Below are 72,089 nucleotides of genomic sequence, written 5' to 3'. Positions count from 1 at the left end.
CATGAGTGCAATGATGCTTACAAGGAAAATCATGCGGCTAGGTTACTACTGGACAACCATGGAAGCCGATTGCCGTAACTACGTCAAATATTGCCACAATTGCGAAATCTTCGCCAACATACAACACATACCACCATCCCTTTTATACACCATGACATCACCCTGGCCATTCTCAACCTGGGGCATCGACATCATCGGGAAAGTCAACCCGATAGGCACCAAGGGGCATTGCTTCGTCCTCGTCGCCATCGACTTCTTCACCAAATGGGTGGAAGCGCAGTCATATGCAGTCTTGACCGCCAAACAAGTGGCCAAGTTCATTCGAAAGAACATCATCTGCCGATATGGGGTACCCCATGAAATCATCAGCGATCAAGGCTCTCACTTCCGGGCGGAAACTCAGGCTTTGCTGGACAAATACAAGATCAAACGACATCGATCATCCCCCTACCGTCCCCAAACTAACGGAGCGGTGGAGGCAGCGAACAAAACTCTTGTCACCATTATCAAGAAAATGCAAGACAACTACCGCGATTGGCCGAGCAAACTCCCATTCGCACTCTGGGGATACCGAACCTCCATTCGAACACCGACAGGCGCCACACCCTTCTACCTAGCATACGGTATGGAGGCGGTTCAACCGGTGGAGTTAGAGGTCCCATCTCTACGCATTCTATTGGAGAGTCAAGTCCCTGAGGCGGAATGGACCCGTCGAAGGTACCAACAACTCACTCTTCTAGACGAACCGGCGACTCAACGCCTTGCACAACGTCCAGCTATACCAACGACGTATACAACGGGCATTCAACAAGAAGGTCAAACCCCGAAACATCCGGGAGGGCGACTTGGTCCTCAAGTCAGTCCGAGAACCATTACCCGTCAATCCGAGGGGAAAATTCAAACCCAAATGGGCTGGACCATACCTGGTCAAGAAAATACTTTCGGGGGGCGCAGTGAGACTGAGTGACCTAGATGGGGAGGACTTTACAAACCCGACCAACCTAGACCAACTCAAGAAATACTACCCTTGAACCCTATCAACCAACAACCTAGCCTAGTTTTGCAACTAGCACCAACCTCAACCCTTTTCAAGTCAAGTTCCTCAATATGTTCTGATTTGAAATTGCATGTTTTATCGAGTCTAAGCTGCGGCACCTTGCCTGTTTCGAATGTCCTTTGATCTGTCAAAGGCAACGTCCATTTGCACTACAAAAACAAACCCTGAACTACGAGCATGGTTTGATTTCACCTCTTCAGGTGGATACGTAGGCAGTCCTTTCTTACACAAGAAGGATACAACCATTCCCACAATAAAAAAAAATCCCCATTAAAAAAGAGAAAAGGGAAAACCATTCCCTTTCCCCACAAAAATACAAAAAATGAGCCTTTCTCCCTTTCCACAAAGTACCACTTTCCAATGTGCAATTGTTTAGGACGATTCAAATCGAATTGCCTTCGCAAAATGGATGGAAGAAACAAGCGTTCACAATTTTCGACACGAGCAATCCTCTTATTTAATTAATAATGGGAGGGATTACAATTTCAACAAATAAAGCCCGACGAGTCTACAACTTGTCAAAGCTAAGGTGTCCACTAACACACCTCACATAGTAAAACTAGCACAAAACACACAACAACTAGCTAGTACAACATAATAAAAACTCACAACAATAATACAACATAATAATAAAGTGGGTAATGGAGGTCTTCACTCTTCCATTCTACCCTTGCCTTTTCCCTCGGGGTACATCTTCCCCTTGTTCTTCTTGTTGGCCCGCCTAGCATGGACTTCCTCCTCGGAACGGATCCTAAACGGATCTAAGAAGGCGACGGCCTCCGGTGTAGCACAAGACCCCATATTTGACCCAAGACGAGCCAATGCACGGCCCACCATACTCTTGGGGCCGGAACTCCTCCTCTTCGGGGGTCTCATCACATCGGGAGTAGCTCCATCAACATACTCTTCAAAGAAGGCACGGTTGGCCTTGCCAACCTCTCGGTACTTCAAGTCGACAACCTCGTCCTTACGAAATTTGGACCTCTCTTCCAAGGACGGAGCACGTGACCACTTGACATAAGCGGGAGTCACCCATGTCGTGGCAACGGGGTTTGGTACCTCCCAAAGCGGTCGAGTGGCCCACCACCTTTCAAAGAACTCCACGAGCTCGGAGTTCCGGAAAACATTCTCATGGACAAGAGTATCTTGAGCGGGCACCTTTTGTTGACGCCCCATTTGCCTCATGAGCCTTTCGGGATAAATGAAGGAAACAACCTTCAAACCCACCACCATCAAAGAACGAGGACTAGCACCCGAAGCGGGCAACCCCGTGAAGGACCTCAAGTGCCACCATGGCACCACCCAACGGATATGAGGACCACCCTCCTCCGCCAATCTCGCGGCCCAATAGGCCTCGGTGGAAGCAAAACTATCCGGGTACAATTTCTTCCTCATATTAAGGTGACGGAAGGAGTAAGAAGAAGGATTAACCGGAGTCTCTACATACCTTAGCCTCTCCAATAGCCACACTTGGAGGATCCTTGGCGATCCAAAAGAGGGAGCTTCTCCACAAGAGCCCTCCTTGTCCAAAGCTTGGATAATCTCTCCAAGCACCAACCATGATGGATCTCTACCATGCTCCATTTGCTCAATCACATGGATAAGGGTCATGCTACCATGGCATCTCGACCCCTCATTCTTCAAGACATCAACAAAGAGGTACACATGGACAAGGCAAAATGCAAGAGCCCTTCTCCTAGCAACCTCCGAGAAATTAGCATCTAACCGATTCGAGAAGATGTTAATAAGAGCCAACATATCCACACCATGTGGAGCAAGAAAAAAGTTGACTTGGCTTGTTGATAAGCCCAACATGGAACGAAATTTCTCTTTGTAGCACAACCGAGTCGGAGGAAGCACCGGAGCACAACCCGGCCACCCACCAATGACTCCAACTTCTTCGGCAAGAGGACAAATTTCGCCTTTCGGGAAAACGAAAACATGATGTTTCGAATCCCAAAACCGAGAGCATACTTCAAGAAACGAAGGTTGCACCTTGACTTGACGAAGCACCAACAATTGACCAACTCCCATGCAATCGAGTTGATATTTCCCGGGAGGCGATAAATCCCGGCACCATTGTCGCAATGCGTTCTCCAAAGCATCCATGAAATATTTTTGTGGAAGAAGAGGAGGTTTTGTAGAGACGTTTTTGTGTTTCGGATGATGAAACAACGAAGCGCAAACGTCCCTATTTATACAAAATGATCAGCGCAATTTCAGAAAAAGGGGAGAGCCGGCTTCCATCGCCAGGCTGCTCGCGCCTCTTTGAGGCTTCCCCAGGATTCCCGCTGTTGAATTGTCTCTTTCAACATGTGTTTTCTCCTGACACCTCAAACCTCCCGCCAGGAACCTCGTGCCTCTTCGGAATGATCCAGGAAATTTTGTGTTTCTTCACACTCACATTTCCTTGTTTTCGCGTTTTACGAAATCCGACACGGTTTCCATGGCGCGGCTTTAAACATACTGGTTTTTCTTTCTTTTTTTAAAGGGGGAAGGGCTAGTCGCCCTGATCCGCGATGGATCGTTTCCATGTCAGTCGAAATTCCGAAATTTTTTTCGCTTTTTCGCAAATCAAAAATCAAAATCGAAAATTGATAACACGACATCAATTTTCCTCCAAAATTCAAGCACTCAAAAATTCGAGTCTTGACCTCAAAAACCAAATGTACTCGCAAAAATCATTTCCGAAATTCTTTCCTGACGGCTTGAGTTTGAATTTTTCGAGTCTATTTTCAAAAATTTCGATGCAATTTAATTCACGACACGAGTTAATTGCTCAAATTTTCAAATCAATTCCTTTTGAATTCCGAACTTGGCGATTTTGTCACAGAATTTTCAAAATTTCAATTTTAACTTCAAGTCATCTTGGTTAATTTTGATTTTTCAAACAAATGCTTTACGTGGTCAAATGCTTCTACGTGTTTACGTTTATGCGTATATGCTATCTGTTGCCTGTTTTCTACACTAACGATGCAGGAACAGGTGCAAAGCAAAAGGAGAGTCGACAGCCAACAACGCTCCTCCGAAACACAACACAAAAAAAAGCCAAAATCACAAAACAAACCACAATCCAAAAACACATATATACAAACCGCCTCATGCAAAATGTAAATATGCACAGACAAGAATCCAAGACACGGACAAACTACAACAACTACTCAACGTCTCCCGCCGGACCGGTCCCGGTCTCACTAGGAGTCGCCGCCAACGCAGACACCACCACCAGCTCAGACTCCCTCTCCGGGGAACTCTCCAGCGTCTCACGCTCCATCTCAACATGAAGCTCCTCCGCTGCAGCCAACTGAGCCTTCAGAGAGGCAATCTCTGCGTCTCGACTCCTCAGCTCGTCCTCGTGACGCCTCAACTCCTGGTCTCGACGGGTAATCCCCAACCCCTGGGCCTTGATCATCGACCTAGCTGCCTCCAACTCAGCACGGACCCGAGCAAGCTCCACCAGATCCGCTATGCCCTGCCAAACACAATAACAGATCCTCAAGATCTAAAAACGTGAAATACAACACCAAATATACAAAAATAACACACAAAACGTACCTGAGCCTCCCTCGTAGCCAGGTCACCAGCAAACGCTCTCCAGCGGTTAGCCATCCGCCACAAGTTCTGGTGACTAACAGTCGTCACCTACAAAACAAAAATGTCCTTCAATACAAGGCAAAGTATAAATTGGAGAAAGTGTTCAAGTCAGGAACTCACCCTCAGAACAGTCAACCTCCACTCCATGCCAGCATCGGCCACCTCGGCCACTGCGGGCTCCGGTAAGCGCAACTGAAACTCCTCACCACTCGGCCCCTGAAAAGTGGTCTCCGTCGGGAAAGCTTGGGGCTGAGTCCTCATCAGGGTCGACTCCCTGCCATTTGGATCCACATCAAAAATGACAAACCCTCCTATCAAGGGAGCCAATTAAAACAAAGAAAAGAGGAAAACATACCTCGATCGGGTACCAAGCAAGCCTCGACAACCGAAAGGTGTCGTAGTCGGCGTCCCGCAGCAACAGCTCCTCACCTCCTCGACCGTGAAGGTGCTCCTCAACCTCATCAGAGTCGACTCCTGGAACAACACCCCAGGCGAGTCAACCGGCACGTCGAAAGTCTCGGTAAAGCACTGGCAAACTAGGCGCTCGCCCAAGTACCAAACCGGCTCAATCGTCGTCTCCAAGTACAGGCGCAGGGAGCTGCGAGGTCGCAAGCGCTCCGTGACAGCAGCCGGCACACCCGTGTAGTGCTCCTAAGGCCGCCCAACAAATTGCACTCGAAACAAAGCTACTCAGCTAACCGGGGGCTTCCTAAGCTACCTAATCATCCTATCTCTAGCTACTGCTATAAAGGAGAAGGGAAAGCAGAAACTTACATCAGCAACCCGAAGCTTGTTCACGCGACGCCTGCAGTCCTCGTAAGTCGACTTAGTCGACTTCTTCCGACCAACCGTCCAACCCCTCACAGCAGGGTAAGCCGAGGGAACACCGTCTGTAGTCCCCGGACGCAGAGGAGTGAAATAAGCATACAACCAAGCCTGTAATCAGACACAGCAAACACAAATTAGCCAATTTCTCAAAAAATTGCCAAAGACAAAATCAAAATCAAAATAAAAAAAAACCACCACAAAAAAAAAACGCTCGTACCTCAAAGATGAGGCCGGGACCAACCAGAGCAGGAGCACTACCCTCTACCACTGTCTCCGGACGCACCGCCGCGTGCAAGTACCGGGTAAAACTCGCCAAAGCCGGCGTAACCCAGTCAAACTGACCCAAAGCGTCAAGGTCGGCAAGAAGAGGAAGCACCTTGGTCGACAAGCGCTCGCCCTTGTCGCCAAAGTACGTGGCACCCAAGAAGTACCACAACCACAGCCGCGCCTCCTTCACGTCGGCCTCAACCTTTGCCTCCGGGCTCGCCAACGGCGCCGGAGCAACACCTGCCACCCTCTCAGTGAAGAGGTCCTTCACGTACGAACTCGCAATCAGGTACGGAGTGACGTCGGAAGGCTCCGGCAAACCAGTACCGATCAAAGCAGTGACCGCAGGAGAGGACACTCTCTCCGGAGTCGCGGTAAACTCAATGGGCAGCTCACCACAGGGAAGGCCGGTAACCATGGCAAAGTCCTCTAGAGTCACGCCGACCTCCCCAAACTCCATGTGGAACGACGACGTCGTATCCCAGTACCGGTCCAACATGGCGCGGATCAAACACAGGTTCGACCTAATCGAGGACCCGTGAATGTCCCGCCAAGCGGCCACCAACGGCCCAAAAGCCGACCTCTCTATCAACACCTTCGACCCAGCTCGGAGAACGTCGTAGAGGCCCAAGCAGGTAGAAAAGCCCGAGAAAGTCCTCATGGTGCCGATCTCCTGAAATCAAAAACAAACAACGTCAGAATGCCTATTTAGGCTCGACACTTCAAAAATGAATGACAAATTTCAACCGGGGAACGTGACTCACCATGCCCTCGTGAGCACGGTAGGAAAGGTGTCGGTCCAGTCGAAGCAACAACTGGCTACCATCAAAACCCTCGGCCCACTTTGGCGCCGCCCGTAAAAGCAACCCCCGCGGGCCCGTAACTCGCCTGGCTCTGAAACTCGCGACGTCAGCGTCATCCTGGGCTGTCTCTGCTCTCCGCCTCTTATGACCGCGAGACTCAACGTGGTGGACAGGGCCCAAGTCAACGACCCTGTTGACGTCGCGCAACGTCCGCCTAGTCCCCCGAGGACGTCGGTCCCTCGAAGAAACCCTCCTCCCAGAGGTACCCGCCTCAGCCCCAGTCTGAGCTCTACCAGACTAACAGCCCCAACAACGGGCTCTGCACGCTCCTCAACGGCCCCTGAGGCCCCAGCAGTCTGCTCAGGAGGTATCTCCTCCTCAGTAACGTCCTCCAGAACCACGGCGGGCGTGCTAAGCGGAGTACTAACCGGGCCCGACCCGAACAACTCCTCAAAGGTCGCAGCAAGGGACCCAGCCTGTCCCGAACACTCTCCTGCAAACAAAAAACGTCAGCCGAAATTTCGGCATTACGACGGCATGAGATGGATAAATCCAAAAACAACAAAAACAACCTGCAATACAAAAAACAAAGGGCAATCCCGCCCCCAAACCATTCACAAAAAAAACACAAAACGACTCGCCCCTCTTTTCAAGCAAAAGACGAGTCAAAACCACAAAAACGGCATTTCAAGACCCATACAAGGTCTGCCAACAACCCAAAATACATTCCCACACAATGGGGATTTTTCTACGGTTTAAAAAGGCAATTCATACGCTAATTTGAGCCCAAACCGGTCAAAAATTCAAAAACGACCGCAAAAAGGCAAACGTGATTTTATCACGCCTCAAGGCGACCTAAAATACCAATAAGGTCCATTTCAAGGCAGACTGACTCAATTCAAGCCCAAACAAGCGCTTATTTTGTCAGACGTAAGACCGTCGCAAAAGGCAAAAATTCAATTTTGCCCACAAGCATCCAATGAAGGTCCTTAAATGGCAAACGCAGGTTTTCCCAACTACAATGCAACCTAGTGGGATCCACTACCCAAGCAAATAAACTTGGCATTGTGAAATGAGACGGTTTCTCGCCTCAATCACGTTTTTCGAGCATAGGGAGCGGGAACGGGGACCAAAATGCAAACTAAAAGCACCCCTATACTCCTGAACAGGTTTCTAACCTAATTCAAACATCAATTTCACTCGAAATTGGCTCAATCAAAAACGCCCAATTCGATTTTTTAGGGCAAAATCCGCCCTAATTCAATCTAGCTAACAATCAACAAATTTGAAAGGATTCAAGAGGAAATGCTTACCTTGAGATGACATTTGTTGACAATGGCACGAATGACAGCAAGCTTGAAGGTCCGTCAATGGCGATTTTGGGCGAGATTTCGAGGTTGAAGATGAATATTCATCCGCAACTCAACCTCGCGTCTTTTTAACAAAAAATAGGGAAGCCGGCTTGCATCGCCAGGTGGCTCGCGCCTAAACCAGGCCTCCCCCTTTCTTTTTCAGCGAAATTTGGGCTTTGGCCCAATTTCCCACAACAGACTTCAAAATTTTCGTTGACGATATTGAATGCCGTCATTTTCTCGAAAACAAACAAAAACAAATAGTGAAAATTTAAAACTCGCTATTTTCAAGCAAACGGCGATCAAAACCGCCAATTTCAATATAATGGCGAAATCAAAATTCACCATTATCCTTCAAATTTTCCAAAATAATGGCGAAAATTCAAAATCGCTATTTCAAGCAACGGCGGCACATAAACCGTCACTTCAATCAATAGTGAAGATTCCAAATTCATTATTTTCTTCCACATGTCAACGGCGTCACATAAACCGTTACTTCAATCAATAGTGAAGATTACAAATTCACTATTTTCTTCCACATGTCAATGGTGGCACATAAACCGTCACTTCAATCAATAGTGAAGATTCCAAATTCACTATTTCCATCAAATGTCAACGGCGGCACATAAACCGTCACTTCAAATGTAATAGCAAATTTAAAATTTGCTATTTCCTTTCAAAATTAAGACAAACGGCGATCAAAACCCCCACTACAAATTAAAACCGAATGGTGAAAATTCCAAATTCACTATTCCTTCAAATGCCAGCAGGGGGCTTCCTCGCGGAACCCGCTCATTCCAGAAAAAACAGTGATGGTGAGGATCCATACTCACTATTTCCACAGCGACATCATGAGTTCGCTACTTTCAAAGCAAGCCCACTCGACGAGGCTATTCTCATGGTCCATTAACCGACCGAACCACAGCTGACGAGCATTTGTCCGCACACCTCTCAAGGACAGATCCCGAAGATGCCTCGGGTACATTTCCTTATCTCGGCTGGGGAGCCTTACAACGCACCGCGGCTGGCGAGCCCTCCTCACATACGCACCGTGGCTGGCGAGCCTTTGTCCGCACCCTCTCAAGGATAGATCCCGAAGATGCCTCGGGTATATTTCCTTGTCTCGGCTGGCGAGCCTTACAACGCACTGCGGCTGGCGAGCCCTCCTCACATACGCACCGTGGCTGGCGAGCCTTTTCCCGCACCCCTTTCAAGGATACATCCCGAAGATGCCTCGGGTACATTTCCTTGTCTCGGCTGGTGAGCCTTACAACGCACCGCGGCTGGCAAGCCCTCCTCACATACGCACCGTGGCTGACGAGCCTTTGTCCGCACCCTCTCAAGGACAGATCCCGAAGATGCCTCGGGTACATTTCCTTGTCTCGGCTGGCGAGCCTTACAACGTACCGCGGCTGGCGAGCCCTCCTCACATACGCACCGTGGCTGGCGAGCCTTTGTCCGCACCCTCTCAAGGACAGATCCCGAAGATGCCTCAGGTATATTTCCTTGTCGCGGCTGGCGAGCCTTACAACACACCGCGGTTGGCGAGCCCTCCTCACGTACGCACCACAGCTGCCGAGCATTTATCCGCAACCTTGCAAGGACATATCCGAAGATGCCTCAGGTATGACTCCTTCTTATGGCTGGCGAGCCTTCGTACGTAGTCTAATGGACTTTAAACGACCCGCACGGACAGTCGACAGACTCTAAAATGTTTCCGACGACAGGTCCTGGACTCGTACCCTCAAGTCGCCTCGACGTCGCCCTTCCCGACGGCAGGTCCTTGGCCCGAATCCTTTCGAGCCGCCTCGACGTCGCTTGGGTCTTCAGGTTGTAATCTTCGATTGACCTGGGGACTCTACTTTGACTTTCGCCCTGTCCAAGGCTCAGTCAAAGTGGGGGCTCTGTAGATACCCAGTATCTGCTGAGACTCCAACAAACACCCGATGATTATCGGACTACAACATGTTTTGGGATCGCGGCGTTTGATCGACAGTTTGTGTACAACTTTACGTCAGAAAACTTAAAACGATTTCGAAAACAAAACATTTCAAAACATTTCAAAAATACCTGGAGTGTTTAATGCACGACGACGGGGTCTCAATGACACTAACTAGAGTCAAAACCGACACCGGACCAAAAACCGACTCGAAAATTCAAATCCCGACTCCAACAACGAGTCAAACCGAGTCAAACACAAAAACCAAAAATATCTCAAGCCTTCTATACTAAGTTTTCCCGGATTCATGTTGGTCAAGTACCAAACATGTGACTACAAAACCTAGGATAGTACAAATCATGATTACGTTTGTTGTGATAGTGACAACACAACTCGAAGTGCCGCGACGTGGCTCGCGCCTCTTTGAGCAACCCAGGTGCCCACGTCGCTCAAAACTCACACAACCACTCATTCTCCTATAAATACCCCTCAAATGCCACCCATTTGAGACTTACGCGAGTGTCCGCCCCCTCTTTTCTCCCTTAAAATTCTCGACTAGACATCTAAAGTCACAATCCGACGCGTGTTTACGACCTACCGATCGTAAACACAAGCCTTACACATTGTTTGGTACCGTCATCGTGCATTAAACCACTTGTCCGACCACTTTGACTACTACACCATCACTAAACTTTTAAAACACTCTTTTACTTACCAAAACGGTTTTAAACCGAGTTTTTTCCGATCAAACAAGTTGTTACACTTTCGTCGGTCACTCGCCATAACCAAACATGTAAGTATGAGGGTGTAAAAATCCTCTTTTATTATGTTTTCATTCGTTTCATGACTTTAACATGCTAAAACATGCATAACATGAACCAAAACATGGAATAAACGAGCCAAAACTGATTTTTGGTCTGAGGCAGAAGCCCCTTAGGTCGCTAACTGGCTCGCGCCTAAATGGGGTGCTCAGACCAGAGATCAACCGTGTTTGTTCTCGTCATTTCCCTTAATCCATTTTCATATTTGTAATCGGTTTTTACCATTTCAAGTATTTTCGAAACCCTTTTGTTTCATTTCACATGTTTTAACCATAAAGCATTCTTCACCCTTGGTTCTACATACCATGATGGTTAAATCCGTGTTTCGGTGATAATATTTGGTTAATGACATTTAAGAGGTATTTTAAAGCCTTTTATTTCATTTCTTTACATTTTCAAACAAACATATTAGTCACCAACACGAAATCATCCTTGGTTCTATATACCATGCCGGATTTTAACCCGGGTACGATGATGAGCACCGACTAATTACATTCAAAATGGACTTAAAACAATTAGTCCATAATCATTTTCAAAACTATTCATGCCAAGCTTGTCAAAACCGAGCCCGACACCGAATATTATCAAATAATGATGATTATTCGAGTCTAGTTCTTCAAATCAACAAATGCGGTCTAAACGACCCTTTCAAAATCAAACCGGGTTCAAATACCCACTTTTAACACGTTTCACAACGTTTTCTAAACAGTCAGAACACGGCATACAGCCGTTGGCTAACCCGCGCCTCAAGCAGGCCTTTTATTTCTCATTTTCAAAACCAGAGGGAAGCTCTTTACACCGCCGGCTGGCTCGCGCCTCTTATAGCCATCTGGTACAGGGCCTGTTCCCTTCCAGCATTAGTCTAGGACGATCCCGACTCCGGTTAACCCGGATATAGGGCGGATCAGATGACTATTCAAATCATATTTGCAAAATGCCTTACTAAGACAAATGGATCATGTTATGCACCCTAAACCTAATACGGTAAATGGATGTTTAATTTCCGTCTTGCATGCAAATCAACCATTAATCCAACTCGACATCTTATACTTGATACTTGGATTAAATCAACCGACTTAGAAAGCTCTCACATGTTAGGTTTAAAACATTGGATGCGCATTCATGCATTTAAACCGTTTTATCAACTTTTGCATTCAACCAACCAAGATCGATCAGTAGAGGCCGCTAAACGCGGGCGGGATTGGGTGTCTGATTAAAGGGCTTCCTAATACGTACCTTCACCTCTTACTCAGAAACTTTGGATAGTGGACGACCTTATCCAGGGCGTACGAGAGTCATTCTAGAGATAGGATGCTAAAGAGGGACGATTTCCTTATCTTTAGTACCTATGTCAAACGCTGCTTTGTGCTTCGATTTGACCGAGGTATAAAGTGGAATTCGAACGGGTTCCAGGCATCCCACAAATGCTTGGTGGCGACTCCGAACATCTCTAATCGTTTTGAAACCCTTACCGAGACGAAACCGACCGATCTAAAAATGATCCGGTCGAAAGCACCTTTACGCCGCCGAGCGTGGCTTTCAAAAAGACCGCTGCGCGTCCGCAGATCGAACCGGACCCGCAGGTGGGCCATGTTCACACATGTCATTGAAGAGGCCGATTTTTTATACATACAAAAAGGTAAATATGTTGATCATACTTTTTGTTATATTATGTTAACTTGGTGCTTAAGTGTATTGTTCTTTAATTTGATATATTTCAACTACTCCAGAAGCCTTGTGCATTGAGAAAAGAAGGTGAATTAGTTTACAATGTGAATGAACATAACAATGTTGAAAATGGGAATGAAGACAACAAGAAAGAGGTGTCAGAATGGGAGTGTGACAACAAAAAAGAGGTGTCAGAATGGGAGTGTGACAACAAAAAAGAGGTGTCAGAATGGGAGTGTGACAACAAAAAAGAGGTGTCAGAAGGGGAGTGTGAAAATGGGAATGAAGACAACAAGAATGAGGAAGAAGCCAATACGGATAATCTTATAAATACCCTTGTATGTAGCATGTTCTCTGAAGATTATAGTGAAGAACCCAAGGCAACCAATCCCAATCCAAGCTTAGATATTAGTACTGAACTTGATTTACTAAGAGGAGACACTGACCCATGTACAGAGCCATCTAAGTTTCAAAGATCGTATTATTCGACTACGTCTACTACACCAAGGGAAAAGGCACTGTTCTTGCTAGGTATATTTTATTCTACTCATTATGTTTCTTTTATTTAATCATTCTGTACATTTCGTTTGGGTATTATGTGCATTATTAATAAAGATAATGTACATATGTGTAATTAACTGACTTGTTTTGTGTAACGTCCGAACAAAGTGAGAAGCTCTTTGAGTTTAAGAATGTCGTGGGTACCCGATATCTTTTTGCATCTCTAAAACCACCTCGGTATATAGCAGATGGTGTGGTTGATTGTTGGTCAGCTTACTTGAATTTCAATGAACTTGAAAGAAAATCTTCAGCACCACGTCGATTCTTTGCTTCAACCCTCGTATTTGTATATAAAATTTTATTTCATTCTATATTACAATAATTTTATGTTATACAAGTGTATATTAATAGAAGAATATTATGTTCTGTGTGTGCAGCAAGCATTTCAAGGGCAAAGGAAAGAATTCAAATTTGAAAGAGAATTGGAAGTATTCAAGAGGCATTTTAGAAATGAGTTAAATCATGCTGGGATTATTGATGTGACAAAAGTTGATATGGTTAGCTCAAACAATATATATAGTCAATACAAAGTGTTTTCTGCTGGTAATTTACTCTCGTAACAAATTTGATGTCTGTTGTATCTTCTAATATTTTCTTATATAAAACAGTTTTTTTTCCCAATAATATCCGACAAGCATTTTTACCTGTTCGTATTCAATATGGAGAAGAACAAGTTTGTCATTCTTGATAATCAACAACATGATGAAACCCCAAAAACTCGTTATGGAAACAAACCTTGGATTATGGTAATTGTTCAGTTGCCTTTCATTGGTTATTTTTTCTTTTACAATGTCATATTTTTTGCACGGTCTCTCTAGACAGTTTGATCTGAATTTTTCCATGCAGCGTAATGCTTTGGCAGAATATTTCAATGACATTGGTGATTTGAAGGAAAGAGTAAGAGCAATGGAGCCTGCTGTATTGAAAATGCCTTGGAAAAACCATCAAAATGTTGTTGATCGTGGTATTTACATAATGAAACACATGGAAACGTACAAGGGGGTGATGATTGGACTTGTGGGTTGACAAAAAACAACGTAAGTTTCTAAACAATTTATATCCAATAATTGTAAATGTACTTTTGGTTTAATTAAATGATCTTTCTTAAAGTATTAAAAGCACATTCATTTTTATAAGTTACCTATCCTCAAGATATTTTAACTTTTGTAGATGGATGGACTTCGAATATTGAGAATCAAATATCTTTGCACTTTGGTTTCATCCAAGTGCAACATTGTTTGTGATGACGTTTTAACAAAGGTGAAGCAAAGATCAAGAGAAGCCCTTCCCAAAGAAACTGGATTCGTCTGATGAAGAATTCTACGAGGGTGATGAGACTGTTGGGGATGAGAAGATAGAAGATGAGGTAGTTGGAAAGAAAGAGAAGAGTACCGATGATATTGGTGTCCCTGACAACAATGAGACTGTTAGGGTTAAGAAGAGAACAATGGAGGTAGGTTGTACAGAAGGGAATATTATACCAGATGGCTATGATGCTTGTGAGAAGAATGAGAACATGACAGATGTGAGTAATACAAACGACAAGAGTATAAATGAGCATAATCTGCTGGTTTGCGGTGGTGACACTACCAAGGGCGAAGTCATCAACAATGAAAATGTTCATGAACATGAAAGAAGTCAACCAGAGTCTCTGAGCATCCTTGCAAATAGTAATTTACTAAGCACAGATACATGCATTATTACTCCTCTTACCGAGTTTTAGAATTGCATTGCTGATTATGTGTCGTATAGTAGAGGAAAACATACCGATTTAGCCAGGTATATATATATATATCTCTACTAATGTACAATATTTCAATTTAAAATGTTCTGTATCCTGTTTTGAGTTAACACTGGTAGTCCTGAACCAGGGAACTTCTTGTGCATGTGGGTGAAATTTCTCTTCGGCGTATTGAAATGGCAACGCTACGACAATCTAAATATTTAACGAGTGATGTGATCGATTGTTGGGCAAAACTTTTGAATGCCAAGGAATCTAGAAGAAACTCTTCCGAGCCTTATCGATTTTTTTCACCACAAATTGTGTCTCGTAAGTCAAATATTTATATAAAATTATTTCAACAAGTAAATTTTGTAATGTTTTTTCCCTTGATTAACATCAAAAACTTTACTTGTCTTGCATCTGAGATGATGCTTCATGGAGAACTGGACACTGTTGAAAATTTTATCGTGATTAAGAATATAATGAAAGAAGAGTTTACCCAATTCTCGGTTAACCCAGATAGAATTGATTTGGTTAGCATTGACAATATACACTCTTTCTGCATGTTATATTTAGTTTGCTTGTTGCCTAATTAAATCTTTTAAAATCTACAGTTCTTCTTCCCAGTTATATATAAAAGGCATTACCATTTACTAGTCATTGACAGCAACAAGTATAAGTTCATCATCATTGATAATGTGCATCGTGACGGAAAACCAGAAGAATTTTTCCACGATAGACCACTGTCTTTTGTAAGATTCTATGCTCTCTTTTGCTTAACAGCACTACATACTATTCTTATTCATTATTGTGAATGTACAATGACTTTACATAGAGTGTACCTTCCCCAAAAATTTTGTGTCTGTCTTAATTTTCTTATTTTTGTGATATTGTACCTCATAATTATTAGTGTCCTAATGTTTTCTTGCCCCCCTTCTCCGCCAGCGTAATGTTCTAGCAGAATATTTGAAAGACATCGGTGTTTCAAAGGTAAAAGTTGATCGCATTAAAAAACTGCAGCCTATTCTTGCAAAGATGAAGTGGAGAAACAACACTAACAAGACTGATTGTGGTGTTTAGGTTATGAGACATATGGAGACATTTAAGGGTAATCTAAATTGGACCTGTGGGCTTAAAAAAGGCGACGTGAGTTTCAGAAGTAATACAATTATTTTTAATACATAATTCAGTACACATTTGTACATGTTCTAACCCCTTGTTTTCTTTATTTTGCTAGGATGCTCCCCTACTGATTCTGCGGAAGAAATACATTTCATATATGATTTCAACAGAAGACAATGTATGTTTTGATGTTGTACTAAAGAAGGCAATGGATTTCCGTTCAAACCCACTGCCATGGGAAGAATATGACGATGAAGATGAGGAAGATCTTTGAATTAAAGTGTAAAAACTTTTTTAGTTTCGTTTGTGACACGTGTGTGAGTAATGTAACATATATTGAGGAAGTCATGAGTCGTACAACTTTGAAGTTTGAAAAAATTTTAATTCAAGAGAGTGTTATATTCTGGAAACAAATTTCAATAAAGTTTATTATGTTCTTCTTTGAACAACAATAATGTTTATTGTGCAAAACGCCTTAAAATTATTGTACTCTGGGAAAACAATTCCAATCAAGTTGATGATGTCCCTGCAGAACAACAATAATGAACCTTTAATACAAATGTAATATACTTTGGCTATAAGAGTAATGTACTTTGGCTATAAGAGTAATGTACATACAAGCCTTTAAGAATGTTCTTTGCAGAACAACAATAATGATCCTTTAATACAAATGTAATATACTTTGGCTATAAGAGTAATGTACTTTGGCTATAAGAGTAATGTACATACAAGCCTTTAAGAATGTTCCTTGCAGAACAACAATAATGAACCTTCAATACAAATGTAATATACTTTGGCTATAAGAGTAATGTGATTTGGCTATAAGAGTAATGTACATACAAGCCTTTAAGAATGTTCCTTGTAGAACAACAATAATGATCCTTTAATACAAATGTAATATACTTTCCCTATAAGAGTAATGTACTTTGGCAGTAAAATCGAATTGTGCATACAAGCCTTTAAGAATGTTCTCGTAGTGTATATTATGGATGTCTGTCCTTGAATCAAAAATTTGCACCTTCCACTTCGTTATAAGATTCTTCTTCTTCATCGTCGTCCTCCACATCATCAGATTCATCTCCTTCATCGTCGTCATCTTCATGGTAGTATTTGGTGAATATGCAACAAAATGTAAATTAAATATCAGATTTTATAAGGAGAAAATGGCCAAAATGAACAACTAAATTGATAATAGATTTAATGTTAACCAAATATACATTGTTGAAATTCTCATCTGTGCCTTCAGAACAACCGTAATGTTCATTGCACAAAGAGCTTATGTGCCTCCATATAAGATTGATGATTTTTGAAGGTAAACACTATGCGCTATGCTTGTATAATTTAATAATTATTTAACATTAATGTAATATGCTTTAACAAGAAACCAAATTATACATACCTGTCAGATGGTTTGTTTCTTTGCAAGTCCTAGAGTTGTGTCCTTGGCGGCCACATGTTTTGCAGTACCTCTTCTCTTTTCCTCTCTTATTTAGGGCTTTTAACATTTGTGATTCAATTCTCTTGCCCTTGGTCCTACCCTTGTTTTTAGATTTTTTAGGAACATGAATCACCAACTTCTGAGGTATTTTGCAGCCCACGTACTTTTCTATTTCTTTCATCTTGTCGTTCTTCTTTGCTGGTACACTTCTGTTACTAATCATATCCAATCTAATATCTCTCAGTTTTTCAATCAAAAGCTGCATGTCGTTATCATCACACTCAGCTACGCTGATTCAAAAATAAACCTCTTGCCACAACTCAGTACTCAAACTTTTCCGGTCAGAAAACTTTTGAGAGACATCTATCAGTTTGCCATCTTTATCAAAGACAGGCTTACTCATTGCAGCTTTTGTCCATCTTTGCATTATGTCTTTGTTCGGTATTTTCCGAAAATCTTGGTTGTGTAGAATCCAAAGCGAGTGCTCGCACAACAAGCCCATTCTCTGAAACATAGAAGAGGAACAAGTAATCTCCATGTTATCTGGTGAATATTCTACGTTCCATGACTTATTTGGCATCTGCAAGTCTGTTAGAATATATATTTTTGTCTCATCAATCTTCTCCACATCTTTAAAACGGCAATCAGACAAAGCTACAACCAATTCTGTTTGGAAGTGTTTGAAAATGTTGTGCGAGTACATTTCAGAAGCATGGACTTCAAGGTTTGACTTTGTTTTCCATGGGATTTCAGAGTGTTTGTTGTCACTGTTCAATTTGGACTGCTTGTGTCTTTGTGCTTCCAAGGCACTCTCATAGCACACCCAAAACTCAACAAGGGTCAAATGAGGTGTGAGGAACTGTCAAAAGAAACTGTTTTCACTCTCAGACCTAGAAGTAACCCTCATCAAGCCAGACATTGAAACATCTTTAAAATAGGCAGGGATCCACTGTTCCCTGAGATCGTACAAATCTGAAAACCACTCGTGTTCTACAAGTTGATAATCAGTCATTATCTTCCTCCATTGTTCTTCGAATTCATCAGGCTCAAGTTGGTTGTTCCAAACACACCTATTGAGCCTGGTCTTAAAATCCTCATCTTGAAACAGTTGATAACTGACTTTCTCTCTTAGTTTCTTCATTATGTGCCACATGCACAGTCTGTGTGTTGACTCCTTAAACACTTCCGGGACTACCGACTTCATTGATTTGTCCTGATCAGTAATTATAATTCTCGGTTGGCACCCGTCCATTGCTTCCAAAAATGTCTTGAACAGCCATGTATAACACTCAATACTTTCATCACCTATCAACCCAGCTCCAAACGTTATGCACCTTTTATGGTGATCAACTCCAGTGAAAGGCACAAACACCATATCGTACTTGTTTGTTCCATATGTAGCATCTGCTGATAAAACCTCACCGAACAGCATGTAGTTCTTTATGCAGATCAGATCTGCCCAAAACACTCCAGCCAGGCACTTGTTTTCATCTACTATAAAATCAAAGTAAAATGAACTGCATGTGTCTTTTCTCCCAATAAGATTTTCAACAAACATTTGTGCATCAAAATTACAAATGTAGGTTTTTATGTCCCTGACAAAGTTTTTGAAATCAACCTTTGTAGCCCCAATGTTGTCGTAACCTCCACACAGCTCCTTCCAACCTCTATAGGCTTTCACACCACCTAGTTTTAGCACCTTTACCTTTGTGACAAATTGCTTATGTACCTCTGTCATTTTTCGGTTTCCTTTCAAGAATATTGCAGATTCAGGCGAAGCAAGTGGATGGTTATGCGCTTTATGGAATCTGGTAACAATATAAGTTCCATTTTCTTGGTATTTAAACAGCACTAATGCACGACAGTCAATTATTGTAATCGGCCTCACATGGCTTATGTCTGTCACATCAGATTCTGCATCATTCTCAGCAGTATCAGTATCAGTATCAGTCCTCTTCCTTTTCCTACTTTCCTTTACACCTTGCCTATTGCAGACAACATTCCTTAATGCAAAACTGTTTGGTAACTCATTGCCTTTAATCCTTTTTGTTGTTGCAAGTCTTGGCGTAAACCCACAGATTGTACAATATTCTTTGTAGAATAACTCTGCTGATTCTAGCGTTTCGAATACTTGTCCTACTTTAGGTTTCTTTTCCTCTGGACAGAATGGAATGTACTGGAGTGCATTTAATGTTTCAATTCTTGTCCTTGGTGTTTTAAAGCTGTTATTTGTAGAAGAAGACGTAGTTGCATCACTTGTACTCATTGTCTGGTTCAACAGTAGTTAAGTAAGTAAGTATATTGAATATTATTGCATCAATAATGCAGTAATCCAATTCTAATATGCTCTACAAAGATTGGCAATTTATTTCGTACAAATAAAGGTTCATATATAATGTATTCCTGCGAATGTCCATTATCATGCCTTTAAAGGAACATTTATTTTACTGCTAATGTTCATAGTAAATATTGTTGTCCATTTTGATAAAGCATATATATAATGTATTGAATGCTAATGACATTAAACAAAAAAATAGTCATAATATTATTTCATTAATATTAGAAAAATATTTACAAAAGCCATTTCAGGCTTTCAAAATGGTAAAGCCTACTAAGGCTTATACTGAAAAAAAAAACACAAGATAATATCTAATAACAATAAACACAAGATAACACAACATATTTCTAAACTAATCTAATAGTCGGAGTCATAATAACCCTCATCCCCAGACTGTTCCTCAATTTCATATTCTTCTTCTCTTTGCTTTAAAAATTGTCGTTCTTGTCTTTTGTGATGTCTAATTATTTCTGCACGACTAGACATAGTCGTGCAGATGCAGAATCTTTCAAGGAGCCGATAATTCTTTGTGATAGTTATTACACCATTTTCATTTCCGTGAACCGCGCCCCGGTAATAATCCCTCTCCTTTACCTCTGGCTCCGTCTCTATAAGGAACCACATTGACCAGCCCTTGCACACCATGGCCATGTTTCTCTTTTCTACCCTCCCAAGTCGATTAAAAAAAATCCGGAGGAATGCCTGATTAGTAAGGAAAGGATGTAAAGGACGACTGTGAGATGGTACATCCATCTCCACAGGAATGTCATCTCCATCAAACCATTTTGAAGAAAACTGTCTTACTTTCCATTCCCTATAATGGTCCATGAAATTTTGTTTGTAAGCATCATTCTTGTAGGGAACTATCGTGTATTTTGAGTAGTCCATTATTTTTTTTTTAAAGAAAATTAAGTACTTTTCTGAAGAGATTAAAAGTTTTGGTTATTGGAAAAGGTTTTAGAAATGAAGGTAGGATGGAAAAGTGGTTGTGTACTCTTGGGTTTATATAGTGGATTAATTGAGTATAAGAGATTAAATTCTGTGAACAGTTGTGTCTTTTCAACTGCCACAAACATTAGCATGGTAATTAATAAATTGGGTGAAGTTATCTATGTTACTTAAATCTCTTGCATAAAACAGTATATGCACACTATAAAAATACGTAATGGACATTTGAATTAAACTGAAAGCACATTTATTTTCCAAATAATGTTCCATGTTGTTTTTTAAATAATTTAATGTACCTTTAAATATAATATAATGTAGATTTTCCAAACAGTGCTTAATGATATTTTAGTTGCACCTAATTATCAGAAAATGCAAATTATGAATATAGATAGTGGACAATTTATTTAATGGAACATGTTTTTTTATAATTAATATAATGTACATTTAGAATTAATATTCAAATTAATGTGAATAGTTGTGTCTTTTCACCACTTAAGCAAGTTACAAACCGTCATTTGACATATTGAACAGTTGTAAGACCACTTGCAAAAGGTAATAATTACGTGCACATCCTTATTATATATAATGCACATTTCACTAAGACTGATTGGACATTTCCTTATGAAACGTGTACAGCACAACACAACACATTATTTTTACATGCAAAATTACTTTTCAGTTACTTCAAATTGCACACTTTTCCTTTCTCATTATTTTTAGTACATTTTTTCTCACCACAAAGTACATTTGCGTTTATCATCCTCCTAAAATCAAACAAACAAACTATAAACCCTAATTTAACAATAAATTTAATCAAATCCGAAATTAAGTTGAATTTGATTAAATTCAACTTTAACATCATCATAAAGTCAATTCAACAACGATTCAGAAAGGAATTAAATAACATTGAATGAACATACCTCAATATTGACTGTAGAAAACAATAATTCCAGATGAATGACGAAATCAATTCCGATTTTCCTTACAAAGTTTTGATCTTGAAATAACTGAATAGCTGATGAATGTAAAAGTTTGAACAAATTGACTCCGATTTGCGCTTCGAACACAGCAATTGATGATGAATAAACGATTTTAGATCACTAAATTTGATATCGAAAGACAAAAATTTAAAAATTAAGGAAGGATTAATGATGAAATCGATTGATTTTGTTTCGTGTGGTTTGATTTTGTTACGTAGGCTTGATATTTTGACATGTACGGTCTTATTTTTGTTTTCCGTGAAATTCTAAGAGAAGCGCGTCTAATCTCGCCTTGAGTCTTATTTGATGGACGGTTGAGAGTCATTCTCACGGTTCTCACGATAAGCCCCGTTCTCACCGGAACTCTACCCTTATTATTATTATTATTATTATTATTATTATTATTATTATTATTATTATTATTATTATTATTATTATTATTATTATTGTTATTGTTATTGTTATTGTTATTGTTATTGTTATTGTTATTGTTATTGTTATTGTTATTGTTATTGTTATTGTTATTGTTATTGTTATTGTTATTGTTATTGTTATTGTTATTGTTATTGTTGTTGTTGTTGTTGTTATTGTTATTGTTATTATTGCTATTATTGCTATTATTGCTATTATTATTATTATTATTATTATTATTATTATCATTATTATTATTATTATTATTATTATTATTATTATTATTATTATTATTATTGCTATTATTGCTATTATTGCTATTATTGCTATTATTGCTATTATTATTATTATTATTATTATTGCTATTATTGCTATTATTGCTATTATTGCTATTATTGCTATTATTATTATTATTATTATTATTATTATTATTATTATTATTATTATTATTATTATTATTATTATTATTATTATTATTACTACTACTACTACTACTACTACTACTACTACTACTACTACTACTACTACTACTACTACTACTACTACTACTACTACTACTACTACTACTACTATTATATTTATTATTATTATATTTATTATTATTATAATTTTTTTTTTTTTTTTTTTTGCAAGAAAGATATCTCCATTTTTATTCATCCATTTAGGGAACAAAAAATGGAGTAAACTTACAAAAACTATCCTCTAAAAGCCTAATACAAGGCTCCAAATCACAATCAACTAGGAACAAACTCTACTAAAGCATCCAATCTGCTACCATGACCACGAGCAATCATTCGAATGCCAACAGTATACTTAATAGTTTGTAGGAGGATGCTAACAGGCCGTTCCTGCCCTGTAAAAATCCGCAGATTTCTTTCATGCCAAATTTGGTTGATTGCCACTGTAAGACTTGACACATACCAACTGTATTTCCAATGTCTTCTATGCCTCCGGCTTTGGCTCCATCGAATCTCCCTTTGTAAATCCATAGCAGGTCTCATAATAGAAATCCAACTCAACAGAGCTTCCCATAGCAGCTTAGAATAAGAACAGTGAAAGAATAAATGGGAATGGGTTTCAGAATTATTTTTACACAAAGAGCATCTGTTAACCAAGATCAATCCCTTCCTGATGATGTTGTCAGAAGTAGCCAATTTCATTTCAGCAGCAAGGGAGGTTGTAACCCAGTGTGCAGGGATAATGATGGGGTGAGTTAGAGCTTTGGCCCAGTTATAAATAGTACCAGGAGCTCGCACACCATCATAAGCAGTGGTTAGAGTAAATTTGCCATGCTTCACACAACTGTGGAGAAAATCTTGTACAGCATTGTGATTCCCAAATTTCTGAAGACAAAAATCTCTAACTGCCAGTATACTTCTGAAACTTTCAGAAAATCTATCAGCAGATTTCACAGTCCAGATAGTACTTCCATTCAGAGCATATACTATGTGCCAACGTGCCCAAAGACCATCAGAGTGCTCAATTTGCCAAAGCCACCTGAGAAGCAAGGCTCTATTCCAAGAGAGAAGCTCCTTAATACCAAATCCACCCTCAATCCAGGGAAAACAAATAGATTTCCAACTTTTCATAGTCATGTGCCTGCAACCATTGGTAACTTGCCAAAAGAAATTTTTACTCGATCTATTAAGTAACTTGATTACCCCCTTAGGCAAAAGAATGGTAGAACACCAATAAGTTTGTAGTCCCATCAGCACTGAGTTAATCAACTGCAAACGCCCAGCATAACTCAGGAAAGAGGTTGTCCAATGATGAATTGCCCCCTGAACCTTAGTAAGGAGGGGTCCAAAATGATCAAGACAGAGCCTAGATACATTGAGGGGGACCCCCAAGTATCTAAAGGGGAAAGTACTATGGGAAAAGTTGGTGAACTGTAAAATAGCAGACTGAACAACAGGATGCACACCTCCAAAATAGATGGAAGTCTTATCAGGATTTGCTTTGAGACCAGAAAGCCTGCCAAAATTATCAAGAACCTGGACAACAGCAGCTACAGAAGGAATATCTCCCCGAGTAAAAATCATTAAATCATCAGCAAAGATGAGATGGGTGAGGTTCAGTTGAGTACATTTGGGGTGATAAGAAACATTAGGTTGCTTGCAAATAACTCTTAAGTATCTAGAGAGCACTTCCATACTCAAGACAAAGAGATAAGGGGAAAGAGGATCCCCTTACCTCACACCACTCTTCCCCTTGAAAAATCCATGACTAGTCCCATTAACTTTTATAGAAAACCAAGAACCAGTAATGCAAGTCATTATCCATCTAATGAAGATTTCAGGGAAATGGAAAGCTGCCAACATATTTTCAATAAAACTCCATTGCAGAGTATCAAAAGCTTTGCGAATATCCACCTTCATAAGACAACGGGGAGTGAGGTATTTCCTGCCATATCCTTTGACCAAGGCTTGAGAGAGCATCACATTTTCAAAAATATCCCTCCACTTAATAAAAGCAGCCTGCTCTCCACCTATGAGATCAGGGAGGAAAGGTTGCATTCTTTTTACCAGGATTTTACTAATTACCTTGTAAACAGTAGAGCAACATGAAATTGGCCTATAATCAAGAACACTGTATGCTACTTTCTTCTTAGGAATAAGGGAAATGATGGTAGAATTAGCCTGTTTAGAGAGCTTACCAGTTTTAAAGAAACTGTCAATAGCCCTACAGAAATCCCCTTCAATAATTGGCCAAGAATGCTTAAAGAACTCAGCTGAAAAGCCATCTGGTCCAGGACTTTTATCAGAACCAATGCTAAATAAAGCATCCTTGATTTCAATCTGAGAGACAGGGCCCTGCAATGCATGCCAATCCTCAGTAGAGATAGTGTTTCCTTGAGCAATGTACTCCTGATCAAGGGCCTCAACAGGGGTAGCTTGCCCTAAGAGAGTGGAATAATAATCCACAAAAGCAGAAGCAACTCCATCAGGCCCAGATTTAAGAGAACCATTTTTGTCTTTAATGGAGCCAATCACTTGCTGAGCGTTCCTTTCAACAATTTTTGCAAAAAAGAATTTTGAACTACAGTCATCTTGATTGAGAGAATGAACTTTAGCTTTCTGTCGAAGCATACTTAGCTCAGCTCTCTGTAAAGCACTGAAAGTATCCAGGAGATCATGCTCCTTCTGAATTAGAGAAGCTGATAGAGGGTCAGATTGCATAGCAGATTGGCAACTGTGAAGAGCATCCCTAGCCTCATTGACTTGAGCAGTCAAGTTTGTATAACTAGCTCTATGAAGGCTAAGCAAATCATGCTTAAGACTTTTCATTTTACTGAAGAGGATGTGCATAGGGGTGCCATAATGAATGCCCTTCCATTTATTCTTGACAATGTCATTGAAAAGAGGGGACTCAGTCCAACAGTTCAGAAAACTAAACCTTTTCTTGATAACCACCTCAGAAAAGGCAGTGACAAGGGTAGGAGAATGGTCAGAAATCCCTGCAGGGGGGAAGAAAACCGTGGAATTAGGATAGCTTCTCAACCAAGCATGATTAACCAGAGCTCTATCCAATTTGGACCAAACTCTTGTTCCCATTTCTTGCTTGTTTGTCCAAGTAAACTCACTTCCAGTCCCAGTAAGATCATCTAGACCAGACTTGTAAGAGGCACTGATTAAACTCCAAGATATCATTCATATCAGGAGGGATGTTACTAATACGTTCTGACAGATCCCTTACAACATTAAAATCCCCTAAAAGAAGCCATTCCTCAGTGAGAGTAGAAGAAGCAGCCAAGTGACTCCATAGAGCCCTTCTTTGTGCACCATCATTGAAACCATAAACCATAGTGAGCCAACAATTTTTGCCAGAAGCATAGTGATTCAATTTAAAATGAATGAATTGCTCATTTATAATGAACTGATCCAAGTGGATAGTACTAGGATTCCAAAGACACCAAATGCGCCCATTGTAGTGAGCAGTGTAATTGGTAACAATACTGTATTGAGAGAAATGGTTTTTGACAATTCTTGCAGCATGAGGTTCCTTAACTCGAGTTTCAAGGATACCCAACACATCTAATCTATTAATTCTAAGAAAATTATTAACCTCAGCCTGTTTCAAAGGATCATTCAGGCCACGAATATTCCATGCATAGAGCTTCATAATTGTAGTTTATCAGGTGGGTCATCATCCTCTAGTGCTCCAGCAGAACTATTTCTATCAACCTCACTGAAGACCTCATATCTGTTAGTAGTAACAGTCTGAGTAAAAATCTGATGAAATTTGACTAACTGAGTCTTAGAGCCAAGGGGTCCATAGTGCATTACAACTCTTTCCACCATGGTATTAGCTTTTTTCCTGAAAGGAGACAAGCCTAGTCCATGACATCCTGAGCTCCTCCTATCAGAGAAAGCAGCAGATACCCTAGTAAAAGGAGTTGAGGTACCACCTATACCATGGCCTCCTGCCAAAGGCAACAACAGGTGGTATCGGGGCATTTCTGCAAAGAAAGAAACAGTACCATAACTAAGAGGTTTTTGGCCTAGCAACAGGGGTCCAGAGTGCCTTACAGAAGGTCGAATAGACACAGCTAGCTTCCTCATAGGGGAAGGAACTGGCTGTGACTTATCCTGAGCTGAACTACCACCTCTCCCTATGCATTCTGGGCCAGGATTCTTAGAAATGGCATTGCTCTTGGCAGAAGAGACTGGTTTATAGACTTTAGTAGATTTAGCAGATTTGGCAGCATTAGATGGAGGTTTGTGAGGACCTTTTGGCTTTGCCCCTTTGCAAGTCCTAAGTTCATGTCCCAACTTTCCACACCCTTTACAATAGAGGGAAGCCACTCATAAGTGACCCTTTGGGTAGAAACACCATGAAAGGGGGTTTTAATAGAGATAGTATCAGGCAAAGGCTTGGCAATATCCACCTCAATCAAAACCCTAGCAAAAGAGAGTCTAGTTCTCCTGGTTGTGGGATGATCAGCAAACAAGGGTTTGCCCACCTTACTTGCAACCTTGCTCAAGATCCCATCAGTCCATAATAATAATAGTTCCTCTCTCTCTCTCTTGTTTTTAGAAAGAGAAAATTCTCTCGGGAAAGCGACGATTCTTCGCCATTTTTCTGCGCTATGGCAAGAGGAAGGGGACGACCACCGAAGGTGAGAGCACCACTGCAATTGGCGGACGACGGGGAAGCCATTGGAGGTGGTATCTTGCCGGATGGAGCTGATTCGAGCGTGATTGATGAAACCCAGGTATTCTGTACTCCAACACGAAATTCTACTGTTAATGAATTAATTGTCGAAGCTCTCACGAAATCTGCTTCTCACGTCAAATCTAAACGTGGTAATTCTTCAATTATCAAGAATTCTATACCTATGGGGGTCAATTCTGAAATGTCTGTGGATCTTAGTGTATCCTCTGTTTTCATGGCGGAACCTGTTGAGAGTTTGAATGTGCCTAATTCTGTTCTTAATTGTGATTCTTCTCATAATGTTCCTGCTGTTGACACTGATTTACCTAAGGTTCATTCAATTCCCCAAAAAGTGGCGTCAAATCCGAGAAATTGGAGTAGTATCGTTTCAGATAGCAAGAAATTAGGGATGCCTTTACATAATGTTCCTGCTGTTGACACTGATTTACCTATTATTATTATTATTATTATTATTATTATTATTATTATTATTATTATTATTATTATTATTATTATTATTATTATTATTATTATTATTATTATTATTATTATTATTATTATTATTATTATTATTATTATTATTATTATTATTATTATTATTATTATTATTATTATTATTATTATTATTATTATTATTATTATTATTATTATTATTATCACTACTACAAATCCAGGCAACCACAACGGCCCTTTAACAACGCTTATTCACGAAAATCACCAAAAGACGTTGCAGAATGGATGTCGCGAATTTTACTAAACTTAATTACAACGGTTATGTGTTGTTAACCGTTGTTATTGGTTTTAACAACGGGTCAAACTTGCACAACCGTTGTTAATATAAAAACTAATAACAACAATTTACTCTGTAATACATTATAACCGTTATTAATAATTTGGCGCAAAATTAGTGAAAAGTAATTACAATGGTTATATTAAAACCCGTTGTTAATACTTTTTAACAACGGTTTTCTAAGGACCCGTTGTTAATATATTATCTAATGACAACGGGTTTATGTGTAATAACCGTGATCATTACTTATACCACACAAACACAAATCAGCTACAACCACAACCACAAACACAAACACAAACACAAGCACACTCTTTCTCATCGTCTCTTTCTCATCGTCGCTTTATCATCTCCGTCTATTGTTGTCATCGTCTCTTTCTTTCTCTAATTATCAGGTAAATATCTATCGCTTTCTGGTTTTAGGTTTTGTCATCTCCGTCATTATTGTTCTTTCTCTAATTATTTTATTTGCATGTGTTTTTCTCCGTCATTGTTCTTTTTCTAATTATTATTCGCTTAATTAGTTTTTCTACGTTTATTAGTAAAACAAATTAAATAAAATAAAACAAAGAAGATGATTGACACGTCTGTCGCGTACCTGTCAAAAATAAACCTAACGGTCTCAACTAAAAATGTAGTAGAGGCAGTCGAGTATCGAATCCTCAGGGAGGTAATGCAACTACAGCTATCTATTTCTAATCCTATGGTAACAATTGGGGTTGATTGAATTTTTGGTTCTAACTACGGAGTTGAAGGAAGAGAAATAAGGCAAGAGCAGTAAAGCAAGAAATGAATTAAACTATCAATAAGAGGGGGACATGTCGGGAACTCGGTTCACTACGGTAGTACAACAACTTAGCAGTAAATGACTCGGATTTAACTAATGCGAGACGGATATTAGAAGGTCCTTTCGGTCCACTTCCCACCCTAAAATACCACTAACTTAACTTTCGTCCTCATTAGGGTAGTCTACTGTTTATAGCAGGCCTATTTAGTCCAATCTTTCGATCCAGGATTAATTGTAGCCAGATTAATGGGTGACATAGAAGCGTGCACTCAACTAGGTCGAGAATTATAGTTATATTGCTATAGTGACAGAGTCTCTTATGTCAATTCGTCTAATTCATTCACTACGTCGTCATTATTCTACCGCAGATCCCCTAATCCCAACATGAAGGGAGATTAGCTACTCATGTCTATTGTTAAACTAAACATGTAAATTCCCAGTGAGAATACATAACGAGATAATAGTAAAATTCAATAATAGAAATTAGGGCAAGAAAGAATAATAACAATAACAAAAATTGAAAGCAACAGAAGGTTAATTATTATTAAAGAAGAAAGGAGATTACAATCTAAGCGATTCCGGCGTAAAGAACAACCGAGTCCGAGTGAAATAATCCCAAAATGCAAGCAACAGTAGAAGAAAAGAGTAACGTAGGAAGGTAGCAGTAGTTCTAATGTGAAAATAGTAAAAGAGATAGTAAAAACAATAGTAATGATGAATCCCCAATAACCTAGTAAAACATAGGTTAAATAGCCAAAACCCCTAAGTGTTTATGCGGAAATAATAAAACACGGACTGATTAAGCCCACGAAGTCAAAATCCTCTCGATCGAGTAGGCTTAACCACTCGATCGACCAATGTCTCGGCGAGAAGGCCCTCGATCGACCAACGAGGTCACTCGATCGAGGCCTAGATCATGTGCATCTTACTCGATCGAGTAAGGAATAGCTCGATCGAGCCTTGGGGAGCTTGGGAACCACTCGATCGACCACCAAACAGCTCGATAGACCACTTGGATCTTCAATTCAGCTCACGTCTCCACCCAAGTGCCTCGTAATGCGTGCAACGACGCTTCCAAGTGCAACATCTCACTCTGGGACAATCCTGTCTCCTCTAAATGCATGCAAAAAGGACGAAAAGGAGCATGGTTCCACCACTTTCGCGATCATTCCTATAAAAAGGACAAAATACACCAAAGTAGCCAATTCGGGGCAAAATACTATAAAAATAGTATAGAAATGCATAGAAATACGTGCTGAAATAGGCCAAAAAGACTATACATTAGGCACGTATCAAAACTCCCCAAACCAAACCTTTACTCGCCCTCGAGTAAACTCAAAACTAAACTAATGGAACGGAAATGATAACTCGTAGCTAGCTTAACTTGTCTACTTGAACCGATTTAATGCAATGAAATCAACGATTAAAGCTAGCAAATCAATACGCAAACGAATTATAAGTCATTCGAAATAAAGTCGACCTATCGACCTTGCAAGACCAACGAATGGACTCTCACGTGGTCACTCTTCTCTCATGAAGCAAAGGGCAAATGTTATATGTAAAAGAGAGAAGAAAAGACAGTCACTCGCCTAACTGCGACCTACATAGCATGCATGCAACAAAAATGAAAGACAATTCAAGTACTAATGCACACACTCCAACCAAAAATGTCCAAAGTCACGGCCGAGGGTTTGCAAATAATATGGGAATAGTGAGGTTCAGGTGAGAAAAGGCAAAACAAGTTATGGAAATGTGGAGGTAAAAGCGTCAAGCTAGTTCCTAACAGGACCATGATAAACCATCCGAATCTCAACTGTCTGAAAGACTAAACACAGGTGCCCTTCACTTGGCACAAAACTCACTAGACTGAAAGCACAATCTCCTCAAAAAATATAGAATAAGAGTGGAGGAGCTAGACGATCACAAAGTTCCCTTTTTTAAACACCGTCCGAGACAACTAATCGGAACAACCAACCCTCTCGTCGATTGTACGTCTTCAAACATCTTCTCAACTCTGACAAGAGGGTCCAACTTTTTCAAAAAAAAATTTTTCTTCCTTTTTGTACGTGAATCTCATCATGTTTTTTTTTCATTTTTCTTTTCTTTTTTTTTCTTCTTCTTCTTTTCTTTCACGTTTCTCTGTTTTTTTTTCTTTTTCAATATATTTTTTTTTTCTCTTCCTCCTTCCTTAATACAAACACCAACTCCAGACGGGAATTACGGACCAAACTGCAACGGAAAACATACCACAAAAGGACAGACTAACTAGCTTGACTAGGCAGGCTTAGTTTGGAATGTGGCTAATGGGTCAAAAAGGCAAGTTTTGGTCAATGTGGAGCTAAATGGGTGAAAGATGTAAAGAAGGGGAAATTTTGCAAGACCCTCCTCGCATGTGACACCAACCGCAGACCGAATATGTGCATTTGGCGAGAAATTGAATGTCATAAATGTGCAAAAGAGACGAACATGCTATGCAAGGAGTACTACTCTCAAAATTCCTAATGAACTGGTCATGAATGGCACCAGTTATAGCTCTAAAACTCAGAATTTTTAAGTAGTTTGCCAATTTATCAGTCAAGTCTAAACGATCGACTATTATTTGAAAGAAATTGTAGACTATGCGTATTGACAAAGCTAAAAACCATCAATAAAGTGCAAGGCTCAAGTGAATTGACAAGTTAAGTGCAATTTCATCACGGAGATCTACCGTTCCGACTCAACCTATATGCAAAAATAAACGTGAATATTTTTGAGTTTTTTTGAAATTTTCTAATTTTTTTGGATTTTTGATTTTTTTGAAGATAAACATTGAAGATAAACAACAAATGCAAACTGAAAAATTAAACGTGAATGCAAGAAAAATGCGGATCGGACTCAAAGGATGCAATACCCTCCCCAAACCAAAACGGACAACGCCCTCGTTGTCCTTCAAAGATACACTGTGAGAAAAAAATGGGGGATGGGAGTATACAGCCAATAAAATCAAAAAATAAAGGAGACGAAATAAAAAGAGTGAGAGGACATACAAAACACGAACTTCCCCAAACCAAATTTTAAAAGCGGGAAGTGAGTAGACCAAGAGCTACTCGTCGTCGGCACCGCCGTCTCTCAGGTACTCCGACTCAACAAAACGGTCTCCCCAAACCAGCAACAAACAAGGGGGAGACTCAGTCGTCATCTCCAGCCTGATCCTCCGGACCGGGTACGAACGGAGGGTCACTCTCCTCCTCTCTGGCGGCTCGGTGTGCCGCCGCTCCGCTGCCAGAATCGCACCTCTCGTGCTATCGCTGTCTCCTCCACCTCCTCCTCTGAGTCAGAAGGTAGTGGAGGGTACCCGTCCGCTGGGTATCGGTAGAAGGAAGGATGCGGCCACCCCTCTGGAATCGGTCGCCGGGCTCGGATGTGGAACTCGTAGAGCGGGAATACAGCCAAAGCCATATCCCGTCTCATCTCGTAATGTACACCGGATCCGAAAGCGCGGCATCACGACGCCCTTGGTCCATGACCTCGGGCGCCTCTAAGACAGGAGGGCGGACAAAATTGGCCGGAAAAACCGAACCAGAAGGAGGGTCAAGTGGAGGTGGAGTATGAGTGCGAGTGGGTGTAGGCCGAGGCGTGGGGGTCGGTCCCACTGGGCTCGAGTCCGAGCCCGAGAGCTAGAAGAAGCTCCGGCCTCCCGCTTCCTCTTCTTAGAAGAAGAAGGGGGGGTGAAGGTAAGGTGGTAGGTAGGTGGAGGTGGCCTCGCTCCCTCAACAGCAGATGAGAGCGGTAAAAGTGGGGGAAGGGTAGAGCACGGCAAGGTAACAGACGTGGAGCCACAGATCTTCCACGTCCTCGCACTCCTCTTCGCCTTTGGGAACCAGGTCAAGTCATCCATGGCATCCAGGTCAAGGTGAGCCATCTCATCAGGTGAAGTGAGTGAAGGGTCAGTGGGGTAAAGGTGGCGGGCGATCCTAGTCACTAGCCCGCCACAGACAACTGCGGTCTTGACCCGAGTCCCAATTCCGTTCCAATGCTGAGCTACCAGATAGGCAATGTTTAGAACAAACGGGGTACCGTAGTCAATGTTGAGGTACCCCGCGAGAATCGCTAGCTCAGTGTTGGTCACGTTATTGGGCTCGGGCGCCCAAAATGGTCTCTCCTAACGAGACGCAAGTAATAACGGGCGCGGGTAAGTGAACGTGAGCTCCCTTCCGTGTCCGGAAGGGGGTGTGAGAAAGAGCAGCCCAAAGTGGTGAAGGAGGTCTCGAGGTGGGCCGGTGGGACCGTCACTAACTAGTCCCAAAACCTGCCCAAACTCGGCCAAGGTCGGTGGTGCGACTCATTGCGGAGTCGAAAGTGAATGCGAGGAAGCTGGAGTGGTCGACAACGTAAGAGTCGGTGTCAAAGGAATAGGAGCTAAAGAACTCGTACGTAAGGGTACGAATGGTAGCCTCCTGCATGGTAATCAAACCCGACATACCCGTCCCGTTCAACAAACTACAGACCTCCTCGTAAATGCCTAAGGTCTCTAAGTCAGTCCGCGCAAGGAAACGGGTGGAGGAGAGGGGGCAACGAAGTAAGGCGGCTAACCGTTTCCGGTGAGCCTCGAAGTGAAACGTCCGTGGGCATCTTCGGTAGAGGTGTGAGAGCGCCCCTCTCTCGTAACAACAGCCTCGAGAAGGGCTGGAAGTGATGGCTAATCGGCTAGCCTCTTGGTGTGGTCTCGGTGGCAAAGCATACCAGCTGCTTTGGAAACGGGGCTTGAATCCGCATGATCCAAAGAAAGAGAAAGGCCTAGTAGGAGTAGTGGCGGTGAAGCGACCGAGCTCCCGGCTGAGCTGGGTGCGGTGTGGTATCCTGCAGCTGAGACAAACAGAACTGGTGCTGCAGTGGTGACCAAGGCAGAGCTAGTGGCAACAGCATCGGCCACGGACTCGCTTACGGACGAGCTGGAGGACGTGCTAGTAGAAGGCAAAGAACTCGCGTCCATCCTGCAAAGTTTCAAAGGGCACGAATAAGAGAAGATGCTGCTAACCGTGGTTAAAACAACCGCTAACCAACATGTGACAAAGCAAAAAGGATGGCCCTATTGGTGAAACGATCGACGTACAAAGAATCAAAACCAACAATTCCTCAAAAATTCGAAAAACAGCATGTGAGTGGTGATAAAATGATAAGGCAGTGACTGCAAAAGGGCTAATACAGCATGAAAACCAGAAATGGGGGCATGTATGACTCTGGGCAGTCGAGAATAACCACTCACAGCGCGAGATTCCTAATAATTCACAGCATATAAAGGCGATAGGGGACGGTAACGGCAGTTAACAACAGCGTTAAGTAAGCATGGACTGAAGTTAAGCAAGCAAGGAAACAGGGAAACCGTCTGACAGTCGACACATTCGACTCACAGGGACCCTAATCGCGGAAATCGCGCAAAATTCGAACTTAATATGCAAAAACAATGAGGAATTGCGAAAATATCATCAATAAGCTAATCAAGGGCAAATAAACACAATTTAATCGAATAAATTCGACTAGGCAAGGAATTTTCGAACCCTAATTCAATCACCTCAAGAATTTCGAATTAATTAAAGATAAAATGCAAAGAGTGTGAAAGAAACACTTACTTGATGATGAGGATTCTATAGAAGCAATTAAACTTCAAATAATCAAGCAACAAAGGCGGATTTTTCGATTGAAAAACCGCGAAACCCTAATTCCCTTTGAAAACCGTGAAAACGAACACAAAATAAGGGGAAAACAAGGGGCTATTGAAGAATTAAGTGCTAGTGATAGAATGTTGGTGGTGGATTTGATAATTTTGGGCAAAAATTGGGGATTTGGGGGAAATGGGAATCGCAATTAGGGGGAGGTTAGACGGGATTAGGGATGAAATGAAATAAAATTAGGGAAATAAAGAGTTTTAAGAAAGAAAACTCCCGTCGTCCCTGTTCATTTCACTCGATCGAGTGGTTTTAATCACTCGATCGAGGACTTTTCTTTGTCCCTTTTCCTCGATCGAGTAACAGTCCTCTCGATCGACCTGTTCGTCCTTGGCCTTCCTCGATCGAGTAACCAGCAAGCTCGATCGAACCAACTTCCACTCGATCGAGTACAAAAGTACTCGATCGAGGACTTCCTCATGTAGACTTCTTTGAATTTCCGTCTTTACTTCCTCGAAATGCGTGACAATTCCCCAAACCTGCGTAAAACATAACCAAACATATCCCAAAATACCAAAAACGCAGAAAACACAGTCTATAGTCTCAGTCTAAGCTAAAGAAATGTCTAAACTAATTGTCCTAATTAAAAACGTAATAAATAAATTCAAAAGAAATTCAAACGAATATCTATTACAATTTGTTACACGGGGCATTTCCCCGTTTAATTCCCATTAACCTTCAGTAGCCCCTTCGTGGGCTTCGATGGAGGACGTCACTTGCCGATCCGACCGTCCTCTTTGATTTCCATGAGCTTGAATTTCTGTTTGTTTGCAGAGAGGAGGAGGAACATAGTTCCAATCTATGTAGGTTCGAATTGTCTTCGTTCTCGCCCCTCTGTCATCTTCCTTGGCATCCTTTGCTCAGTTTGATTGATAATGGTTGTACCACGTCCTTTGACAACTCCTTTCTTGCCTTCATCCTGCACTGCAGTAAGGAAAACAGACGATTTTTCCTCCTTTTTGCTCTCGAAGAGGCGGAGGGTTAGCAATAATATGACAATATTCTCCAAATTTTCATCCGGAGTGTCAATAATAGGGTCAACAGAAGAAAGGGCATTGCAAGGTTGAGCTTGCATGGGAGCCCTCCGGAACTTGGACTGATGAAAAGTCAGCTCCTCGTCCCCTACCTGGAAGGTCAAAGTCTTCCCCGGCGTCTATCACCGCACGGGCGGTGGACAAAAATGGTCTCCCTAAAATGATAGGGGTGTGCACATCTTCGGGGATATCTAGGACGACAAAATCGACGGGAATAAAGAACTTCCCGATCCGAACAGGTACGTCTTCCGCTACACCTAGTGGCCGTGATAAACTACGGTCGGCCATCCGGGACGATCATGTTGGTGCAACTCGGTTTTGTCACACCAAGTCTCTTAGCTAGAGACAAAGGTAAAACACTTACGCTAGCGCCTAAATCGCATAGCGCATTATCAATCAATTGCATACCTATGTGACAAGGGATCGAAAAACTACCCGGGTCTGATTGCTTAAGAGGTAGCTTATTTTGAGACAGGTGACCCCATCTCGATCAAAGCTACGGTCTCATTATCATTAATGGTCCTCTTACGTGCTAAAATCTCTTTCATAAATTTTAAATAAGAGGGTACCTTGGTTAGCAATTGAGGTGAACGGCACGGAAACTTCCAAACTCTTCAAAAGCTCAACAAATTTGCTAAAATGTTGATTAATCTTGGTGATCGCAGCCGCCTCGGGAAGGGAACCGTGATTGGAATCTCAAGTCCCTTGTTTCTCGCCTCCAAAGTGTCTTCCGGAGCAAGTTCGGTGTCCTTTGGACGCTTCTTACCTCTCGAACGAGGCCTTTCTGGTAATTCCTCGCTTGAACGAGCACTAGCAGGCTCTCGAACAAGCTTCCCGTCATCAATATCACTCGATCGAGCAATGTGTTCACTCGATCGAGCACCTTCTTCAGCAACCTTAGTCGATCGATCGAGCAACATTCCCACTCGATCGACCATCTTGACTTCGATTCACTCGATCGAGCGAGAAAGACTACTCGATCGACCAGATTCTTCACCATTTCCACTCGATCGAACACCTGATTTCAGTCGATCGAGTAACTGCTTCGTCGTGAGCCCCTTTTTCTTAACAGAACACTGTTCATCATCAGCTACAGCTATTTCCAGGTCTGATTTCTTCATTTCTGGTCCCTCATAAGAAAGACCGCTTCTCAACTCTATCAGATGCACCGTCTCATTTGAGTTCTTGTCATTTTGAGTTGGCAAATGACCGGGCTTCCTTGAGGATTGATTTTCAGCCAGTTGGGCAACTTGAGTCTCAAGTGCCTTGAATGCCGTGTCCTTCATCGTTGTAATTGCTTTGCAATGGACGCATCATGGACTTTAACTCACCTATCTCACTCACCCACTAGATGACGAAGCACCTTGGTTCGGAGGGTTGAAAGACGGAGGCTTCTGATAGCCTTGTTGCTTCTGGTGTGGAGGAATATAGGGCTGCTGCTGCTGATTTGGAGGAGCGGTGGGGTTGAGTACGTTGTTCTGGTTACTCCACCTCAAATTGGGGTGGATATTCGGCTCGTAATGAGTGTTGTTTTGCCTGTAGTGTTGAAAGGCAGCACATTGCTCATAAGGACTAGGACAATAATCGGCGACATGTCCATCTACCCCACATCTCAAATGCACGAAAGGACCGTCTGTCATAGCATTAACCTGGTACATCCCTGGCTTGAGAGCTCCCCCTAGTTCATACTTGTCGAACCTCGCGGTAAGGGCTTCTAATGCGGCTCGAAGAGGATTCAGCACTCTCCTTTGGTTTCCTCTTGAATTCCCGTATTCAGCCCTATGAGTGGCTAAATCATCTATGATTTTCCATCCCTTAAATCGGCCCCAAGTTGTCGAGAAAATCGACCGTTGGCTGCCGCATCTAGTATAGCCCCTCGATCATCATATAAACCATTGTAAAAATGGTTACATAAGCTCCATTTTTCGAAACCATGATGCGGTATGGTCCGCACACGGTTTCTTAAATCGAAGCCATGCCTCGTGGAAGTTCTCGTCGGGCCCTTGTTTGAAATCGGTTATCCGAGCTCGATGGCTATGGTTCTCGGCGAGAAGTACTTTTTATAGAACGCCAATGCTAGCGAATTCCAATCCGTTATGGCGTGAGCGGCTCGGTCCAAATCCCTGTACCACTCCCTTGCAGCATCGCGGAGTGAGAAGATGAACATGGTTTCTTTTATCGATCCATTTTGTCACGCCGGCGGGAGGAGGTATGGAGCGAGTAATCAATGAAGGTCTCCATATCTTGAGCCGCATCTTCCTTCGCAGCTCCCGAACCGATTTTTCTCGACCATGCTAATGTAAGAAGGCTTCGGTTCGAACTTCCTAGCATCTCCTGGTAATTCGAACCCTTTATAGAGATTGTCAGCCGTGGGCTCGGAGTGACTAGCAATGGTTGCTTCCTCAGCCATTTCGGGAAATTCTGGGAAAGTGATAGACTCAAGTGATGAATTGGAAACTGGAGAAGACGGTGGGTTGTCTTCGAAAAGCTCGTTCTCGTAAAAGTTACCACGAGAACTCGGCTCTTCCTCTGCCTGTTGCTCTTGAAATAGTCTCCTTTTTACGCGCAGAGATCTCTCAATCTCGGGGTCAAAAGGTAGTAGTGGACCACCTTGCGACCTGCGCATAAGACGAAACTACAGACAAGATATGAGAATAGTCTAAGGAACGATGTTCCTTAAACTAAAAGAAGAATTAAAAATAAACAGCTAATAAATTGAACAATTGCCTCCCGAGAACGGCGCCAAAATTTGACACGTCGTCGCACTGTCAAAAATAAACCTAACGGTCTCAACTAAAAATGTAGTAGAGGCAGTCGAGTATCGAATCCTCAGGGAGGTAATGCAACTACAGCTATCTATTTCTAATCCTATGGTAACAATTGGGGTTGATTGAATTTTTGGTTCTAACTACGGAGTTGAAGGAAGAGAAATAAGGCAAGAGCGATAAAGCAAGAAATGAATTAAACTATCAATAAGAGGGGACATGTCGGGAACTCGGTTCACTACGGTAGTACAACAACTTAGCGATAAATGACTCGGGACGAACTAATGCGAGACGGATATTAGAAGGTCCTTTCGGTCCACTTCCCACCCTAAAATACCACTAACTTAACTTTCGTCCTCATTAGGGTAGTCTCTGTTTTATAGCAGGCCTATTTAGTCCAATCTTTCGATCCAGGATTAATTGTAGCCAGATTAATGGGTGACATAGAAGCGTGCACTCAACTAGGTCGAGAATTATAGTTATATTGCTATAGTGACAGAGTCTCTTATGTCAATTCGTCTAATTCATTCACTACGTCGTCATTATTCTACCGCAGATCCCCTAATCCCAACATGAAGGGAGATTAGCTACTCATGTCTATTGTTAAACTAACAGCATGTAAATTCCCAGCAGAATACATAACGAGATAATAGTAAAATTCAATAATAGAAATTAGGGCAAGAAAGAATAATAACAATAACAAGAATTGAAAGCAACAGAAGGTTAATTATTATTAAAGAAGAAAGGAGATTACAATCTAAGCGATTCCGGCGTAAAGAACAACCGAGTCCGAGTGAAATAATCCCAAAATGCAAGCAAAGAGAAGAAAAGAGTAACGTAGGAAGGTAGCGATAGTTCTAATGTGAAAATAGTAAAAGAGATAGTAAAAAGAATAGTAATGATGAATCCCCAATAACCTAGTAAAACATAGGTTAAATAGCCAAAACCCCTAAGTGTTTATGCGGAAATAATAAAACACGGACTGATTAAGCCCACGAAGTCAAAATCCTCTCGATCGAGTAGGCTTAACCACTCGATCGACCAATGTCTCAGCAGAAGGCCCTCGATCGACCAACAGGTCACTCGATCGAGGCCTGGATCATGTGCATCTTACTCGATCGAGTAAGGAATAGCTCGATCGAGCCTTGGGGAGCTTGGGAACCACTCGATCGACCACCAAACAGCTCGATAGACCACTTGGATCTTCAATTCAGCTCACGTCTCCACCCAAGTGCCTCGTAATGCGTGCAACGACGCTTCTAAGTGCAACATCTCACTCTGGGACAATCCTGTCTCCTCTAAATGCATGCAAAAAGGACGAAAAGGAGCATGGTTCCACCACTTTCGCGATCATTCCTATAAAAAGGACAAAATACACCAAAGTAGCCAATTCGGGGCAAAATACTATAAAAATAGTATAGAAATGCATAGAAATACGTGCTGAAATAGGCCAAAAAGACTATACATTAGGCACGTATCAATGATGGAAAGGAATGCATAAACATAATTAATTGATATATATACATAAACTTAATGCATTGCTAAAAATACAATTCTTAAATATTCATATAGGGATGCATTCTCTTCTATGATATTCATCCTCTCCTCCTTTGCTATTTGGAGGTTTCGTTCCGCAGATGCTATATCGTCATATAGCTGCATTATCTGCGGCTCTAACAAGCCTTTTTTTTTGGCGTCCTTAAGTGCGATCCGAGCGTCCTCAAGGTAGCTCATGTACCTCCTCTCGATTTCCAGCAACCGGCGTATGAAACTCTTGTTGTGCTCGGTCATAATGGATGTATTACGAACGATATCATTCATTGTTGAAGGAAGTTTGGAGTTTATTAGGTTTTAAAGATTTAGGGATTGGAGCTTAGGGTGGAGATAGTGATATAATGGATTGGTTACTGAGACAATGCATGAATTTATACTTAGTAATGTGTCGTTTGAGTTGTTTTTTAATTAATATGTTTAAGAAGTTGTGCCAAATCTTATAACCCTTATCATTCCATATATTATTGTGTCCTTTCATATGCAGGGATTTGGCAATAATAATGCGTTATGCATCGGAAGCATAAAGAGGCAGTAATAATGCATGCATCTAGTAATATATAATTTATATTTTTTTTTTAAATCAACAACGGTTATTTAAAAAAAACCCGTTGTCTTTAGTTATAACAACGGTTTTTTCTATTGTAACCGTTATAACTTTCCCACAAAAAATTAGTCACACTTTCCACAACGAATGTCTCATAACGACAACGGTTTTTAACCGTTGTTAATAGTTTTCACAACGGGTTTCTTAGATAAACCAACCGTTGTTACAACATTTAACAACGGAGGCTTTAACAACGTTCGCTTTTTTATATAGACCGTTGTTATAGCATGTATCTTTAGTACTGTATTATTATTATTATTATTATTATTATTATTATTATTATTATTATTATTTTATTATTATTATTATTATTTATTATTATTATTATTATTATTTATTATTTATTATTATTATTATTATTATTATTATTATTATTATTATTATTATTATTATTTATTATTTATTATTATTATTATTATTATTATTATTATTATTATTATTATTATTATTATTATTATTATTATTATTATTATTATTATTATTATTATTATTATTATTATTATTATTATTATTATTATTATTATTATTATTATTATTATTATTATTATTATTATTATTATTATCACATAATTATCGTTTATTATTATTATATGAATTATCGTATATTATTATTATTCTATTGCCATCCCGACTCATTATTCTATTATTCTATTATTTTATTATATCATTCCATCTTATTCACAATTATTAATTATAAACGTCATAATTAATTATTAAAAATGCTCGAAACGTAAATATGAATTCCATCAAATTACAAGGTATTACAATCTTCCCTCCTTAAAAAGAACTTCGTCCCGGAAGTTCACCTAGACTACCCAAAACATTAACTCCATACATTCCAACCGAAATGCTATCATCACATAGTTATATTATAAAGACAATCGCACATGTATAATATATAAAGAGTAAATAAAGAATCGTATAAAATCACATAAACAAAGTTATAATAACTCAAAATAATTGTAGTATCACAGCCCGTCCCCATATCAGCTCGAGCGTCTCTACCTGCTGTTAGACTTAAAACACGGGATTCCTTCTCCAAATCCTCATTTCTATCTTCTTCATTCACAAACACAAACACATTTCCCTCACTACAACACTCAACCAAATCATCAAAAACCCACAATACTCAACCAAATTCATCAAAAATCATTGCAAACTTTCTCAAATTCAATTCAAATCTCTCCTTTGTCAACATTTAGACCTTCAAACATCAAAATCTTCCCAAAATCAATCAAAATTTTCTAGGGTTAAGGCAAACTCGAAAACCCCCAAATTGATTGAGAAATTGATTGAAGTTGGAAGAAAGGAAGAGCATTCAAGCATATCAAAGGTTTGTTGACATCAATTACAAGGAGGAATCATCATGGCAAGAACAAAAGGAAACACTACTCAAGCATCAAAAACCCCAAATCTATCAAAAAGACAAAAAGTGCTAGCATCAAAGGCTTTGGTGGTGGTGGAACAAGCTAGAGAGCAAGCACGGGAGCCTATTGAGGCCATTCAGGAGGCTGCTACTACACTACCGGAGGTCGAACAACTCAAGGACTATCCGGAGGTAACTTTCTTATCTAATGAGCATAGAATTGCATTCGAATCCCTTGCCAAAAAAGATAGTCAACGCCACAAAGTTTGTTTCCCAAGATACTTTGGAAAAATTGGGAATGCTTGATCAAACAAAAGCATTCTTCGAGTTTATGGGGTTATCTACCCTATTTGAGATGAATGAATTGACTTACCCCTCCCTAACCTTTGAGGGAGTATAAGATTGAGACTCGAAGATATGTTCAGTTTCAGCTTGAGAACTAAAGTAGGAAAATGATTAAGGCTCATTTCGGTAAGGTGCTTGGACTCCATGACCATTGGGATTACTTCAAGAAGCCCATAAATTTTGATGACAAACCCCTTTGGAAGGCATTTGCCGGGCGAGAATTAACCACATTTAGGGAATGCAATGCCTTGTATATCCACCATCCGGGTATTCGGTATTGGCATAGGTCCATATCCAACACCTTGATAGCAATAAAGGAAGAAACTCACATGACCGAACTTGACATTACCTACTTGGAGTCTAGAATGAATGTCCATGGAAAGTCCAAGAATGATTACAATATTCTCCAATTGTTGTTAGAGAGGTGGATGGACATCAAAGAGGGAAAAGAAAAGACGGCTTTTATTGTTAATGGAGGTTTGATAACAAGGTTGGCCAAACACTTTAACCCGAAATTCAGTGAAAACAAAGCTTACAAGCCGGTTAAAGGTGGTAATCTCCTTGATATGAGAACATTGATTCACAAATTCCGTTGGGTGAGGCATGATAACTCCACCCCGGGATATGAATGGATAATCAAGGGAGCCGACCCTATTGTCTTGCCAAGGAAAATTTGCCGCATTTCCACTCGCCGAAACAACTATATTATACCCGTCTCCAAGCTTGCCAATATCATTATCAACCAACAACAAAATCCAATTGAAGAGCCCTCCTCCATTATTATACCGCCTTATCCCTTTGCCTTTGAATAATTCACAACAAATGACCCAAATATTGTGGAAGGTAATGATTATTTGACCAAGTTAATGAAGCATATCCATAGAGAAGCTTACAAGGATCGGGTGAATGCGTACTACGCCCAATATCCACCACTCTAACATCTTGCTAGGCAAGGACTTCTTGACCCTAAGAGTCCTTTGCCGGATTGGGTGGATAAGAAGGTGTTCTTTCCTCAAGCTTCTCAAGATGAAGAAAGGAATGTCCGGGTTGCTAGGAGTGAGGAGAATGTTGATGATGAGGATGGGGAAAGTAGTGAATCAAGCCATGATGACAATGAGCAAAGTTCAAGTGAAGAAGGTGATGATGACGCCTCTGGTTCTTTGGAGGATAATGATGATGATGATATCACCATGAGTGATAGTTGATTGTTGAACAAGCATGAAGGAGGACAACGCAATTTAAAGGTTGATGGCTTCCATAAGCATCTTAACCAACCATTGTGAGTCTCCTACCCCTCCTTTTGCTTTGTTTTTATCTCATGATTATATAACTTGTATAACATGTAGTATAGAGCATTTAGAGTGTCACTTTGGACTCTTTGATTGCTAAGAGTTTTTAAGTCCCAGCAATATCAAAGGACTCACACATCGGCAACATTGAGGTGACTATCTTTTTGCTCCCACCATAAAGAATCCAAAATGACAAGTCACTTTTCATGCATTGCATTGCTTGCCTTGTGAATAAACTTGTAATAACCCATATTTTATTAATATTATTTTCAATAATAAATTTGAGAGTTTGATATATTTATTTTATTTGAAAATCAAATTTACAAAATTGTTATTATTATTTCTTTTTTGGAAAAGAAAAACGCTTATTAAATTGAATGAGGAGTCTAAACCCTACTACTCTTATATCCTCTTGATTTCACGCCTCCCCTCATAATTTTCCATCCTGCATAAAGTTAGAAAGCTTTTAAACTAGTCCTGATCGCATCCTTTATCATCTTCATGTACCATTACAATTTCTTGATCTAACTTTGTCATTGTTCATCAAAATCCCTCATCATAAATCATATTAATAAGTATATTAATTGGGCATGTGATACACCACATAATTACTAGCTTATACGCACCGATGGATTTTCAATTCGGATGTCAATTTATCTTGACAATGGCATCCTTCACCTCGTCCTTATTATTTGACTGATTGTTGGAACACGTCTGAACAATACTCCATCATGTGCACGAATTAAGGTAACACGATTATACCGGCCCTAATATTATTAATATCATTTGAGGTTGCATGACTATGTGTTAATTGACGTTGTTTTGGTGATTTACATGATGAAATTTGATTAACTGATTTTTTAGACTTGACTGTTATTATACTATTAATATTTATAATTTTCTACTGTCAAGTTATTGTTTTTGGTAAGGGGAATAAGTTTTAATGTGTTGTGGACCTTTATTACGAAGGTTTATGATAAAGAGTATACACTTGTTAGGTTGAGGCGAAAGGGATATTGCTTATCTAGCATAATTGGGTGTACCTTGGTAAGATTAGTTGGATTTGCTATTTACAGAATTCTTGATGAATAAAGAAATATTCATTTGTTGATGAGTGTTATCCAAGTAGGGTTTGAAGCTTTAAGATAATGATGAACATGTTGTTTACGTACCTTGGATGTTGAGGATTTATCTGATCATTCATCTTACTTTGACAAACTTAGGTTGATTTGGAAATTTATCCGCTATCGTACTATATGCTGAGTATAGATTGGTGATTTTGGTCTCGTATATATCGTGTTTGAGTTGTTTTCTTTGCTCGGGCTAGTAGGTGAGTAGCTTAGAGTTTTACTCTAAGTGTTGAGCATGGTTTATTATTGGACCTTTTGACGATATTGAAATTGAAATTGAGATGGAAATTGGTTACTGGTATTGAGTTATGGGGCCTGTGTGCCGAGTTATGTTTACGGTCCAGAGTGACCATCGTTATTGAGTTATTTGAGTTTGAAATCGATATTGAGATGGAAATATTGTTTCGCGGTCTTATCCGCCAGTTCACTCACCCTTTGTCCTTGTCTTGGGTTCGACGATGAGAATATGATATCTGGTTGTTTTGGAGTACTATATTATGAGACGGAGTAATGAGTGAGACGTAGTAATAGGTGAGATGGATTAATGAGTTGAGATTGAGTTAATTATTGGGATGAGAGTGTCTAATATATTATGAAGAAAGTTTGAGTTTGAGTTTAGTTATCGGGGAGTGTTTTTTATTATACTCTGTGTTTATTTTTATTTTTACATGTCTGTGTTTCCACGCCATGACCAAAACTAAGCTGCTTAATTGAGGTATTATCTGTTACTCAGCTTTCTGGCTGGCGTGTTTCTCCCTTCGGGGCTACTCGTCATGGGGGTAGTTCCTTTCTGTCTTCTGATTTTTTCTTCAGGTGACTTCCGCTGCTTGTTCAAAAGGATTTGTTTTCAAGTCAAGATTTTTATTAAAGACTTTGAGAAAGTTTATTTTATTTCCTATCTTTGTATATTTTATTTTAAACATTTGTAAGAAGAGACTTTGTATATTAATTATAATATCTCTGTATTTCAGCGCTTTTTATATGTAAAAGTTAGTTTTAATTTAGCCGAAAATCAGGGGTGTTACAAAACTTCCAAATTTTTGCACTAGAAATAGTGTTTTGTTTGGTTTGGGAAGTTCATTCATAAGCAACCCGAGTTAATTTAAATTAGCTCTCCAACCTAATCGAAAGCATGCATCATATAGTATAGTATAGTTTGCATCATATGTAAATATTAATCCTGTAGTATGCATTTAGTATAGAATTCATGCATTTCACATAGCTTCAAACATTTGCATTTGCATTTATTTCCTATCGTTTTGTCCATTGAGGACAATGTCCACACTAGTGTGGGGATGGAGAATTCTAACATCTAACCTTTATTTCAAAAATGATAAAAATCGAAAAATTTAAAAATTCTAAAAAATATGTTCTTCCTTTATAGCATAGAATTATCTATATTTGTTTGTTTGTCACTCTTATCACATTGGGACGACTACGCCACATTCGAAGCATAAGGGATTAAGAACACCGCATGGTATGATCTTTCCAAATCTCCTCCTCCCTTTCTTATATGTTAATGACAATGTGGCTACTTTTTGTTGATGCGGTACGAACCTATGTGATGTTAGGAGTTGCATTTAGTTTATATGGCATTTTAGTTGGTAGAAGCATATGCATTAGAGTTGTATATATGTTAGTTGCATCATGGCATATAGTTTTCATGGTAGAAAATTTTGTGAAAATGCATATTTGGGAAGCTTGACAAGTGTATATAAGACCCTTGTAGATAATTTTTCTCTTTGAGATTTTGTTTGCTAGAATACCCTCAAGACACCCTAGGATGTGTCATATTAGTAACTTTTGTCCCATGATCTAAGGCCTAGTCAAGGGTTTGCATGTGTGTTATTTATCCAACCTTATGATGTGATATGGACTTGATCAAATTATCTAGGGGACCTTGATTGACTTGGTGGTTTGGTAACCCAAAAACACTTTTCATTAATAAGTTTGAAGTGCCCATTTCAAAAGTTTTGTGATGTGGAATCGTTTTAATTTCCATGAAACCTCAAATGTTTGAATTGTTGAAATTGCCGAGAAATTTGATGGAGGCGTACCATTCAATGTGCTTTGGTGAAGGATCCATTTAATTGGGCCCCACACGGTTGTGAATTCGACTGCCCAAAGACAAAGTAACTATCATCCCAAGAGCTATTGTTTAGCGGTTAACCGGTTGCCTAATAAGCGATTGGCGAAAGCAAAGGACACTAGAAAATGAGGGACAAACCCCATCTTAAAATTTTGAAATGTGAAATGCGGAAGTTGAAATGAGGCCAAATTTTGAATTTTAGTCAAATCCACTATTTTTGTTCTAATTGACTTAAGTACTTCATTCCCAAAAACCTTTTTGTTATGCCACCTTGTTGAGCTTGGGACGATCCTTGGCCTTTACACTTGTAGAGAATCCGAGATTTGTCATGCCATATGCCACTAACATCATAAGGATCATCATACAACCCCATCCGATCGCCCTTGACGAAAGCATTTAGCAATTATGGACGAAAGTAGCCTAGTTTAACACAACTTGGAGGTGACTTGTTTGTATCCTCTTGAACTTAGTAACTTGGACAAACAATATCTATGGTGGAATGTGCACCCATAAATTGCTTCCCTTTTAGATGATTTCCGCCATTTAGATGAGGAAAAAGGATATTCTTTTGTAGATGCATCCTTTGATTTCTTTATGTCCTTAATGTTTGGATGCATCGCCATTTTGGAAAGCCCCACCTTGCCTTGCAAGAAGGCATCTTACCTCATAGATGTCTTGTTGTGAGTTGAAGGGGCAGAGTGAGACCCGCTAATTGTCTCACATCAGCTATGTTATAAATAAAGGTCATAGTTTTTGTCACCTCTTTACTCGGGACGAGTGTTTGGGCCAAAAATCACATAAATAAGGAAAGGCCCACTTAATAAATGGGTCTAATAAGAAGAAAGGGGGCCGGCGGTTGGAATAAAGCATAGAGAAAGGGAATGGGCCGGCATGCACGCAGGAGAAGACCAGAGCCCATTGAAGGAGGCGTCTGGAATTAGGAAAGAGGGAGTCAGGGAGAAGTTAGGAAGATGTCAGGGAGATGTCAGAGAGATCAGGGAGAATCGAAGGAGACAACCAAACATAGAAAGAGTTGTTATGGAAGTTATATTCCCTTTCCATAATCAGAGTAGGACATGCCTAGGGTTCTTACCCTATAAATAGCCAAGGAAGCAATCAAAGAAAGGCATTCATTCATTCACACATCCGGATTCTCGTCAAGATATCAAGACATTCACATACTCACACAATACGTTCATTCAAGATCTTGCAAGTACGATACCTCATGCTAGCAAGATTAACATTACGTCCCAATTGTAATCGTCCTCACATTCCAGAATAGGGCAATATTTGGCAGGGTACCGTCCCTCCCGCGGTTGTTCCCACATTGGGTTTTCCGCGTCACCAAATCTTACGTGTCAATTTAAATTTTGTACTTTATTTCCTCATTTAAACATCATCCTACAAATAATCATTCAATTAACCAACGAGTAAGACCACATTGACCCGAATCAATCAATTCGGTAAAAAATACCTAAACAGTTTGGAGCCCATTGTGGGGCATTATGGTCGTCAATCGTTGATACTCTAAATACACGATGGATAAGCAAGCATCGGACGCCGTGTCAGGGAGCAGACAACCGTCGCCACCACACACTTCTACTCAAAATCCAGCATCAACAGTGGCAACACAAGCTCCCGGACATACTTCGAGAACAACACCAACAGCAAAAACCTCTTTACCTCCTAAGACTCCTGCTGTCACAACCTAAGACAGATCGGATAAAGGAGCAGCAAGCTCAGGCCTCACCCCGCCACCTAGTCCCACACAAATCTTGCTCACTGGAGTGGAGAACCTCCAGAAAGCCATGGAAAATATGAGAGAAGACCAGAAGAAAGCAGAAGCCGAAGCAAGGAAGAGGGACAGAGAGCTCTGGGCGCAGATAGACATCCTGAAACAGCAGTCAGCCGCCCCGATGAGCAGGGCAGAGGAAGGAAGGTCTCCACTAGTAGATCTGACACGGGGGGCATCAGGTAGCAGGAATCCACTTTGACAAATACCAGCTGAACTGGTAACAAGGTTGGACCTAACTACTGTACCAACGGATGGAAGAATAACCCCACAAGGGCTGGGATACCTCACACCGGACACCTGTCCATCAGCCAGCTGTGCGGAGGCGCGAATGGTGGCATCCCCGTTGCGATTTCGCAAAGAATCGATCGACACTGGAGCGGATCCGAGTGGAACCAGCAAGTGAACGGCGGCGAGGAACAATCGTTACTTCAACCCCTCCGGCCCGCCGGGACACATCGAGAACCTTCAAGAGCTCGGGTCGGAGGCGTATATTAAACCAAAGAAAGGCGGTGACAAGGCGGACCCCAAATTCAGGCAGCATAACAAATCAGCAATACTTGGAGCTAAAGGAAATACTAAGCAGGGTCCCAAGGCTGCCACCCCCACTCGAGAAAGCAGCACTAGACAGCTATGCCGACTCACCATTCGTGGACACCATATCCATCACAGCCATGCCAAAGGGATTCACAAACACAAATATGCCTCTCTTTGACGGCACAGCAGATCCTTTTGACCATATAAGCCAGTACAAGCAGAATATGATGACAGTGATAGCCGTAGGGCAAGTCAAGGAGGCTTGCATGTGCAAAGGATTTGGATCCACCTTAACAGGACCGGCACTTCGATGGTTTGTGAGCCTGCCCAACAGATCGATATCCACATTTGCTGAATTAGTGAATGCATTCACTCAGCAATTTGCAACCAGTAAGAAGCCAGAGAAGCATGCATGAGATCTGTATAGAATCATCCAGGGGGCAGGAGAGACCATTGGAGAATACAATACTAGGTTCAACAATGAGAAAGTAGCAGTACGAGAGTGCGACGTTTCGACATCAGTAGAAGCCTTCAGAAGAGGTCTCCACCATGACTCCGACCTATACAAGCAGCTAACTATGCATCCCTGCCATAGTTTTGAGGCAAGATAGAAAACGTGTTTGCCGCGAATCGATTTGGAAGAAGACATACTAGCCAGAGCCAGCCTACTTAATACACCAAGTGTCTCTAGTACCTCAGCAGTGGAAAAGTCAGGAAGAAAGCAAACCACCAGTAAGAAGGACGAGAGATACAGACCATATGGAAGGGGAGTCAACAGAATCGAGGAAAATCAGCAACTCCCCACTCTGGCAGAATAAGGATTCACCACGGGCGTCGGGGGAATCCTAAAGGCACTCAGGGAGATGGGAGACGGAGTCTGGTGGCCAGACCCACCAGTGGAAGGACAAACATGGAGAAAGGATAGTAAAAATAAGTGTGAATTCCACCGTGATATTGGGCACAATACTGAGGATTGATACACATTACGGAGAGAGGTCAAGCACCTATATGAACAAGGAAAGTTGAGCCACCTATTATCATGTGAGGGCAAGCAACAGGATAAGGTAGGTGCCACCAAACCTGCAACCCCACCCACATGCACCAAAATCATAAACGTGATAACAGGTGGCTCAGACCTAAGTGGGCTGACGTACTCAGCAGCTAAGAGACGTGCTACCGAGACCAAAGGAAACAGGCCAGCAAGTTCTTGCAGAATATCTCACAACGACTTACCAGCGGTCAGCTTTGATGAAGGAGATACATACGAAGAACGAGAACATCATGACGCACTTATTATCACCTTATCAATGGCCAATTGCACGGTTAGAAAGGTCCTGGTAGATACAAGCAGCTCGGTCAACCTGATCATGCTGAAGACCATAGAAAACATGGGATTCAGCGAGAAGGATCTGTAGAAGAATATTATTCCGCTAGTAGGCTTCAGTGGGGAGACAACCAACTCACTAGGCGAGATAGTTATACCAACCTATGTGGAAGGAGTCAACAAGCAAGTCAGGTATCTGGTTATAGACGGACCTTCCACCTACAATGTCATTCTGGGAAGGCCGTGGCTACACCAGATGAAAGCAGTTCCCTCAACATATCACCAATGCATAAAGTTCCCCACACCATGGGGAGTAGACACAATAAGAGGAGATCAGGAGGAAGCCAGAGGCTGCTATAAGAAGGCACTAAAGTGCACTGCTAGCCCTCCCGCATAGCAATTACGGAAGCAGCCTGTCCAGGACCAATACATCGAGCCCCCGACAGAAGAGCTAGATCAAATTAACCTGGACAAGCTGTACCTAGAAAGAACTGTGCTAATTGGAGTAGCATGCACAGGAAGCTTGAGACAGCAATTACTCAAATTCCTGCAGGATAACATGGATTGTTTCGCATGGTCACACGATGACATGATAGGAATAGATCCGTCCATCATAACGCATAAGCTTACTGTGGGACCAAAGTGTAAACCCATCCAGCAGAGAAGAAGAAAGTTTGCAGCAGAAAGAAACAAGGTGATTTACCAGGAGGTAGATAGTCTGCTGGCAGCAAAGAAAATAAGAGAAGTAAAATATACAGAGTGGCTGTCTAATGTGGTGGTGGTGCCTAAGAAGAATGGGAAGTGGAGAGTATGTGTGGACTTCACGGACCTCAACAAGGTATGCCCTAAAGATCCCTTCCCGCTGCCTCATATTGATGCAATGGTAGATGCGACAGCTGGACATGAGATGTTAACGTTCCTGGATGCATGGAGTGGATACAATCAGATCAAGATGGATCCTGCAGATCAAGAGAAGACGACATTCATGTCTGGGTGAGGACTATATTGCTACAACATCATGCCATTCGGTCTAAAGAATGTAGGTTCCACGTATCAAAGGCTGGTTAACCGCATGTTCAAAGAACAGATAGGAAGAACTATGGAAGTATATATTAACGACATGGTGGTAAAATCAGAAAAAGCCAAAGATCACATGCGGCATCTGGCAGAAACATTCAGGATCCTGAGGGAATACAAAATAAAGCTAAATCCATCCAAATGTACCTTCGGAGTATCCTCTGGCAAATTCTTAGGCTACATTATAACTCAAAGAGGGATAAAAGCTAGCGTCGAGCAGATCAAAGCCGTCTTACAACTAGAGTCACCTGAAAAGCCTAAGGATGTTCAAAGACTAGCTGGAAGGGTAGCAGCCTTAAGCAGGTTCATCTCAAGATCTTCAGATAAGTGCAAGCTGTTCTACGACATACTTACTGAGAAAGAGCCAGAAGTTTGAGTGGACCGCGGATCACGAGCAAGCTTTCAGAGAGCTGAAACACTACCTCAGCAGCCCACCACTGCTGTCGAAGCCGGAGCCAGGAGAACCACTATTCCTATACCTGGCCGTCACAGAGGTGGCAGTGAGCGTTGTTCTGGTCAGAGAGCTGGAAAAGGAGCAGAAGCCATTCTACTACGTAAGCAAGTCTCTGCTGACGGCAGAGACCAGGTACACATCTCTTGAAAAATTAGTACTAGCACTGGTAGTCGCATCTCGCAAGCTGCGCCCCTACTTTGAGTCCCACATTATACATGTCGTGACCAACTACACGCTGAAATCAATCATGAGGAAGCCTGAACTGTCAGGCAGAATGTCAAAGTGGTCTGTACACCTCAGTGGGTACGACATCCAGTATGACCCCAGAACAGCAATCAAATCGCAAGCATTGGCCGACTTTGTGTCAGACTTCAGCATAGCCATCCAAAATCTGGCAGATAAGGAAATCCTCACCCTAGGGGGGAACAAGGAGGCAGAGGTCTGGCAGATACATATTGACGGAGCCTCCAACCAAAGGGGGGCAGGAGTAGGATTAATCCTACGATCGCCTCAGGGAGACCTGGTAGCACAAGCGGTGAGATGTGAATTCAAGGCAACCAACAATGAAACAGAGTACGAGACCTTGATATTAGGAATGAAGCTAGCTCTGGAGTTAGGAGTCAGGCACCTGCGCGTATCCAGTGACTCTCTACTAATAGTCAATCACGAGAATGATGAGTTTATAGCCCGAGATTCGAAGATGATTGCATACCTAAAAATAGCGAAGGGGTTAAAACAGAAATTCGGAACTTGCAAGCTTAAGTAGATCCCCAGGGATCAGAACGTGGAAGCAGACGCCTTAACAACTCTGGGGGCAACATTCAAACCAACAGAACTTTCCAGCATTCCAATAGCACACATGTTAGAGCCTTCCATCCAGAAGGCAGATGAAATAGATAAAGGAGAACAGGAGGATCCACAGAACGGAGAAAGAGTCCATGTAGCTATAGAGGTAGATGAAAACTCTCAGCCAGCCGATCAAACGACCGAACCGGCAGATGACTGGGACAGGCGCACACCCTACCTAAACTGGCTGCGTCATAGCAAGCTATCAGATGACAAGAAAGAAGTAAGAGCTTTTAGAGTGAAGGCCTCCAGGTTCATACTTATTGACGATATACTATTCAGAAAATCACTGGCAGGCCCCTACTTACAGTGCCTAGGCAAGGAAGAGGCGTAGACTGTGCTACATGCTCTCCACAGTGGCGAATGTGGAAACCATGCAGGGGGCAGGATTCTGGCAAATAAAGCCCTCAGGCAGGAATACTACTGGCCTATAATGAAGGCAGATGCAGCAGAATATACACGCAAATGTGATGCCTGCCAGCGCTCAGCACCAATGATCCATCAGCCAGCAGAACCCTTGCACCCTATCATTTCTCCCTGGCCATTCATGGCATGGGGCATGGACATAGTATGACCTCTGCCAAGAGCCACAGGAAACAGCACATGGATGTTGGCGATGACAGATTACTTCTCCAAGTGGGTAGAGGCAGAAGCATTCACAGAAGTAAAGGACAAACAAGTCATTTCGTTTATAAAACGAAACATCATTTGCAGGTTTGGTATCCCATCAGATCATATGTGACAATGGCTCTCATCTCCAACGATACCGAGGGATACTGTGCCAGGTGGAACATCACACTAAAAAAGTCAGCACCCAGGACTCCAAAGTCCAACGGGCAAGCTGAGTCCAGCAACAAAATCATCATGGACAATCTGAGAAGGAGATTACAGGAGGTAGGAGGAAAGTGGGCAGATGAACTTCCAGTATTATTATGGTCAGATAGAATGACACCGAAGGTAGCAACAGGTCAAACTCCCTTCAGCCTGGTGTTTGGCGCAGAAGCAGTCATCCCATCAGAAGTTCTAGTTCCCACCCACAGGTATGGATGTATGACAGGAGAACTGAACAATGCAGAGATGGTCAGAAGCCTGGACACAGTCGACGAGCTACGAGCAAGCGCAAAAATACGTCTGGCTGCCTACAAGCAGACAGTGGCCAAGAGTTACAACAAGAATGTGAAAGTCAGGCTCCTGGAGGTAGGAGACCTGGTTCTCCGAGAGGTGTTTCAAAACACTAAGAATCGAAAAGCAGGCAAATTCGCCTACAAATGGGAAGGACCATACCAGGCAGAAGGAGTTGTTGGCCATGGTGCATACAGACTGATGACTATGGACGGTCAAATCATACAACGCCCATGGAACATACTTCACCTGAAGAGATATTACTTTTAATAATAAGTAGACTTTAGCCTTCAGAATGATGTACTATGAAAAGCCAAATCATTTTGAAATTAAAATAAAAATCCGGTAGTAGGCATACTGCCAAGTTAACTCCCATTTCTAGTGTCTCTAACTATTTTAAAATTTTAAACTGCTATTAGATGGTGTGGTCTGGCAGCGTCCTGGGACCACAATTGCTCTGGTACCCCATGAGATGGAGACAGGTACTTCACATCATTTTAATAGATTTTTCTATTTTCAGGCTTCTCTAGGTACATCACTTTGAATCCTAGTGTCTATGGTACGTTGAAAGGATATCTAGCAGGACTGTCAACTGCCAACGCGGGGTGACAAGGCACATGGCACTCCAACATGCCTAACCTATTTTCTCCAGAAGGAGCACCCTCACCAGGCGGACTGTGGAAGATACGAAGGGAGCCTTGTTGACAGCTAAACACGCTTATCCAGCTACCCCTGATACCACCCCCTAGACGTAGCTCGCACTAATAGCAATTAATCAGGGCCCCAGCATGCATGCATATACATGGAACGTAGGGATCTCTGTGCTACCAGAATCTTGCAGCGTCCCATTGGTCCTAGAACGACGATAAACTTGCCTAAATTACGCCCCTGATGGCTTTAAACGTGATGAACACACCTTGCGTCATGAACAAGGTTAAGTAATCCAAAATTGTGGCATACGCCTAAATCAGCCATCAGGCTGACACGGCAGCTAGCTTAGTCTGGATCAGTCTCTTCAGGCTGACTAGACTGGTCTAAATCAGCCTCTCAGGCTGACACGGCCACTCCTCCTTACATTGCGGCATATGCCTAAATTAGCCATCAGGCTGAAACGGCAGCTAGCTTAGTCAGAAAGTCAGCCTTTTCGGGATGACAAGACTCGCCTAAATCAGCCAACAAGCTGACACGGCAACCTCCTAAACTAAGGAAACCTAAAAACGCGCACACAGAATATAAGCTGAAACTTGCCAGAAATTAAGGTAAGGGGCATTCCAAAATATGGCCAAAACACGACCCCTGAGTTCAACCGCCACCCTGGCGGAACAACCAAAAAGAGTTTAAAAACTTACAAGTCTGCCACCTCTGGGCCAGACTGCCAAAAAGTTCATTAAACATAAAAAAAATATACTTAATTATCGGTCACATTAATGACCTCCACTTCTGGCACCTCCTCCGCCTGCTGACCCTGTGTTTCAGGTACCACACCAGCTGGCACATCCTCAGTTGCCATAGCTTCCTGAGCTCCGTCAGCAGCATCCTGGGACATTCCAAAGCATCTCCACCAGCAGCCTGTTCAGCCAGCGCAGGAGAATTCACCTCCCGAACTTCAGGCATCAGCGCACTCAGATCAGGTTGGGTGGGGTAGAGCATCTCTAGCTGTCTCTCCTCCTCCTCTACAGCTTGCTGGGTGGGAGCCTCCTCAAGAGCAGCACGCATCCCGCTATTTTTTCCCCGCCAGTTAGCATAGGCAACAACATTGGTGGCCAGGGAGACCAGCTCACTGATCTTCTCATCAGAACGCTTGAGGGAGTCGGAGAAAGTGCTGCACACCTCCTGAGTGCGGGCCAGCTGATCAGCTCCTTCCTTCAGCTTGTTCTTGGTAACAGCGAGCTCAGCCTTCAATTCCACCACGCGCTCCTTCAGATCGGACCGCTGTTGTGCCAAGTCGACAACTGTCCCCTTCAAATCTTGGTTTTTGGAGTTGGTGGCACGACTGGTGGTCTGCACTATGTTGATCATCTTCCTATTGTAAAGAGCAGATGCGTGGTGCAGGGCGGGAAAAGTCGAAGACAAAGAAGAGAAGTCGAAGATTAAAATTTAGAACAGGTAGAAATGAAGATTGCTCACCATGAAGGCATTGTGCACATCATTCTCAGCCATCTCCTCTGGAGAGAATTCTGAGAAAGCCTCTTTCAGAGGAGGGAAAAGCAGCTGGTCGATCTCTGGCCAATACGACTCCTTGTCAATATACCCAAAACCTTCTGGGAAGTGAGCAATAGTGCCTCCTCTAGCTGAGGCACGAGGACTGGTAGGAGGAGTATGCGGATGGCGAGACAACGGGTCAACCTCTAAGGGCTCGGGCCTAGCAGAACTGGAGTACATAGGAGGGGTCTGGAAAGAGGCGGCAGGAGCACTCTTCTTGGAGGCGGATGCCACGTCTGGGCTGGCAGAAGATCTCTTTCTTTTTGTGCTCTGGAGGATGATTTCTAAAGCATCAGCTTTTGAACATGCAAGCAGATATAATCTCAGGCGTCAAGACGATTAAAGCATTAGTAAAAGCTGCATGTAAACTGAAACAATTATGGGAAGCCTACCAGAAGACATGCTGTGGGCTGATTGGAGAGGGTTGGAGGAGGAAGCAGGTGAGAAACCAGGAAGCAGGTCAGGAAACTTTCTTTCAGATTCGGATATACAAAACAACTTGCTGCAGGCAGGGGTCTTGTCACCAATGCGAGTCAGTCACAGGGGCTTGCACGAGGACGATGAAGGAAGCTAGTAAGCAGCGAGATAAATAAATCAGGTGACAGGGAGGCTACTTACTCGAAGTTATAACCCATTTCTCGAAGATGAAATCATCAGGCGGTTGGATGGCGTCCTTCCTCACGAAGAAGAAGTCCTCAAACCATTTCTCATCTCGGGATTCGGACACATGCCTGAAGGGAGCCTCTCCGCGGCCCCGGAATGAGAATTGACCCCTACCTAGGGACCCGATGTTGTACATATCGGCTAGATCACCCAGGGTGATGGAGTTACCAGTGTTTTGACCAGCGGCCAGAGAGTAAAGAAGAACCCTCCAGACGGCAGCAGAAATTTGTGCCATGGCGAAGTTATTTGTAAAAATAAAATCTTGAACAAGTTTTGGAAAAGGAAAACGGAGGCCATATCTAAATGGGTACTGATAAAAACACACCCATCCTGGGCGAAGGGCATCAGCTTTCTGACCCGGTTCAGGGATGGCAATATCCACCCCGTCACCAAGACCGAGCAAACCCTTGATCGTGGGAATGTCAGCGGGAGTCAAGACGGAGTCACAATCATGGGGATAAGTAAAGAGTCCCCGAGAAGGAAAGATTGGGTCAGGGTTGCGATCAGTAGGAGAGAAAGTCGATGGCGATTGTCGGGTTTTACCCATGGTGAAGAAAGAGAAAATAAAAATTAAGAAGAAAAAGGGGAAGGATACCTGGTGAAGGAGACGATGGAAAGTGAAACAACGGAGCCGGCGAGGTGAGAGAAGAAGAAGGTTGGGGGTTTAGGGAGAGTGAGAGTTTTTAGAAATGATTAGGAGTTAATGGAAGTGAAAGGTGGGGGTTGGGGTTATAAAGAAGAGAGAGGGAGTAGGGTGCGAGAAAAGAAGAGGTGGGCGGCTGACGTGATGGAGCTGCATGAAAAGGAGTGTAAATGACAGCTTAGGGTTTTAGCATTCGATCACGTAAATTCCTTGCTCAATACCTCGAAGCGTACTTCACAAGAAATTTGGGGCAAACTGTTTGGGCCAAAAATCACTTAAATAAGGAAAGGCCAACTTAATGAATGGGTCTAATGAGAAGGAAGGGAACCCGCGGTTGGAATAAAGCATGGAGAAAGGGAATGGGCCGGCATGCACGCAGGAGAAGACCGGAACCCATTGAAGGAGGCATCTGGAATTAGGAAAGGGGGAGTTAGGGAGAAGTTAGGAAGATGTCAGGGAGATGTCAGGGAGATCAGGGAGAATCGAAGTAGACAACCAAACATGGAAAGAGTTGTTATGGAAGTTATATTCCCTTTCCATAATCAGAGTAGGGCATGCCTAGGGTTCTTACCCTATAAATAGCCAAGGAAGCAATCAAAGAAGGGCATTCATTCATTCACACATCCGGATTCTCGTCAAGATATCAAGACATTCACATACTCACACAATACGTTCATTCAAGATCTCGCAAGTACGATACCTCGTGCTAGCTAGATTAACATTACGTCCCAATTGTAATCATCCTCACATTCCAGAATAGTGCAATATTTGGCAGGGTACCGTCCCTCCCGCGTTTGTTCCCACATTGGGTTTTCCGCGTCACCAAATTTTACGTGTCAATTTAAATTTCGTACTTTATTTCCTCATTTAAACATCATCCTACAAATAATCATTCAATTAACCAACGAGTAAGACCACATTGACCCGAATCAATCAATTCGGTAAAAAATACCTAAACAACGAGCAAAAGTTTTGTTTGGGGATATTTGATGTAAATTGTATTTATGCACATTTAGTCCCCTAACTAGCCCCGTTCCTATGCTTTCTAGCATGCATTAGGGTCGTTTCTTATCTTTAGCTTCCTATTTTGCATATTCTATGAGGTTTTGTGTCCTTGGTAGGAGAGGTGTGCTAGCTTTGCTTATATGGAGCAAAACGGAGCTAAATTGATCACATATAATGACCAAGCAACAAAGAGGAGACCAATACTAAAGGCCTAAGTCAATAAAACAAGTATATGAGCAATGATGAAGGACCCCCATGACTCCTCAATGATCCCCACGGATTATGAGGCAGCCAAATGAAGAAGAAGCAAAACTACCCGTCAGGAGGGGCGTCCCAGAAGCAGTTCGGGCGTCCCAAAGAGAAGGACGGGCGTCCCCAAAGTAGGACGAGCGTCCCACAAAGCAGGATGAGCATCTAACAGAGGCAGATCGTGCGCCCCATAGTAGGACTTTCAAGGCGTTAGACTTCATTTAAGGGGCATAATCGTCATTTAAGCCCTTAGTTAACCTAATACTTGTACTTCGTATAAATACTCCCTTGTATTACCAAGTGATTATCAAGTTATCTTAGATTAAAACAAGTTATTTAGTAGATTAAACATCAATTAGCTTAATTACACTTAATCCTTCTTTAATTATTGTTCAAGTATTCTTAGATCTAGTTGGGTAATTGAAGATTATTTGAGATTATTGGAGAATTGACAACTCGCCATCATCAATCAAGTTTTATTCTATTATTCTTTGCTTTCTATTTGATCATCCTAAGTTGGTATAATTCCTTTACTCTTTACTTAATCACTGTTTATTGTTTTACTCCTTCATCATGTTTAGACTTGTTAAGATGATTGACACCATTGTTAGCATGTTCACCATGATAATGAGTGAATAGTTCCCTAACTAGGGTTAGTGGGAGATTAGAGGGAGTTAATCATGGGGTAGATCATTACTTAATAAGTTCATATGAATGCTTGCTTGTTGTAGTTTCAACATATGCACATGTTATGCTTGATGAAATGCTTGATTTACAACCTATCATGATTCTCTTATCCTTTCAACAAGACTTATAAGACATAAACTAACTGAAAGCTTCTTAGACCAGGCATATAGTTGAATAAGGAGAATTAAGTCGTTGTAAGTGTTGTAAAGTTGTGACCGACTGGCTCTGAGACCCAAAACTCCCTAAGAATTGTAAGATATAAACTAACTCGATTCCATTACAATAATAAATTGCTTGTATCTATGAAACCAATTTATGTGATCTCATCATGATTTCCCTATGAACCCATGACATTCTAGTATTTTAATCAACTATTTACAAACTTTATTTGCTTACTTTGCTTTACTTGTATTTATTTACTTTGCATTTGTTAAGTAGTTTAGATTGCAAATCTCAACCTCAACCCGAATTGTGACACTAAAGACATAGCTATTTACAACCGATAAGTCAATACAATACCCGTCCCTTGGGATCCGACCTTTACTTACCACTCTACTAAGAGTAGTTTGTTGAGAATATAAATATTGCTTGATTGGGAGTATAGACGACATATTGACCGAATCATTCATCTATCACTCCATTTTCCCAAGGAGGGGCAAATTTCTTCACATAGTAGGTAAGCTTAAGGTTATAGAAAGGTGTCTCATTCTCGCAAATCTCATTTTCACCATAGTTGATACGAACTGAGCAGAGGAATAAAGGACGGATTGGATAGTGCGAAGGACTGTTCGTACTAGGTACGCGCAGACCTGAAACTGTTAGATTAAGACAACAAGAACTATTAAAATAGCGGACTGTTTTTTGGTGAAACGAACGTACTAGGTACGACCCGTTCTGGTTTTTGTGAATAAAAGGGATAGTGTTTGAACAATCAAGACCTATTACTTGATCAAGTTGAGTGAGACCAAGACCTATTGATTAACAACTCGAGAGTTTAATCGAAATCGCGTTTCAACCAAACCAGTTTTGTTTCTACGCAAGAAACGATTTTAACACAAGTGTTTTGTTTGTAATTTCTGTATGATTTTTATTCAAGAACTTGGAGGCATTATATAGCCTCATTGAGCCGTGCAAAGCTAGCAAGGTGAAGAGGTGATCATTCACTCTTCACTTAATTACAATCATTAAAACTACTAGTTCATTGAACTTAGAAAAACACCAATTTAAGCTAACATTTTATTGTAAACATAATCTGAAAATGTAAGATAAAAATGTAAAATTGGTCCGTACTCTCCTTGGTAAACGTGCCACCATCAGCCCTTCTAAACCATACTTAGCAACGCAACAAAGGAAGGATAATTGGAACCTATCGGCTGAAAATTACGAGCCAACATTAGACCATCACCTTGAGTGTTCACAACCAATTTGTCCAGCTCATTAACCAACTCCGAATCATTAGCTTGGTCATTAGCTTGGTTCGCATCATCCCCTCCCCCTTGAAAAGGAATTGACCTCAATTCAGCTAGGCCATCGTCATCCAAGTAAGGAGAGAGATCACCAACATTATAAGTGGCGTGAACACCATAAGCACCGGGAAGTTCAACCTTGTAAGCAGTGTTGTTAACTCGACCCACAATCTTGTAAGGACCTTCCGCTCTAGGCATGAGCTTATTCTTTCGCTTGCTTGGAAATCGCTCCTTTCTCAAATGCACCCAAACCAAGTCTCCAAACTCGAACACCCTTGGCTTCTTATTTTTGTTTGACTTGCGCTTATAGGCTGCATTCACGGCTTCAATTCTGGCCCGGACTTGCTCATGGAGCTTCAACATTGCCTTTAACTTGGACTCGGCATCTTTATGCACCAACTCATCTTTAGGCAACGAAATTAAATCCAAAGGAAGATAAGGATTAATACCGTATACAATTTCAAATGGTGAATGACCCGTAGCATGAGTAGGCGACCTGTTATAAGCAAATTCGGCATGAGAAAGCTTGAGATCCCAATCCTTTTGTGTCTTGCTCACAAGCCCATGCAACAAAGTTCCCAAAGTACGATTTGTGACTTCGGTTTGCCCATCCGTTTGAGGATGGTGAGAGGTACTAAACAGCAACTTTGTACCTACTTTTCTCCATAATGTATTCCAAAAGTAACTCAAGAATTTAGAATTCCGATCCGACACAATAGTCTTTGGAATTCCATGTAACCTCACAATTTCCCGATAGTATAAATCAGCCATATTAGAAGCATCATCGGTTTTATGGCAAGCAACAAAATGAGCCATCTTAGGAAAACGATCAACCACCACCATGATAGCATCCTTACCTCGTTGGGTGCGTGGCAAAGCAACAATGAAGTCCATAGAAACATCGTCCCAAGGTCTGACCGGAATTGGCAAGGGAGTATATTCACCCGGTTTGAACTTGCTCTTCGCAACTTGACAAGTAACACACTTACCCACGATGTTGTGAACATCTTTTTGAAATCGTGGCCATAAGAAATGCTCTTTCAAGATCTCCACGGTCTTAGCCACCCCGAAGCGACCAGCTAGCCCTCCACCGTGAGCCACCCTTACAAGTAGTTCCCGAATAGGATGCTTAGGAACACAAAGTCGATTTCCTTTAAAAAGAAAACCGTCTTGAATCAAATACTCTCCCTTAGCTCCTGATTTGCACTCAAGATATATTGCACCAAAGTCTCCATCTTCAACATAGTAATCTTTCAAAGTTTCAAAGCCCAAAAGACGAACATCAAGTGTGGACAGCAAGGTATACCGACGAGATAAAGCATCGGCTACAACATTACTCTTCCCATTTTTATATTTGGATGAAAAGTGAAACGATTGTAAAAATTCCACCCATTTTGCGTGTCTTTGATTCAACTTCTGCGGCCCATTAATATATTTCAATGATTCGTGGTCGGAATGCAATATAAAGTGATTAGGACGAAGATAGTGACTCCAATGATCAAGAGCCCGAACAATGGCATAAAATTCCTTATCATAAGTGCAATAATTCAATCGAGCTCCACCCAATTTCTCCGAGAAGTAGGCAATATGACGTTTCCCTTGAATCAAAACAGCCCCTATTCCCACGCCACTAGCATCACACTCGACCTCGAAAAGTTGAGTAAAGTCGGGTAAAGCCAAGATAGGAGCGGTACACAACCGATCCTTAATCGTTTCAAAAGCTTGCTTAGCAGCCCCGCCCCAATTAAAACCTCCTTTCTTCAAACATTCCGTTATAGGGCTGGTTATGGTACTTAAATCTCGAATAAACCGACGATAAAATAAAGCAAGCCCATGAAAAGATCGTACCTCACTAACGGTTTTAGGTTCTGGCCATGATCGAATTGCTTCAATTTTTGATTGATCAACCGAGACACCATCCTTGGACACCACGTATCCCAAGAAAACAACGCTCTCCACAAGAAAAGAGCACTTCTCACGCTTCCCATAAAGTTTCTGATTTCGCAATGTTTCGAACACTTGCCTCAAATGTTCAAATGATCATCTATGCTCCTGCTATACACCAATATATCATCAAGATAAACCACAACAAATATGCCCAAGAAAGATTTAAGTACCTCGTTCATCAATCTCATGAAGGTACTTGGAGCATTGGTAAGACCGAATGGCATGACAGTCCATTCATATAACCCATGCTTCATTTTGAAAGCCGTCTTCCATTCATCACCTTCACGCATCCGAATCTGATGGTAACCACTTCTAAGGTCGATTTTTGAGAAAATAACCGAACCATGAAGCTCGTCAAGCATATCATCGAGCCTTGGAATTGGGAAGCGGTATTTGATTGTTATATTATTCATGGCACGACTATCAACACACATTCTCCACGACCCATCTTTATTTGGCACAAGTAGCACCGGTACAACACAAGGACTTATACTTTCACGAACATAACCCCTAGCCATCAATTCATCGATTTGCTTTTGGAGTTCCTTTGTTTCTTCGGGGTTACAACGATAAGCAGCTTTATTCGGGAGAGATGAGCCCGGAATAAGGTCAATTTGATGTTCAATGCCCCGAATAGGAGGCAAACCCGCCGGCAATTCATCGGGAAATACATCACTAAACTCCGTAAGGAGTTTTTCAACTCGGCCATTTTCCTGCAAAACAACATTAGAACTCGAATTTTCTTTAGCAACCAGTAAGAAAACACGTTCTCCACCATCAATGGCACGCTCCACATCCCGTTCTCCAATCAACAACGACATACCAGCCTTGGGGACCGTGTTTGTGGCTGCAACACGGCTGTTTTGAGGTGATAAAGGTTTGAGCACAATTCGTTTTCCCTTATCCTTCTATTCATATTCATTATACCTTCCCCGATGCAACACATCCCGATCAAATTGCCAAGGTCGACCTAACAAGATATGACAAGCATCCATGGGTATAACGTCACACAAAATCTCATCAACATACGAACCCGTTGTTAAATTCACACGGGCCTGTTTAGTGACTTTAACACTACTACCATTATCGAGCCAATGAAAAGCATAAGGATGGGGATGTTTTGTGGTCTTAAGACCCAATTTAGACACCATTTCAGTAGAGGCAACGTTAGTACAACTCCCTCCATCGATAATTAGACTCACCCATTTATCATTCACCTTACAATTAGTATGAAACAGTTGGTTTCGCTGTCCCGACTCAATTGGTTTAGAATCAACTTTCAAAGTTCGCAAAACTAAACTAGTATCGACATGAGGTGCCTCATAACCCTCTACTTCTTCTTCCCCTTCCTCATTATCATTAGAAATCAGAAACTCATTCATTTGTTCCTCCTCGGCCAATAACTCATCCCGACACTCTAAGGCTTCTCTTAAGGTCACAACTCGTTGATTAGGACACGCACTCTGGTAATGACCGAACCCTTGACACTTAAAGCATCGAACCTTAGCCAAACTAGTCTCTTTTCCCGGGGTTTTAGAGGACTGACCAGCGGTGCTTTTAGGGCTTCCAGTCGAGGTGTTAGACACGGCCTGGTTATTTGGAGTACCGACAAATTTAGACCATGATTTAGGCTTACTCGATTCCGAATTCGACCCACTCCCAAACTTAGGTTTCCCTTGGGATTCAACTTTCAAACAAAGACTACACAAAGTATCAAAATCAGAATATTGGTATAACTCAACCGTGCTAGCAATGTTATAATTTAAACCACGCAAAAATCGAGCAATTTTTTGTTCCTCCATTTCCTCTAATTCACCCATAATAGCAAGATTCTGAAATTCATCTAAATACTCGCTAACATTCAATTTGCCTTGTCTAAAATCAGCGATTTTGCGATAAGTAGACAGCCTATGGGTCGATGGTACATACCTTTTCCGTAGTTTGCGTTTTAGGGACACCCAAGAATCAATTTTCTCCTTGCCTTCTCGGACCCTCTTAGCCTTCATCGCCTCATACCACAGCGATGCTCCTTTGCTCAATTTCAGAATTGCAAACCTACACCTCTTATCATCATCCAAGTCTTTGAAATCGAATAAACGATTGATTTTCCGTTCCCACTCAAAATAGGCCTTGGGACCAGCCCCTGCAACGAATTCAGGAAGATCAATCGCCTTGAATGCATCAACAATTCGTTCTCCTCTCCTAGGTTGCCAACGCTCTTCAGTTTCTCGAGCATGCTTCAAGGCTTCCCGTAATTGATGAATGAATTCTGGACAGTTGAAATCCACCGACATAGTTAAACAAGGATCAAGAGCCGAAGCTCTGATACAACAGATGATACGAACTGAGCAGCGGAATAAAGGACGGATTGGACAGTGCGAAGGACTGTTCGTACTAGGTACGCGCAGACCTGAAGCTGTTAGATTAAGACAACAAGAACTATTAAAATAGCGGACTGTTTTTTGGCGAGCCGAACGTACTAGGTACGACCCGTTCTGGTTTTTGTGAATAAAAGGGATAGTGTTTGAACAAGCAAGACCTATTACTTGATCAAGGTGAGTGAGACCAAGACCTATTGATCAACAACTCGAGAGTTTAATCGAAATCGCGTTTCAACCAAACCAGTTTTGTTTCTAAGCATGAAACGATTTTAACACAAGTGTTTTGTTTGTAATTTCTGGATGATTTTTATTCAAGAACTTGGAGGCATTATATAGCCCCATTGAGCCGTGCAAAGCTAGCAAGGTGAAAAGGTGATCATTCACTCTTCACTTAATTACAATCATTAAAACTACTAGTTCATTGAACTTAGATAAACACCAATTTAAGCTAACATTTTATTGTAAACATAATCTGAAAATGTAAGATAAAAATGTAAACTTAGTCCGTCCTCTCCTTGGTAAATGTGCCACCATCAGCCCTTCTAAACCATACTTAGCAACGCAACAAAGGAAGGATAATTGGAACCTATCGGCTTAAAATTACGAGCCAACATTAGACCATCACCTTGTGTGTTCACAACCAATTCGTCCAGCTCATTAACCAACTCCGAATCATTAGCTTTGTCATTAGCTTGGTTCGCATCAATAGTTTTCTCAATGAATTTTTGAAATGTGGTTTTTATCGCTTCTAACACACCTTCCTTGGCACTTTCAAATATGTCATGCACAATTTGTTTAAGTTATTTGGTGGCCATGAACTCAATAAATTCCTAAAACTCCTCACAACTCATCTCACATATCCTACCACCACTCAAGTGAAATGCTAAGTTGTGGGTTTCAAGGTTCATGACATCACAAACAACACGGCAAGCTTCCCAATTTGAAAGAGTAAAACCATGATGCCAAGCATAAGTCATATAATTTTCAAATCTTGTAATATACTTATCAAATGACTCATTTTCAAATTGCCAAAAAGTGAAAGTAGACATGTTGAACATATGAAATAAAGTAAGTACAAGAAATAAAATTCTCAAGGAACCAAGATCCCTCAAGAAGAAGCACAACTAAAACTAGAAAAAAGAACGATTCAAATACACATCACCGTCCCCGGCAACGGCGCCATTTTGATGCGACGGGTCGTTGTCCACCATCAAACACATTTATATCCAACTACTAGCATAGCAAGTAAGTCGGAGTCGAACCCAAAGGACGGGGGTATTTCAGTTGTTCAATCTAATTGTAGTTTCACTAGGTTTGTCACAATTGATTTGAGTTGATGGTTCTAAACTAATGAATATAATAAATAGCAATGAAAGGTAAAACAAGCAAAAAAGGAAAGGATGTAAACAAATGGTAAAAGACACTAGGGTGTCATGGGACTATAGAGGAATCATGGTAAGATAACATAAATGAGTCACATAAATGCAAGCAATTACTATTGTTAGAATCGAGTTAGTTTATGTCATACAATTCCTAGGGAGACTTAGGTCTCGGAGCCGAGTTGGTCACAACTTTACAGCACCTACATCGACTTGGTTCTCCCTATTCAACTATATGCATGGTCTAACAAGCCTTGAGTTAGTTTATGTCTTACAAGTTTTGTTGAAAAGATAATAGAATCATGCTAGGTTGTCAATCAAGCATTTCATCAAACATAACATGTGCATAAGTTGAAAGTACAATAAGCAAGCATTCATAAGAACTCATTAAGCATAGATCTATCCCATGATTACTCCCCTAATCCCCCACTAACCCTAGCTAGAAGACTACTCACTACACATCATGATTATTATGCTAGTAATGGTGTCAAACATCACAACACAAATGAACATGATGATTAAGCAAGGTAATAAAATAAGAGATTAACAAGTAAATAAAAAGGGATTAAGAAGGTTACCAACTTGGAAAGTAAAGATGAACATAAATAAAGGGGAATCCTTGAATAAAGATGGAGACTTGTCACTTAGTCTTAAAATACATACCCAAGAGATCCAAATGTAAATAACTTGATTTAAACAAAGGAAATTGGAAGGATAATAGAAGAAAGGGTTTTTTGATAACTGCTACCACATGTAATCCACTTTTTGAGAACTGCTACCAAGGTAAAAAAAGTTTAAAAACTGCTACCATAATCTTTGGTTCGGTAAAAAATCAGTACCAATTAACACCGAAGCCGAATTAAAATGAATCTCAGCCATTCATTTCAAATCCTTTGATTAAGTCATAATTTCTATTCCTATTTTACCCTTCCCCCTTCCCCCTTCCCCTTCCTTATAACATTACTCTCATCCTTACACATTTCATTCTTCTACTCAATTAATCCTTCTTCAATCTCTACTTTCTTTTTCCCTATTTCTTATTTCTTCAATTGAATCAATTCATTCATTCTTTCTTTTTGAATCTCTACTATCGGGTAACATTACCTCATTTTCTCTCCTTCTAGTCCATTAACCCCTCTTCAATCTCTCCTTTGTTTTCAAATTAGGGTTTTTATTTGATGTTTTATACTTGTATAAAATCTGGGTTTTTTAAATTTGATTCTTGCAGTAATGTCGATGGCTTCTTATTTTGGGTCCAATTACATGACTGTTGAATCTTGCAGTAATGGAACAACTTTTAAGGAAATTAAAAATTCAAAAATTAGGGTTTATGAAATCTAAAGAACAATTCAATCAGGCAATCTATAAATAATTAACTTGGGAAATCAATTTACATTATGAAATCGGTACTACTAATATCTAAATTAAAGGTAAATAAAGAATTAAGAATAAAGGGTAAAGAAGGAAAACAAAACTGAGAATGAGAAGAAAATTATCTCGCAAAATTTTTCAAGCTTGGATGTTCATGTTTGAGTTTCAATTTATTCTAGTGCTTAAAACTTAGTTTAGTTGACTAATGAAGCCCAAAAATCTTGTCATGCTTAAGTTTTGACTTTCCTTTGTCAATAAAGACATGTATTATTATGAATCGGAATTCAATCTTAAAATGTTGTCCAAAATCTTTTGGAATTTCATCTTAAAATGAATGATTATGATTTTTACACTCATAACACTATCTAATTGTTTCTTATGTCGCATGAACCTAGGAGTTTCTCCTTTCATATAACCTCTCAAATTTTGACATGTATGTTAGTTGTATCCAAAATGACCTAATCTTGATTTTCGTACTCCATTCTTATCTAATGTTGTAATAAAGATTCAAATGCTATTTAATAATGTTAAGCATGGTCTCAAATTTTGAAAATTTTGTTTCAGAGTTTTCTTGACTTAGTTGATTAATAAGATTTCAATTTTGTTAATAATGTCATGTGTTGTTTTAAATCAGAAATCTTGCCTTAAAATTTGCATCGTGGTATATATGATTAACTTTTAAATTTTGTACTTAAAAAATGGTTTCCTTGTTTTGTGGCGTTATGATCCTTGTTAATTATGTGCTATTTTTCTTGATTTACCTAGTGGATTGTATAGTTTTGATGAGTGAAGACGTGTTGGCACCCGTGGTTGTGATTGGGAAGATGTGAAACGAGAGTGAGTGAGTGAGCTTGTTAGGGTAATTGGGCAAGTTCTAATAATATGTGATGAGTAGTGTTGCATTTTGAGAGTTATGAATGTGAAATATGTGTTTTATTGAGATTGATGTGAGTTTGTTCATTTGATGTGGATTTGAGCCGTGTAAGTAGACATGTGTATGATTTTGTAAAAGAGAGGGAGAGAGTTATTTGAGGAATACGGATGTTATTGGTCTAAATTGTGAAATGAATGTTAATGATTAAACTGGATTCGATAAAGTGGTAATATGGGTATAGTGAGTAAGGGAATTGTGACTGAAAATGAGTAATGTAAGAGTATGTGTTGGCAACATAGAGTATGAAAATTTAGAGATATGAGGACGTAGCATGGTTATTGACTTTTGAGGAAGGAATCTTTATGTAAGCGGTGATATTGGTGACTTTGTATATAATTTACGTTGAAAATTTATAGTATGAGAAAGTGATTTTAGCTTACGTAAGGTGTCTTGAGTTGAGAAAGATGATTACATGAGGCAATTTGTGGATAGTGAGTGAAATGTAATATAGGTTGGATATTTGTTAAGTATTGGAATTTATGGGTAGTGAATAAAGCTTGAGTTGTATATTAAGGAATATTATTGTTGAGTGTGACTTGGAAACTTGGGTTGATGAGTAATTGAGATATATGATGGTACATTTAGTATTACCAAGTTTGGTTTTCGCGGTCATGAGAGTAAGAGTGTGGCGTGTACTACTTAAGGATTCAATCATATTGTTGAGGTAGTTGATCATTCGTGTTATAGGGTTTAATTATTTAATTTAAGTGTATACGCATAAAGTGTGAAAGTGGTTATGTGGAAATCTGACCCAATGAGTGGTGGTATAGATGTTGTACAGTTGCCTCCCAATGGTCAGGTAGAGCGTCTATGGTCTACATCGTGATCGTTTTATAGTGTCCATTTGGGGGATGATGTGGTTGTTATTCCTTGAGATTAATGAGTGGTTAGGGTCGTGTCCATGAGATAGTGTAAGTGTTGTGGCTACCGACGTGACTACCAAGGTTGTTGATGACGGTATGGTGATACCGTCGCCGGGTATGGGGAGAAATAGAACGGTTGCGAAAAGAACCATAAAATGGTATGTCGTGTCGGTAATATGTCTCAGATATTTCATCTTAATTGTGTAATTATAATAGCTATAAAGTCGTGAGTTTGTTTTAATTTGGTTATTTGATGGTGTATTAGTCACCATTGGAGTCTATTAGCATTTATGTGATGAAATAGGAAGTTTGGAACCGAGTCGAGAATGAAAACAATCTGCCCCAGGTGACACTCGACCGAGTGCACCATGCACTCTACCGAGTGGTCGCCTACTCGGCCGAGTTGCCTCCTACACTCGACCGAGTGACCTCCTACACTCGACCGAGTGGACTGCTTTGACCCTTGTTTTGTTGATATGTGACCAAATATTGAACATGTACCCTTATTTCGCGGTTTATATTAGTTGACTATTGTTGGATGACCATGATTGACCTTACATTGGTGATATGTGTGACTTGTTTACGTTTAATTGTATGGTGTGGCATTTTGCAAGAAAATGGAAATCGTTGATTCGACATGAATGGATTGATGATGGAAATGATGTGATAACCTTGTTTGATGTATGTTAATCGACGTTATTTTATTTGGTTGTGTAAAAGTAAGAGGAATTCTGCAAATTTTGTGTTGCATAGTAGTCGTTTGCAGGATTGTGATTATGGTCTTCCGTATAAACGGAAGTGTTGATGATGGATGGGAGCGGATATAGAAACACATGTGTGATCATGTGGTGGATTTAACGCGGTATGTGCGTGGCATGATGCTCATAAATAGGAGTGTTGATCATGATTGAGTCACATTACGAGTAATTTTGGCATTATTTGATTGTTTCTCAGAGTCCGCATATCCGTGATTGTATGCATAGATGTGAAAATGTGAAATTTAACGTGATGTAGATATGTAATAATAATAGAGTTATACCTGTAGTAGATACGTATACATATAGCCAACATGAATTGGGAGTCGTTTGTAGGATTATAGATTGGAACCGTGGATTTGACCTGACACTTGCTTTTTGGGAGGCTAGTAGATGGGGGGGGGTTATATCAATGGAATTATAATTATATGAGGTTTGATTACAGATTTGCAATGAGTAAGAGAGCTTTAAACTTGGAACAGTCATTTGTGGAATTTTGGTAATGGATGTATGAGAGCACACTTCGAGGTTGAGAGCCGAATGTCGGGATGAAGTTCTCTTTTAGGGAGAGTGAATGTAACACTTCGAAAATTAAGGAAAGTGAAAGTATGTAATGTGAGGAAATGTGAGAGTTGAACAAACAACTTTAGGATGAGTGTGATTTTTATAAAGGAATGTATACAGTGGATAAGCATGTGAGGCGAGAGGGAGAGTGCATGAAAATCAGTGATGAGACGTGAGGAGACTTGAGGATAAGAGAGAATGGGGCGAACTTCGGGGACGAAGTTCATTTTAAGGGGGGAAGATTGTAATACTCCGTATTTTATAATTACTTATAATATTATATTGCATTTTATACGAATTATGTATGAGACGGAATACTACAATAATAATGATAATATTAATAATAATGGTAATAATGGTAATGGTAATAATAATAATAATAATAATAATAATAATAATAATAATAATAATAATAATAATAATAATAATAATAATAATAATAATAATAAGTTGTAATGATAATAATAATAATAATAATAATAATAATAATAATAATAATAATAATAATAATAATAATAATAATAATAATAATAATAATAATAATAATAATAATAATAATAATAATAATAATAATAATAATAATAATAATAATAATGAAAACATTTTGTTTTTATTATAATGAAAGCTGTGCGCATTTTATAATAATAATAATAATAATAATAATACGTAATACGTATACATGTATGTATATACTCTCACCATAATTCACACCCACCCCATCCATTATCCACTCATCTTATCCATCCAACTCACCACAAAATCTCAACACAATCCACACAAAAGATGAGAGAAAAGAGAAGAGAGAAAAAGGAAGAGAAAATGGAGATTTTGTCCCTCCGCCTCGAGATGGTAAGGTAATACCGTCTTAAACTTGTTTATATATTATTTAATTAATACCGTTGACCCGCTTCGACCTTGACCCATCCTAGGACGGTCATTGACCATCCCTTTGACGACCGTTGACCACCAATAAGGGGTTTGACCGAGTGATTAAAGCTTGTATGGGCTGTTTTGTGCAACCGTCTTAAGACGGATTTTGACCCAATTTTATTGACTATCTTGGGCTGACCTTCAATGGGTTTTGTCAAGAGTTGAGTGGGGGTTGTAGTGGTGGTCATGGGTGGCGGAATGGGTGGCATTTGGGTGGTAGAAAATGAGGTTGAAAAGGGTTATATGGGTTGGGTGTGTTTGTTGTGTCGTGTGGTTGTTGCTATTATTTGTGGTGGTTGTCCTTGTTGGTTGTGGTTGTGTGGTGGCGTGTAGGTGCTGGGCGACAGCCGTGACCACCATGCCTAGGTGGGGGCAGCGGTGGTGCGGCTTAGTGGTGGTTTTGGTGGTGTTTGGTGTGGGCAGGTCGTGTGTGTGT

The 72,089-nt window shown here is 40.9% G+C and overlaps 2 protein-coding genes across 2 annotated transcripts; both read right to left on the bottom strand.

Annotated features, from left to right (window-relative positions):
* Window positions 1-17,468: 17,468 nt before the first annotated feature.
* Window positions 17,469-20,399, bottom strand: LOC141601689 (protein FAR1-RELATED SEQUENCE 5-like). The gene is made up of 3 exons (XM_074421984.1): window positions 19,906-20,399; window positions 18,075-19,158; window positions 17,469-18,032 (listed from the first exon to the last, which is right to left on the bottom strand). Exons 1-3 carry the CDS (start codon window positions 20,397-20,399, stop codon window positions 17,469-17,471), a joined length of 2,142 nt encoding a protein of 713 aa, XP_074278085.1.
* Window positions 20,400-22,584: 2,185 nt separating this feature from the next.
* Window positions 22,585-24,003, bottom strand: LOC141601688 (uncharacterized). The gene has a single exon (XM_074421982.1). The coding sequence runs from the start codon at window positions 24,001-24,003 to the stop codon at window positions 22,585-22,587; it is 1,419 nt and encodes a 472-aa protein (XP_074278083.1).
* Between the last annotated feature and the right edge of the window lie 48,086 nt (window positions 24,004-72,089).

This window comes from Silene latifolia, chromosome 9 (genome assembly GCF_048544455.1).
Source record: "Silene latifolia isolate original U9 population chromosome 9, ASM4854445v1, whole genome shotgun sequence".
Taxonomy (NCBI): domain Eukaryota; kingdom Viridiplantae; phylum Streptophyta; class Magnoliopsida; order Caryophyllales; family Caryophyllaceae; genus Silene; species Silene latifolia.
Note: the sequence above shows the minus strand (reverse complement) of the source record. Positions and strands in the feature narration are given on the sequence as shown.

Bases quoted from the DNA above. Each gene is read 5' to 3' on its own strand.
- LOC141601689 (XM_074421984.1), bottom strand. From the start codon at position 20,399: ATGGACTACTCAAAATACACGATAGTTCCCTACAAGAATGATGCTTAC. The intron at 19,159-19,905 runs GTCTGGGGATGA...TGTCTGCAATAG, and splicing joins GAATATGAAATTGAGGAACA to GCAAGGTGTAAAGGAAAGTA. The intron at 18,033-18,074 runs GTTACTTCTAGG...TTCTTTTGACAG, and splicing joins CAATGTCTGGCTTGATGAGG to TTCCTCACACCTCATTTGAC.
- LOC141601688 (XM_074421982.1), bottom strand. From the start codon at position 24,003: ATGGAAGTGCTCTCTAGATACTTAAGAGTTATTTGCAAGCAACCTAAT.